The sequence below is a fragment of the Sorex araneus genome, chromosome 9 (assembly GCF_027595985.1).
Source record: "Sorex araneus isolate mSorAra2 chromosome 9, mSorAra2.pri, whole genome shotgun sequence".
NCBI lineage: Eukaryota > Metazoa > Chordata > Mammalia > Eulipotyphla > Soricidae > Sorex > Sorex araneus.
Genome location: NC_073310.1, coordinates 15,054,494 through 15,125,866, shown reverse-complemented (window position 1 = coordinate 15,125,866; position 71,373 = coordinate 15,054,494).

Here is a 71,373-nt window from a genome sequence, read left to right as displayed (position 1 = left end):
CGCCCCCCCCGCCCCCAGATGTGGAAGGGATTCTGGTGGGGATTTCTTTTGCTATGTCCATCAGACTTCCCGGTTAAGGAAGGTTTGTTTTCCAAAGACACAATCATAGGAAAACTGACCCACACAGCTGAATGGGGGCGGGGCGCGTGGGGCGGTGGCGAGGGGGGCATGGGAGACCGCTGGGTCCTTCGCAGAGGGAGGCGGGCACCCTGGAGGTAGCGAGGTGTTGGAGTTAGGTACACGGAAGCCGTCCTTAGCAGGGTGGTAATGCACGGACTCTCAATCAATAAGGGAATTTAAAAGAAAAATAAACATAGGGTTGTTTTTTGGAGGCGGGAGACGGGGAAAGAGGGAACCAAGCTGAATGGCCCTAGAGTTAAAAAAAAAAAAATCTCATTTTACCCAGAGTGGTCCAGGCGTTAGTTGCATGCTGGGTGTTGGTGTACAACATCCCACAATCTCGAGCCTAGCTAGGCCTGAGATTATGGGACTGTCAAGTAAAACTGCAACGTTGTTGCAACACTGGGCACTGGGCACCATGCTCCCCGAGGGCCCCCCTGGCCTGCTCTGCCTGACCAGCACGTGAACAGGCTCCACGCACCGGGCAAGAAACTGAGGCTCAGAAAAGCAGGGTCTGGAGCCAGCAGCCCAGGACCCGGGACCAGGGCAGGGAGGCGGCGACCAAGGCCGTCTCCATGGAAAGGGCCAGGCCAGGCAAAGCAGAGCAGACAGTATGAAGCCCGGCTCGTTGTTACAAAAGGAGCAGACGTGGGTAAGAAAATAAATCCAGAGGCCCAAGAGACGGCCCAGGGGTGACAGCACTTGTCTCGTCAACAAGTGGACGCCAGCTTCACCAGGTCCCCTGGCACCACCGGGAGCCACTCTTGAGCCCAGAGCCAGGAACAGCCCCTGAGCACGGCCAGGGGTGGCCCCCAAGCCGGCAAGAAAAGGAATCCATAAAACAGAGCGGCCCAAAATATGGAAACAACCCGAGTGCCCTAGAACAGATGACTGGTTAAAGAAACTTTGGTACATCTACAAAATGGAATACTATGCAGCTGTTAGGAGAGATGAAGTCATGAAATTTGCTTATAAATGGATAGACATGGAGAGTATCATGCTAAGTGAAATGAGTCAGAAAGAGAGGGACAGACATAAAGGGACTGCACTCATTTGTGGAGTGTAGGGTAGCATCACATGAGGCTGACACCCAAGGACAGTAGATACAAGGGCCAGGGGGATTGCCCCATAGCTGGAAGCCTGCTTCATGAGTGGAGGGGAAAAGGCAGATGGAATAGAGAAGGGATCACTGAGAAAATGATGGCTGGAGGAACCCATCGGGATGGGAGATGTGTGTCAAAAGTAGATAATGGACCAAACATGATGACCTCTCAGTGTCTGTGTTGCAAGCCATGATGCCCAAAAGTAGAGAGAGAGTATGGGGAATATTGTCTGCCATGGAGGCAGGGGGAGGGTGGGAGAGGGGGGCGTATACCAGGGATATTGGTGGTGGGGAACGTGCACTGGTGGAAGGATGGGTGTTTGATCATTGTGAGATTGTAACCCAAACATGAAAGCTTGTAACTGTCTTACGGTGATTCAATAAAATTAAAAAAATTAAAACAACAACAACAACAACGAAACCACAGTGCCCAGGCTCCCGACTTAGTCCCTGCCTCCCTGCCACCAGGGAGCTTGAGCCTGTGCCCCTTGCCTTTCCCCTTCTCTTTCTAGGACTTGACTTCTGAGCTACCTTCATTGCGCGTCTTGTTCGTCCCATTTCAAATCTCTCTCATGGGGCAGTGACGTCTCCACGTGGCCAGTCATTTCTCTAAGCATTTCAATGGTCGTGGAATAGTCTCATCTCTCGACAACCCATGGTTCTTTCTTTGCTTCCCCCCCGGGTAGACATTTAGGTTGCTGTCCACTTTGGGGACTTACTATACAGCAATGTAAAAGGATTATTAGCTATTCATCCAAAGGCAGGGATCATCATCTGTGGGTCTCACCTTGGCTCTAAGCGTTAGCTGCCACGCCCAGGGCCAGGCCATTTGCCAAGAGCTTAGGAGGTAGAGTTCCAGGTCCTGTGGCTTCACAGACACCCCTTCCCAGACAAGAGCTCCCCTATCCCCCACCCCCGGAAGACATCAGCATCCCTCCCCCCATACCGTGATTTCCATGGACCAATCACGGTACTAAAGACAACCCAAAGAATCGCTTTGAAAGAAGTAAGTCACAGTAGGTTCAGGGGATGAGATACTTGCTGTGCAATCAGCTGACCCTAGTTCGGCACCCCAGAGGGGCTTCCGAGCACTGCCAGGAGTGACTCCTGAGTGCAGAACTGGGACAGCCATGGAGCACAGCCAGTTGTGCAGCCCTAGGCCCAAATATAATAAAGGATAGGCCGGAGTGATAGCACAGCGGGGAGGGCATTTGCCTTGCATGCGGCTGACCTGGGTTCGTTCCTTGTTACCCCATATGGTCCCCCGAGCACCGCCAGGAGTAATTCCTGAGTGCAGAGCCAGGAGTAACCCCTGAGCATCACTGGGTGTGACCCAAGAAGAAGAAAAAAAAAGATCTGAAACAGGGTTTTCATTCCTTTTTCTCTAATTCTCATGGAGACCGAACTCCCCCCCCCCCAGACCAGTTCACCTGAAATTCTACCACTTCAGAGGGTCTGTGGAAGGCAAGGGAGACACGTTTTTAGGTAAAATGGAATAAAAAAAATGCAGACAGGAAGCAGAAATGAGGCAGCGGGCGGAGAGGTCGTTCCCCGCAGCCTGATTTCACTCCCCTCTACTAATGCCCACAGGGCCGTCTCTCTCTGGGGAGTAGAAATGCGGGTGGGCTCACCACATGGGGTGGGCCTATATTCAGGGATTCACCCAGCCCCCTCCCCGCTCTGGGTGTAGACAAGGAGTTCTATGCTCCCCTGTACTCTGGCAGGGTGGATGCATCTCGGGTGGTCTCTGAAGATAAGACCTGGGGGTAGAGGGGGCAGCCAGCAAGGCAAGTGCCTTCTACTGCTCCCCCCACCCCCAATCCCAATCCAAGTTCCAACTTTTCTGTCTCTCAGACTCACCTAGTGCACTGCCCTCCTAGAGCCTTTGCAGTGCTAATGCCACCACCTCCAGGAAGCTCCCCCTGATTGCTCCCCACACCCTCCTCCCAGAACCCTCACCCCACCCTCCCCACCCCGCAATTTGCTGCCCTTCAGGGCCCAGACTGAGCCGCATGGGAAATGTGCCTGATTCCCCAGGAAGAATCCCAGGAGAGCGTTCAAAGGTAAGAATGTCTGGGCTCCGTGGGCCTGATTCAATCAGGCCCTCGGCGGGGCGAGTAGCGGCCTGGGGGTTGCTGGGGAGGCTCCCCAGGGGATGCTCATGTGCAGCCCTGGCCGGAAGCTGGGCGGGAGGAGGTCACTCATTTATTGCACATTTATTGCCCGTCTGCTGCCCACCGCCCCATGAGCCTGTAAAGTAGCGACCCCCGGAGTGTGAGGCACTGTCCCTTCCTGCCACACTCAAGGCCCTCAGGGTGCTGGGAGGGGGGGATGTGGGTGGAGTTATCAATAACAGTTCAAATGATGCCTGCCCTCCCTCACAGGAGGGCCGTGCACCCACTTTCCAGATGAGAACCGCTGAGGCCCCTGGGTCCACTCTTCCTCCTCTGGATGGGAGGAGAGAAGTCAGCCAAGGAGTTCGTCTCACCGATCTGAGGCTGACAGTGAAGACATGGGTGAGCTGTGTAGCTGTCGCTTAGAGGGGGGTGAGTAAAAGGACAGCATGTCTTTAAGAAGGAGGAGAGAGTAAGGAGAAAGAGAGGAGAGAGAAGAGAAAGAGGAGAGAGAGAGGAGGGAGAGAAGGAGAGAGAGGGATGGAGGGAGGAAGAGAGAGGAGAGAGAGGGAGAGAGAGGAAGGGAGAAAGGGAGAGAGGGAAAGGAGAGGAGAGAGGGAGAGAGGGAGAGGAGAGAGGGATGGAGGGAGAGAGAGGGAGAGGAGAGAGAGGGATGGAGGGAGAGAGAGGGAGAGGAGAGAGAGGGATGGAGGGAGGGAGAGAGAGAAGAGAGAGAGGGAGAGAGAGGGAGGGAGAAAGGGAGAGGAGGAAAGGAGAGGAGAGAGGGAGAGAGGGAGAGGAGAGAGGGATGGAGGGAGGGAGAGGAGAGAGAGGGAGAGAGAGGGATGGAGGGAGGGAGAGGAGAGAGAGGGAGAGAGAAAGGGGAGAGGCAGAGGAGAGAGGGAAGAGGGAGAGGGAGAGGAGAGGGGAGGGAGGGAGGCCTGTGAGGGGTCTGGGTAGTCTGTATTCCAGCGGCAGCCCCGGCTGCATAAACATGCGGCAGGCAGGCTCACAGACACTTTTTAATAGAATCGCTTAAAACAATTAATTACCAGAGTTTTCATTCAAGCTGCAGTGCAAAAGATACGCCGGCAATAAAAGGCATTTATCTGCGGGTTTCTCGAGGCCTGTTTGTTATTAAGATGTAAATTAAATCATCGCAGATGTTCCATTTTTTAATCTAGGCCTGGGAAGATCAGGGCCAAGCGTGGCCTAAGCGGGTTTATTTCATTACCGGCACATTCATTAGATACCCACCGTCTCGTTGCCGAGCGTTTTTCCTGGGTGCCTCGGCCCCCCCTTCTCAAACAAATTATCGGGATAATTTGTTCGTTTCCCTTTCTATTTGTTTTTGGACTCTCTGGGCGCCGAGGGGGGGTAGCAGGGCTCCCGGACCCGGCGCTCTTGTTGGGGTGCTCGCGGGTGGAGCGTCCTCTGTGCCCCCCAGTCCCAGGGGCGGGAAAGATTCCATCTTTCCTCCAGGGCAGGGGCGAGGCAGCCTGGAGAGGTTTGGAGACAGTTCCCTGCCCCGGTGAGGAGTGGGGACCAAGCCTGGCGCTCCGGGGTGGGTGGGGGATCAGCACGGGGGTCCTCCTGGGGTGAGGCTCCCCCCAGCAAGCCCCCTCTTTCTGCCTCCCTCAGCCTCCCTTCCTGCTGCTCCCCCGAGCCCGCCTGGGCTGCTGTCTGCCTGTCCGTCCATCTGGTCAGTGTCCCAGGGCCAGCCCCCGGGACACAGACCCTCTCCCGTCCCTGCCATCATGGCCGTCATTATTATTTTCAGGGGCGCTTAGGCCAGACCGGCTGGTGCTCAGGGGCTGCTCCGAACGGCGTGCTTAGGGGTCACCCCCAGCAGTCCCCGGGGACCACACAGTGTTGGGAGCCACCCAAGCCTGTTGCATGCAGAGGCTCTGCCCAGCCCGGGAGCTGCACCTCTGCCTTTGGGTTGCTTTGCTTTGCTTTGCTTTCCCTTTTTCTTTTTCTTTTTTTCTTCTTTCTTTCTTTCTTTCTTTCTTTCTTTCTTTCTTTCTTTCTTTCTTTCTTTCTTTCTTTCTTTCTTTCTTTCTTTCTTTCTTTCTTTCTTTCTTTCTTCTTTCTTTCTTTCTTTCTTTCTTTCTTTCTTTCTTTCTTTCTTTCTTTCTCTCTCTCCTTTCTCTCTTTCTCTTTTTCTCTCTCTCTTTCTCTCTTTCTTTCTCTCTCTTTCTCTCTCTCTCTTTCTTCCTTCCTTTCTTTCTTTCTTTCTTTCTTTCTTTCTTTCTTTCTTTCTTTCTTTCTTTCTTTCTTTCTTTCTTTCTTTCTTTCTTTCTTTCTTTTTCTCTTTCTCTCTCTTTCTCTCTTTCTTTCTCTCTCGCTTCTCTTCTCTCTTTCTCTCTTTCTCTCTTTCTTTCTTTCTTTCTTTCTTTCTTTCTTTCTTTCTTTCTTTCTTTCTTTCTTTCTTTCTTTCCTTCCTTCCTTCCTTCCTTCCTTCCTTCCTTCCTTCTTTCTTTCTTTCTTCTTTCTTTCTTTCTTTCTTTCTTTCTTTCTTTCTTTCTTCTTTCTCTCTTCTCTCTCTTTCTCTCTATTCCTTCCTTCCTTCCTTCCTTCCTTCCTTCCTTCCTTCCTTCCTTCCTTCCTTCCTTCCTTCCTTCTTCCTTTCTTTCTTTCTTTCTTTCTTTCTTTCTTTCTTTCTTTCTTTCTTCTTCTTTCTTTCTTTCTTTCTTTCTTTCTTTCTTTCTTTCTTTCTTTCTTTCTTCCCAACCCAGGTTCGATTCCTCTGTCCCTCTCGGAGAGCCCGGCAAGCTACCAAGAGTATCCCGCCTGCACAGCAGAGCCTGGCAAGCTCCTCGTGGCGTATTGGATATGCCAAAGACAGTAACAACAAGTCTCACAATGGAGACGTTACTGGTGCCCGATTGAGCCACTCGATGAGCAACAGGATGACAGTGCTACAACAGATGTGGGGGGGTGCGGAGTTAAAGTTGAAATCCAGGTGTGGCTGGGGCTAAGCTCTGGCCTGGGCACTGGGTGCTGAGGACGTGCCCACTGAGTGCCCAGCAGTGTGTGGGGCCTGCCTGGTGCCCAGTGTAGCCTGGGCAGCCCTCAGGAGGGCCCTCAGGAGGCCTCACTTCAGCGGTGGCGTCTCGTTGGCCACAGAGCAGAGATGCAGTTTCTGGCTCACAGTCGTGCGAGGGGCCTGGGGTAGCCCCCCGTGTGCAGGGCCCAGTGCAGGAAGGTGAAGCAGGAGTCTTTCTTCGAACGTTACAGGAAGCTAAGGAGTCAGAGAAGGAACGTTATCCCTGCCCACACCACCCTCACATGCCCCCATGTCCCCCCTCAAACTTCTCCATCGGTGGTGTCAGTGGACCCCCCCCCCCAGCACAGGACACACGTGCAGGGCCAGCCACGTGTCCCCACTTGCTTTGTAGGTCATCGAGTCACAGTCCTCCAAGGGCCAAGTGTCCCATGGATGAAGATAGGATGCAGAGAGGGTAGGCGCTCGTTCTGGTGCTACCAATGGCTACTGAACCCACATCTTTTAAAATTTAGGGTATAGGGGCCGGAGGGAAAGTGCAGCAGGGAGGGCATTTGCCTTGCATGCAGCCGACCCGGGTTCAATTCCCAGCACCCCTATAGGGTCCCCTGAGCACCACCAGGAGTCATTCCTGAGTGTAGAGCCAGGAGTAACCCCCGTGCATCTCTGGGTGTGACTCAATAAAGCAAAATAATAATGATAATAATAATAACAATCACGAAATCCCGTTGATCGTCGAATTTCTCGAGCAGGCTCAGTAACGTCTCCGTTCGTCCTATCCCTGAGATTTTAGAAGCCTCTCTCTACTCACCCTTCCCAACGATGCCACATTGGAGGCTCTTTCAGGGTCAGGGGAATGAGACCCAGCTTGTTACTGGCTTTGGCATATGAATACACCATGGGAAGCTTGCCAGGCTCTCCCATATGGGCAGGAAACTCCCAGTAGCTTGTTAGTTTCTCCCAGAGGGAGAAGTAGGTCATAAGATATCGCTTCTGGGAGCTTGCTTTTAAGTCTCTGGATGTTGGCCGTTGATGGGATTACACACACCTGGGTTCCTCTGCCGGTACCTTCATGTGTGAGGTCTGTCAGAACGTGTGGAGAGGGGCCTCGAGCATGGCTGTGGCTAGGTTCCAGTGGTCTTTGGCTGCCGGGAGCTCTGCTTAATAATAATAATAATAAAATAAAATAAAATTTAGGGTTTTTGGGTCACACGGGGTGGTGCTCAGGGCTTCCTCCTGGCTCTGTGCTCAGGGATCACTCCCGGTGGGGCTCCGGGGGACCCTATGGGATGCCGGGGATCGAACCCAGGTTGACTGCGTGCAAGGCAAGTGCCTTCCCTAGTGTCCTACTGCTCCAGTTGCCGGATTTGCTTCTTTCTAAAAAAAAAAAAAGCAAGCATGGGGCTGGAGCAATAGCACAGCGGGTAGGGCGTTTGCCTTGCACGCGGTCGACCCGGGTTCGATTCCCAGCATCCCATAGGGTCCCCTGAGCACTGCCAGGGGTGATTCCTGAGTGCAGAGCCAGGAGTAACCCCTGTGCATAGCCAGGTGTGACCCAAAAAGCAAAAAAAAAAAAAAAAAAAAAAAGCAAGCATACATGTGCTTTCATGGGGGGGAGGCAGAAAGAGATGACGGGCAAAATCCTACTGCTGGAACCCAGCGGGGGCCCCAGGGAGGTGGGTGAGGGAGCAGGGCGTGTCCAGGCCTCCTTCTTGTCCACCCAGGACTGCCCCACGGGTGGCAGAGATGCGTTTTCCCCGAGGAGTGTTCGAGATCCACCTGACACCCAGGACACGGGAGCCCGAACGGGGCCCTGAGCCCCTCGCAGCCCCGACACCCACACCAGGGTCACGTCCACCCACACCTGGGTGGTCGGGGGGGGCCTGAGGGTGGGCTGGGTCCTCGCCGAGGGGCAGGACCCTACCAGGCTGCGGGGAGCCCGGCCCTCCCCCCTCAGAGGCGCCGGCCCGGCTGCCCCCCCGCCCGCACCCACCCGTGTACAGCCTCGGCGGTCGCCCGCTGAGGAAGGATCATTTTCCGCTTCCTGCCTGTGTCTGGTCTCGTGTTTTCATCAAGTTCCGAGGAGAGAGATGGGAAAAGAGCGCAGCTCGGATGCCCCCCTGCGCGCCGCAGAAATTGCCTTTTATGCACGTCCTCGTGGGTTTCCAGAGGGTTTTACGGGCGCTCGGGGCTGGGGAGGGGCTGAGAGAGACCCCGTCCCCCCTGGCACCCTCCAACTCTCCTGCCCGTGGAAAGGCCAGAACAACAACAACACAACAATATGCACCAAATCCCTGCTGGGACTGGGGGCGCCCGACGAGGGGGTGTGTCAGTGGAAGACTCATATCAGACAGAGTGGAGACGCCCACGTCACAGGGGGCCTCAGACAGACCTGGGCACCCTGGGGACTGTGGCGGGTATCTGCGCCTCTGCCCTGGGGAGCACTGTCGCACTGTCATCACGTTGCTCATCGATTTGCTCGGGAGGGCACCAGTAACGTCTCCATTGTGAGACTTGTTACTGTCTTTGGCATATCGAATACGCCACGGGTAGCTTGCCAGGCTCTGCCGTGAGGGCGGGATACTCTCGGTAGCTTGCCAGGCTCTCCGAGAGGGGTGGAGGAATTGAACCCAGGTTGGCCGTGTGCAAGGCAAGTGCCCTACCCGCTGTGCTATTGCTCCCGCCCTTGTCCGGGGGTACCCAGAGGAAACCCAGCTCTGCAGAGGGGGCCAGGCGCTGCCTGCTGGCCGCCCAGTTCCCCTCCTACCTACACAGCCTGGGCAACCTGGGTCCGTGTCCTCATCTATGGAACGTTCTAGTGCCCCCCCGGGCGCCATGGGGGTTAAATGAGCGGCTGTTTATGACCCCCTCCCCCAGCCCCAGTGTGCTTCCAGTCCAGGATGACTTAGCACCAGCCCTCCACCCTTACCCCTTGCTTGCTGTTGTTCCTGGTGCCTTTAGGATGCAAAATAAATCTCTGGAAATTAAAACCTCTTGTCTACCCGTCCCCCAGCCCTCCCCGCACCGGGTACATGCTGCATGTATAAATAGTTCCGGGGAAAGGCTTGGATACGTTTCTGCATAATTGCACTGGGGAGTTATTAAAGGTAAAGCACCTGCCACAGGCATTTAGTTGGCTCCGGGCATATTCCTGGGGGGGGGGCGTGTGGGTGGGGGGCAGCTGGTTCCCCAAGAGAGAGGCAGGGTTGGGGTGTGTGGGCTCAGCCTCCAACCACAAGCAGAGGCCAAGGGAAGGGTTGATAAGTTTTCTCCCTCCATTTCGCTTTTCTTCTCAAAGTCAAGTTTTTGTTTTTTGTTTTTGTTTTTGTTTTGCAACGAAAGAAGAACCATTTAAGAACCCAGTGTGAGGGCTGGAGCGATAGCACAGCGGGGAGGGCGTTTGCCTTGCACGTGGCTGACCCGGGTTCGATTCCCAGCATCCCATAGGGTCCCCTGAGCACCGCCAGGAGTCATTCCTGAGTGCAGAGCCAGGAGTAACCCTGCTCAGGGGTGACTCAAAAAGCAAAAAAAAAAAAAGAACCCAGTGTGGAGGCAGACCCGTGTGTGTATCTATGCACACGCACACAGGAATGCATTTTTCGATGCTCAGCACGCACAGATCTGTGGCGGCAAATGGGCTTTAGACATGTGTGTTTCCAATCCTCAGCTAAGACTCAAGATAGTTGGACTCCCTTGGAAGCCTGCTGACCAGTCTGAGAGCTCAGGGTCCCTCCACTCTTAGCAGCTCAGAACAAAGAAGCCGGGAAAACAGAACCAAACCAAACCCAGAATAGCAAAGGGTGGTAAGACTAGGTCATGCAACACAACGTTTGTGGCAGATTCGTCTTTCCCGGGCATGGTGGACCACGGAGAACAGAAGGAGCATTTTCCACCAATCCCGGGAAAAGGACAACCAGGCTCAGAGGAATGATTTTCTTTTTCACATGGGTAACTGATTCTTCAAGAGTGGGGCTTACAGGGCTGGAGACATAAGCGCAGGGGGTAGGTCACTTGCCTCGAATGCAGCTGACCCGGGTTCAATCCTCGGCAACGCCTATGGGTTCCTGAGTGCAGGGCCAGGAGTGAGGACTGAGCCCAACCAGGTGGGGCCCCCACACAAAGCGAAAGAAAACAAACACCCAGCATGGGGGCTAGAGACCTTCTCAAACAAAGTGGGACGAGACACTTGCTAAATGAATGACCAAGATTAAAAAAAAATTAAAATGTAGATAGAAAGAATAAAATGGAAGAAGAAATGGAAGTTCTCCCAACAAAGGAACTGAAAGTCATCTAACAATTTAAGCCAGCAAAGTTCATAAAAAAAAAATAGAGCCACATCTGCATATTAGGATGCTTTAGGGGAAAAGATCTAACCTATTAATTTTGGAAGAAAGGTGGGGATTGGAATTTTAAAATTCTTGCATCTCGGGAGAAAGGGATGATGAACCTCAGAATTTGAGACACGTGGGACTGGGGGGAAGTTCATGTGTGTAACCCAGTCCTGTGATTCGCAGGACCCCAAGTTGAACCCCTGCCTCAGCATGTAGAGTCCCCTTGCCTCCAGTTCAACTGGATGGGGACCCTACAAACATTTTTTTAAACAAGAACTTAATTCACAGCTGTAAGTTAAAGACATATGTAGACATATGTGTTACTACCGGAAGAACGAAACAGAACACACAGGTTCTATATTTGTCAAATTAAATTAAACAGAGGAGAGAGAACTTTAAGGAAAGTATCATGCAATGTGAAATTAGCAGAAATAGGTCCAAATATATCAGAAATGGACTTGGGTGCCCATTTATTTAAGTTACGGATTAAATCAGTTTGAGATAAACATTGGAGAAATCCATCTATGTGCTGTGTATGTATGAAAATCGTGTAAGGCTGAGGATACTCATCTTTGAGGTTCAAAGAGGTCAAAAGAGGTATCAAGTCCAAAAGGTAACCACAAGGAGGCCAGGGACCAGGAGTATTGGTACCAGGGAACTGAGCAGGGACAAGGGGCTCATTCCATGAGGGTCCAAGGCATCATACGATGGAGATGACAACTTTGAGTCTTCCTGTGGCAAATGACAAAGCCCCAGACAGGTTTGTTCTAACAGATTCTTCGGAGACAAGTGACAGATCTCGAGTCTTCAGGGAAAGTGACGGATCTACGATCTTTGTGGGAAAGGTTGATCATGAGCCTCAGAAGAGGATGAATCAAGAAGATGAAATTAATTAGGACCCAGACAAGTCCTCAGACGGGGGAACTTGATGTTTCTGGAGATGCCCGCTCTCCGGTGATGCGAGAACCGAAGGTACCCCCCGGCCCCACCTGGTAGTAGTTCCCCAAAGTATTAAATTAGCATCAGGCCGGGTCTAAAGCTCATTTCAAGAGACTGGCGTCTTATTTCTTTCACGATGGCAAAACAAGAAGAAAGTCCCTTTCCCCAGGCCTAGGAACGAGAGTTTGGCGAGAGAGTCCGGGAAGTCACTGCAGTGGGATCGAGCTCCTGTTCCCTTAGGAATGGGAGTAAGGACGTCGGAGGCGAAGTACGCACGCCAGTGACAGCTGTGCTCCGTGACCTGGGGGGCTCGTAGACTGGGGCGGCGCTGGCTCCCCGAGAAGCAAAACCTGGTCATCATGGGGAAGGATCTGACTGAGGAATTTGGAGGCGGAGGAATCTCCCGGTGGTAAGACTGAGTGTGTAGTACGTGCCCAACCTGGGTTCGATCCCGAGTACCACATGGTCCCCTGGGCATTGCTGGGTGCTGATTTGGAGCCCCCCCGAGCACTGCCAGGAGTGAATCTTCAGGCTCACCAGCTTCTGGCATGACCCGGGCAAGCCCGGGCAGCACAAGACTGGAGCAGCATCGCGTCTGTGGGCCTTGGTCCTGCCCTGCTGGCGTGAGCGGCTGAGGATTGTTGGTGGGGCCCCAGGTCTCCTCAGCACCACCTCAGACCTGGGGGGAGAGAGCAGCGGGCTTGTGGCTGGAGAGATGGTAAGGTGGGTCGACGTTTGCCTTGCATGTGGCTGACCCGGATTCCATCCCCGGCATCGTCCAGGGTCCTCCAATCTCCGCCGGGAGATAATTCCCGAGTGCAGAGCCAGGAGCAAGCCCTAAGCACCACTGGGTGTTGAGCCCAAAGCAAAGCAAACGTCAGGTTAACCCTTCAGTTTGTTTCTAGTTCACAGAGGGTCATGTTCAAACTCCCACCTTGGTCTATAAGTGCTGTATGGTCTGACTTTTGCCCACCTCTCTGGCCTCAGCCACATCTGGTCTCTCTGCCCAGAGCTTCAGCAAACACACACACACACACATGTGCGCGCGCGCGCGCACACACACACACACACACACACGCACACACACACACACACACACTTGCACACACACGCGCACACACGTGCACACACACACGCACGCGCCCACACACACATGCACACACACACACAACACACACACACACGCGCACACACACCCGCGCACACACACGCACACGCACACACGCACACACACACATACACACATACATACACACACGCACACACGCACACACGCGCGCGCGCGTACACACACACACACACACACACACACACGCACACACTTGCATGCAAGCACGTGTGCCTTATCCAGCCCAGCTTCCTTCTCTCTTCTTACATACACTGAACCCAGCCTCTGTCTCAGGGCCTTTGCACATGCTGCAGCAGCTTCTTGAACTCTCATCTCTTTCCCTCTCTCACAGACCAGGCAAACATTTCTTGAAATGCTGCTCTTCATCACTCCGCACCCCCCACCAGGAGCCCTCCTGGCCCTCTCTGTGGTTCTTAGCTTCCAAAAGGACACAGAGGTAACTATTCCTTTACTTTTTTTAAAAAAAAAAAATTCAATTATTTTTCTTTGACTTAATTCTTTTCTCCTCACTTCTCATCTCTCCACAAAGACCAGAAACCTGAGGACCCGAGTCCTGCCCATGGCTAGGGTCCCGGGGTCTGGAGTCGCCAGCAGGGAGACACCTGTCCCGCACACCCCAAGGAACCCCTCAGCCTCAGGGGCCGCGGGGAATCCCATCCTGGGGCGGGCTCCCACCGATAAGCGTGTTTGCACCGTGAAAGGAAAAGGCCTCTGCGGAGAGGGAGTGATCCGCCTCTCCCCAGGCCCCCCTGTTTTAAACAGCTTCACACTTTACTCAGCCCCTTTCACTCCCTGGCTTCCGTGTCAATGAATTCCCAGCTCGGCGTGCAGAAAAACGTGCGCAATTACTCAGGCCTTGTTAGAGCTTCGGAGCAAGTGAGCGAGGAGGCAGGGAGGGGAGTGGGGGGTCTCTCCTCTTTCCAGGTGGCCTGACCCTGAGCGGCTCCTGTGGATGGTGGTGTTGAGGGGCGCCCCCCTGGGGGCTGCTCTTCCCAGTCCTGCCTGAGCTCTTAGGGTAAGTGGCCTTTGTAGAAGCTTCTCATTTTGTACAACCTGCTTTGCCCGGAGAAGTCACAACAAGGGGAGGACAAAAGGCAGGCAAATTGCCTTATTAACCGAGCTAAAAGGCCCAGGAGGTGAGCGCGGTGCTACCTATCAGGTAATTAGCCGCCCAGGAGACCTCCTTTGTCCCGAGCCTGGGAGGAGAGAGCCCTTCTCGCTCAGGTAAGAGTCCATTCTCCCCCAGCTGGAGCCATAGCACAGCGGGGAGGGCGTTTGCCTTGCACACGGCTGGCTGGCTGACTCGGGTTCGATTCCCAGCATCCCATAGGGTCCCCCAAGCACCGTTAGAAGTAATTCCTGAGTACAGAGCCAGGAGTAACCCCTGTGCATCTCGGGTGTGACCCAAAAAGCAAAAAAAAAAAATGTCACTTGTCACTTGTCATCCCATTGATCTTCGATTTGCTCGAGTGGGCGCCAGAAACGTTTCCATTCATCCCTGTCACGTGCTAGTGTAGCCCAATGGTATCTGCTCGCTCCAGGAACAGGAAGAGCCTCAAACCGTTCATTCAGGGTTTTGACGAAGAAGTCTGACCATCTCGTTGGTGGGCGGCCACACGTTTTGGGAAAAAAAAAAAAGAGTCCATTTTCCAATCAGCACTGGATGGGGGGCTCTGCCCCCCACGTCTGCTGGCGCCCTCTGCACAGCACAGGCTCAGCACCCAGTTCCTGCCTCCCTGCCCCTTAATTGGGGGTGGGGGTGGAGGGTCCTGCTAAAGTGTGTCTGTAGCCAGGAGAGAAGGAAGGTTCAGTCCCTCCCGCGAGAACCCCTCCTGGTCTCCAGGCCCACCTGGCGCATCTGTGTCCCGACACATGCAGTCCAGCGTTTTTTTTTCCCCCACCACACACGGACTCACTCTCCAGCCCCTTGTTCTCGCTGGCCCACTCCCAGGCGGCCCTCTGGGTGGACACGCAAGTCTATGATTGTGTCCAGTTTGGGTTTTGGGCTGCACCCAGGTGCGCTCGGGGCTTGCTCCTGCCTCTGTGCTCAGGGGTCCATCCTGGAGGCGCTCAAGGGCACGCTATGTAGAGGCGGGGATCGAACCCGGTCTGGTGCATGCAAGGCAAGTACCTTGCCTGCAGTGCTCTTCCTCTGCCCCAGGTTTTCGGGTACAGGGGCACTGCCGGCCTCTGGGTCACATGCTCAGGACCAGGACTGAAGGAGGATGGCCCTGCGAGTGAGGGAGCGGGTCCGAGGGCAGTGTCCCCGCTGACAGCCCACAGATCCTGGCTCAGGAGCCGCTAGGGGCCCCCCGGGTGTCTTGTGACTTCCCCGGAGCCCATCCATGTGGGCATGCACCATCTGTGTTATAACCTGGTTGCACTGTGGGGCCTCCTGGGCACTAAACATCATGTCCCCGTGGTCTAAAATAAGCTGGGCCGAGGGGACCCCTCCCCAGGGTTCCCCAGACTGAACCCGAGGGTGCTGGGGCAATTGCCACTTCACTCATGTCAGCCTTGATTTTCTCATCTGGCTAGTGGGTACAAGAGCTCTGGCTACTCCTTTCTTGCCTTTGTTACTTCCGTTACTTGGAGGGGAACTCACATGGAGTTACTTGGAGGGGAACTCACAAGTGGAGCGTGGACACACATTGGCCAATGGCCTTCATCGCACATGTCTCCCCCCGGCCCAGCTGTTCCCAGCTGCTGTACAGCAAAATGCTACCGTCAGCAGTGCCCACACAGCATGGATGAATTGTGCCCAACAGCTGGAGGTTGGATATTCAAGGTCAAGGAGGCAGGCAACTGGGCTCGGGGGAAGAGGGAACCTGACTTTTCCTAGTTGAAAATGTGGGAGGAGGAAGAGTGGGCTGGGGGGTGGGGTGAGGAGAGAGAGAGACAGGCAGAGAATCTCTTCTGAAAGGGATTTCATCCAATCCTATCATGAGTTCACTCTTCTTATAGTCTCTCTCTCTCTCTCTCTCTCTCTCTCTCTCTCTCTCTCTCTCTCTTTAGCCTTTTTTTTTTGGGGTCACTCCTGGTGATATACAGGGATTGCTCCTGGTTTTGCACGCAGGAATTACTCCTGGTGGTGCTTGGGGGGACCATCTGGGATGCTGGGAATCGAACCCAGGTTGGCCGTGTGCAAGGCAAACACCCTACCCGCTGTGCTATTCCTCCAGCCCCTTCTTATGTCTCTTTAAATCTCATTTCCCCCAAAGGCTCATTGGCATATCAGGTATCAGAGAGTTAATATCTGAATCTGGGGCAGCAGAATTCAGTTCACAGTTGTACCCGTACAACTCCACCTAGACACAGATACATTTGAACTTTGAGCATCATAGATGAATATTTCCAGCTCAGAAATTGCCTACACAGACTAAAATGCAAGCACAAAAGCTTGTAAGTCTGTAACTGTACCTCACAGTGATTCACTAATAAAAAAATCAGAAAAAAAAGAAACTGCCTATACATAGGACTTCATGTAAATAGGCTATAGTTTGAGTATCGGCAGAGCCTGGCAAGCTATCCGTGCGTATTGGATATGAAACAGTAACAATAAGTCTCTCAATGAGAGACGTTACTGGTGCCCGCTAGAACAAATCGATGAGCAATGGGATGACAGTTTGAGTATATGCTCAGAACACACACACACACACACACACACACACACACATCTCTGAGATTCTTCCCTGTAGCCTCGCTTCTCCTCCTCTATTTTTCCTTCCTCCTTCTTTGTAGGTCCCTCTGTCTTTCATTCTGAGCCATTCACCACTTGGATAGACCACGGTTCGTTCATCAAAGTGTCAGTGGACTTTTAGGTAGTTTTGAGTTTGGGGCTTTTAGGAGTCGGACCGCTCTGAACACCGTTGCAGTCCTTTGTTGAAAAGTCGTGTCGCTCTGGGTAGCGACTGAGGCTCAGAAATAAAATCCTTGGGTCCCCCTCCGTGAATTCAGTTTTGGCAATGCCTCCGGCTTGTTTTCCAAAGTGGTTGTCCCGAGATGGTCCCCCCACCTGTGGTCTAAGACTTCCAGAGCTTCCCCGGCACCTGGTCGTATCAGTCCTTCTGCTGGAACACTCTTGGGGACGAAGGGTGACATGCCAACGTGCTTCGGATGGGCAGTTCTCTGATGATGCATTACGTGAAGCCGTTAACTCTATGCCTAGCGAACACTTGGAAATCTTTTATAAAGCTGTCTCTCATTTATTATTTTTTTTCATTTTTAGGAATGTTTATCGAGACATCATGATTTACAAAGTTGATCAGAGTAGCGTTGTATCAGGCACACAACATCCCAACACCAATCCCACCACCAGGGTCCTCTTCTCTCCACCCACACCCTCAGGTTCCTTCCCTCTCCCCAGCCTGCCCCCCCCCCCCCCGGCAGGCAGATAACAAACTTATTCCATGTTCCTTGGTCCAATAAATCTTACAGGAATGGCAAATAGAATGATCAGAAAACAAATCAATAAAAGTCAACTTGTACTGATGAATCAATCGCCGTGTGTTTTTAACCTGCCTCACTCTGGTCGAGGACAGCCGTCTGCACCGTTAGCGAGTGCCCTACGCAGTGCCACGTGGTGGGGAGTGTCTCTTGTCCTGTAGAGGAGCTCGTATAACGCTTCTTGCTAAGCTGGTTTCGAGGCTATGGATTCCCTGAGCTGTCGTCTGCTCATGAAACTCTGCAGAGTTCCTTCCGACCCGAAGGGATGCCATGAAGCTGTCTCGTCTCTTCTCACCATTCATCTGCATCTCTCAAATCTCCGCCTGCCCAACATACCAGGAAGTTTGGACTCTCGCCCTCTTGAGGCCTTTCCTTGGCCATTGGATGGTACAGGAAGCAGTGCTTGAAGGCGTCATCGATGCTTCTGAAGTGTCACTGTATCACTGTCATCCCATTGTTCGTCGATTTACTCAAGTGGGCACCAGTAACGTCTCTATTACACTCAGCCCAGAGATTTTTAATTAATTAATTAATTAATTAATTAATTTATTTTTTAAATTTTAATTTTTTAAAAAATTTTATCACCATGTGGAAAGTTACAGAGTTCTCAGGTTTATGTCTCAGTTTTACCGTATTCAAACACCATCCCTTCACCAGTGCCCATATTCCACCACCAAAATCCCGGGTATACTCCCCGCCCCCCACCCCAGCTGTATAACTGATGAATTTCACTTTATTTTCTCTTCACCTTGATTACGTTTCATATTTCAACACAAAACTCACTATTGTTGTGGGAGTTATATCCCCAAACAAGATAACCCTAATAAGGAGGCATTTGATAATTAGTTTTCATTAAAAGATTGTATGTTTTCAGGTTTTAGAAAAGGTCGCGCAGCCGCGTTAGCGGCCGCGCGGCTTGGATGTGTCCCAGTCCCGAATCCTGGAGCCGTGTTAGTTGCTACAGCCCAGAGATTTTAACAGCCTCTCCTTACTCGTCTTTCCCAACGATTGGAGGCTCTTTCAGGGTCAGGGGAATGAAACCTATCATTACTGTTTTTGGCACATTGAATACACCATGGGTAGCTTGCCAGCCTCTGCTGTGCATGTGGGATACTCTCGATAGCTTGCTGGGCTCTCCGAGAGGTATATATATATATACCTATATATATATATATATCTTTTGCTGTATTTGGGATATGAATATGCCATGGGGAGCTTGCAAGGCTCTCCCATAGGGGCAATAGACCCTTGGTAGCTTGTCAGGTTCTCCAAGAGGGAGAACAAGACTATTAGATGTCTTGCTTCCGGTGCTTGGTTTTATAGTCTCTGGATCTTGGCCGTTGGTGGGCTTACATGGCGCCAGGGGCAGTTTGTGGGTGTGGCTGCCAAGCTACTGGAAAATGGGGGGTCTGGGTGGAGGAGGCCCAGTCTCAATCAGAGCAGGCTTGGAGATCTCAGCCCCGGGTCCTGCACACCTGGGTTCCTCTGCTGGTCCCTTCATGCGTGAGGCTCATCCGAACATGTGGAGAGTGGCCTTTAGCATGGCTGTGACTGGGTCCTGGAGGTCTTCAACTGTCAAGGCTCTGCTTGGGGCGGGGAGGGAAAGTCTTCTGAAGTAGAGCAGAGAAATTCCTCTCTAGATGGAAGGTCTCCACCAGGAACACGGTGCAGCCCCGTGCAGCCTTTTGTCACCAGCTCTGAGGATGGGTCCTTGCTTGGATACTCATCTTAAGTCCTTTGGGCACCGCTAGTCATGGGCTGCATGATAGTGTTTGGAACAGAACCAGGCCAGGAGGCTGTGTGACCCAAGCCTAGCCTTTTCCTGAACCCCCTGCATGCAACCACAGGGTCTGCAACCCGATGGACCAGGCCCCCCACTCACCCGCAATGTTCTTGCCAGCAAACTCACTTCCTCCCGGTCCTGACACCTGGCTGTCCCAACCCTTAACAGAAGGCTCCTTTCCCATGGGTGCATTTATCCTTGCTTGTTGGGGAACGTGCCGGGACGTTCCTGCATCAGTCTCTGCCGCTGCAGCTTGCGACTGTCACCTTAACTGGAGGGGCCCCTTCTGTGACGCGTGTCCACCTGGACACACAACAAGAAGGTTCTCTCCATTAGGACAATGCTAAGTTCTGTCCACCGGTGACTCACCACAATACCAGTAAGAGCATTTCGGTGCTGAATGACCATGAATGAATGAATAAATGAATGAATGAATGAATGAATGAATGCATACCAGGTGCTTGCGTTTGAAAAGAGACAGGAGGCGGGAAGTGGGAGGGATCAGACCTGGCTGCTGGGTGGTAGCAGGTGGTTGGAGCTGTGGAGGAGGAGGAGGAGGAGGAGGAGGATGGTGTGGGGGAGGGGCAGTGAGTGGGGCTGAAGCCTTGGAGCTGATCAGAGACGCAGAGGAGGCTGGGAGTGGTCCGGGACACGGTGGGGGGGGGGAGTTCGAATGTGTAAGGTGGGTGATGTGAGGACACCGCTGAGGAGGAGGTGGGGGGCAGGGAGGGGGTGATGGGAGCCGGGGCGTGGGGAGCTGGCCTTGGGGAGGGATTCTGAGGACGGAGGGACCAGGGGGCTCAAGAACGGGCCCAGACTGCCATGGCGGCTCTGGCCCGAATGGTGGCGCCAACAGGGCTGGGGCCAGGGTGGAGACGCAGAATCACCCGCCCGCGTGGGCACGCTGGACTGGGACGCCGGGGGAGCTGCTGCCATGGGCTGGACGGTGTCACCTGCCGCCAGACCCATGTGCCGGAGCCCTCCCCACCCCACGCCCCCAAGTGGGACTGTATTTGGAGATTCCTTCCCAGTGAGGTTCTAGGGGGTTCTGACCCAATTTGACTGGGGCCCTGATAAGAGATTTGGACCCACGGAGAGTCACAGTGGCAGGGAGTGGGGCGAGGGGCCAAACCTGTGGACCCCACCTTAGAAGCCAACCTCAGGCTGTGCCTACTGGTACCCCGAGATGAGGACTTCCTGTCAGGGGACCCACACAGCCGGTGGTCCTTCGTGACAGACACTGATGGATCCAGATGTTCTGGCAGGTGCCGCAGCCCTGGGACGTGGGACCCGCGTGCAGGTGGGAGCACTGGACTGGGGAGCACTCCCCCTGGTGTGCTTTAGCCCACTTGGGATCCACCCACAGACACCACCCCCCGACACACACACATGCGCGTGCGCGCGCGCACACACACACACACACACACATACACACACACAGACCTCTTTGCAGAAAGTGGACTCAAAGAAGTGTGCAAGGCCCAGGGTCAGGCTAGAGGCTGGGCTGGGGGGCACCTCAGCACCCCCACATAGAGCCTCCAGGGCTGGCGATGCCAAGTCTTGGGCACCTCTAGGGCACACAGTCTGTGAGTATCCTAGAACCACAGTGACAGCTTAGGAACATTAGCCGAGCTGCTCAGACATGCAGCTGGGAGCACAAAACAGAGGGGGACAGAGAGAGGTGGGGGGAGGGAGAGAGAGAGGGGGAGAGAGGAGAGAGAGAGAGGGAGAGAGAGAGGGAGAGGGAGAGGGAGAGAGAGAGGGAGGGAGAGAGAGGGAGAGAAAGAGGGAGAGATAGACAGAGAGAGAGGGAGAGGGAGAGGGAGGGAGAGAGGGAGAGAGAGAGAGGGAGAGAGAGGGAGGGAGAGAGAGGGAGGGAGGGAGAGAGAGGGAGAGAGGAAGAGAGAGATAGACACAGAGAGAGACAGAGAGAGAGGGAGGGAGGGAGAGAGGGAGGGAGGGAGAGAGAGAGGGAGAGAGAGAGGAGGGAGAGAGAGAGGGAGAGACAGACAGAGAGAGGGAGAGGGAGAGGGAGGGAGAGAGGGAGAGAGAGGGAGAGAGAGGGAGGGAGAGAGAGAGGGAGAGAGGAAGAGAGATAGACACAGAGAGAGACAGACAGGGAGAGAGGGAGGGAGGGAGGGAGGGAGAGAGAGGGAGGGAGGGAGAGAGACAGAGAGAGAGAGGGAGGAGAGACAGAGAGAGGGAGGGAGGGAGGAAGGGTGGGAGGGAGGGAGGGAGAAGCATTTGCATCTCCCGCAGACGGGCCCAAGAGGAGGACGCTGGGAAATGGGGGTTCTGGTTTGAGAGCGGGAGCTTCACGGGGGGCGGCGGGGGGGGGGGAGAACCAGGGAACAGCTTCTGGTATAATCAGATTGACTTTTAAATTGAAAGTGCTCGCGCTTGTTCTGTGGTTCAGCCTCCCCTGCTGTGCGTTTATTCCCAGGGCTCTAACATTAAGACATCGTACATACAAGCTGGGAGCATTCAATTAGGTTTTCTGTTATTAATCAGTCAATTAAGTTGCAATCTCTGGGATATACATTTTCACTCTTAAAGAGGTGAGAAGCGTGCTGAGCCCCCCAGTCGGGCTGAGTGTGCCAGCGTGGCGTGGAGGGAGAGGCGGGGGGGTGGGTGGGGGGAGCCAGGGTGGGGGAGAGCGAGCTGGGATGGGGAGCGGGTGGAGGTCCCTGGGCAGGGCGGCTGTTCGGGTTCTGGTGGCTGCGGGGGCAGGGGGGTGGGACAGGGCCCAGGGAGGAAACGCCCGCAGGGGAGCAGCTGGAAGAAGCAGGGCTGGGTGCAGACCGGGGCTGACTTTGGGGGTCGGTGTGGCCGGAGAAGGAGGTCTTGGCTACCTGCCCTCGTTTTCCCATCTGCAAACTGGGTCTTTGACTCTCCTGGCTGGGTTCCTCCCTCTTTGAGGAGGTGCAATGGCCAATCAGATCTCGAGAGGAGACTTGTCAGCTGTTGCATGCCCGAGGGGAAGGCGGCAGAGGCTGAGGTCCACAAAACGGGGACTTTTCTCTTTTGGCCAGTGAGAGAAAGCAAGCAAGCCCCTTGGGGGTGCAAGACCATTCTACAGGCGGGGTGGAGAATAAGCACCTGTACCAGGGCTGGAGTGATAGATAGCACAGCGGGTAGGGCGTTTGCCTTGCACGTGGCCGACGCCGATTTGATTCCTTTGTCCCTCTCAGAGAGCCCGGCAAGCTACCCAGAGTACCTCGCCCACACAGCAGAGCAAAAGGGAATGCCCTACCACAGAGGTGGGGTGGGGTGGGGGGGGTAATGAGGTGGGGGTGGTGGGAGGGATACTGGGACCATTGGTGGTGGAAAATGGGCACTGGTGGAGGGATGGGTACTCGATCATTGTATGGCTGAAACACAAGCACGAAAGTTTGTAAGTCTGTAACGATACCCCCACGAAGATTCACTAATAAAAAAGAAAACCCCAATATTTGTTAAAAAAAAAAGAGGCTGTCAAGCTACCTCTGGCGTATTTGATATGCCAAAAACAGTAACAACAAGTCTCACAATGGAGACGTTCCTGGTGCCCGCTTGAGCAGATGCAATGAGCACTAGGCCAACAGGGCTACAGTGCTACCAGGTAGTAATTCCTGAGGAGCATTTCAAAAAGACAAAGGGGGGAGATGATGTACCCTCTGGGGGTGGTGGGGGTGGTTGGGGAGCAGCCTCGGGTACAATTGGGGGTTGTTTTTTGTTGCTTAAAGAAAGTTGATTTTTCAGGGGAGCACTGAGTGGTTTATTTTTCTACCAAGGGGTAGGGGGCCAAATTAGTTTGAGAACCTTCGGCCCAGATAATTCTCAAGTCTGCTGTAAGAGAAGCTTCCTCCAATTCATGACACCCCAAAATGTGATCAGATGGCTATACCCGGGTAAGACTGAGGGAGGAGGGGAGGATTAAGAGAGAAGGCGAAAATCTTTTCACTGTGAACTTAAATTTTACTTATTTTAATAATGAGCCCAAACCAGAAGAAAGCTGTCAATCTGCTGGTGGCCGTGGGTCCTTAAAGGAAACAGATAAGAACAGCTAATAATTAGTACATAAATCAGTTGCAAGTGAGTGTTTGGATTTGTGATTAGCATACAACTAATTTGTTGTCTGACATTTTTGAAATTGTGTTGGTGTAATTAGCACATAAATCATTTGCACATGGGTGTTCCTGAAGTGTCTGGTGTGTAATTAGATATAAATCATTTGTATTTGGGGGTTTCAAAGTGTTTAGTGTGTCATTAGCACATAAATCATTTGTACATTAGTGTTTTTAAAATGTTGTGTAATTAGCACATGGGTTATTGGCAAATAGGAGTTTCAGATTATTTGTTGAGTAATAAGCATGAAAGTCTTTGGTACACAGAATTTTCCGAGGTATTTAGTGGGCAGTGGGCTCACTTTGTAATTTGTAAACGAGAGTTGCTGAAGTGTCTTTGTAATTAGCACATACACACATTGTATATGTATACATTTAAGTGGCTTGATTTGTAATTAGTACACAGATTATTTTGTGAATGAGCTCGCTTAAGTAATTTATAATTTACATAGAAATCATTTATCAATGGGCGTTTCTAGAGCACTTATTTATAATTAACATATATGTAATTTGTAGATTGGTCCTTAATATCTGCTTGAAAAAAGTTCTTCCTCTCTTAAGAGATACTCTTTCACCCTGCTTACATTTACATTTACAGTTTTGCTTTCAAACCTACCTGCAACTGCCAGTTGCTTAATTTGTATACCTCCTCACAATCCAGAAAATTTTAGTTTTTGTGGATATTTAGATCAAATCCCAAAATTTATTACCAATGCAGATTTTATAAAAAAGGGAAAAAAAGGAAGCCTAACTCCCCCCCCCCCCACATTATAACTGAAAAGTAAAGAGGAAAGAGGGTTAAATTTTTGAGTAACTATGGGAAACCAGGAAACAACCTAATTGCACTATAAGAGGGAATTCAATTAATTTTGAAAATACTGTGAGAGGCAATCATTGTAGCTACAGCATTCATCAAAATTATAGCAGGGGGGCCAGAGTGATAGTACAGTGGGTAGGGCTTTGCCTTGCATATGGCTGACCCAGGTTAGATCCCTGGCATCCCAAATGGTCTCCTGGGTCCCAAAAGGAATCATTCCTGAACTCAGAGCCAAAGCACTCCTGGCTGTAACCCAAATAAAAAAAAATTACAACAGAAACATCCAAGAACTAAAAAAATTTCTTTAAAGCATCACAGAACAATTCCTTAAAATAATTTTCAATATTTTAGATAAATATTTTAAAATTAGATGAATATTAGATTAGATGAATATTTTGGTTTTGTGTCCTAAAGATCAGTTAAATCCTGTAAGAGTGTAGGTAGAAAAAAATACAAAGATTCATTTTATAAATATAAACACAAGAGTAATATGTCTTCTTTGCAATAATATCTCCCAAAAGAAAAAGAGAAGAGAATAAAAATTGTGAGTCAAAAATTTTATACCCAGCCAAACTACTTGGTACAGAAGAAAACATTTTTTGTAACTTTTATTAGAGAGCCATGATTTACAAAGTTACTGATAGTTGCATTTTAAGCATACAATAGTTCAACACCAATCCCTCCACCAGTATTGACTTCCCTCTATCAGTGTTCTCAGATTCCCTCCCTATCCCAACCCCCACTCCACCCTGCCTACCAACTTGGCAAGAAAATTAAAAAGTTTCAATGGTTACGGCTTTGAAGAAAACATTATTATGTGCTTAAAAGTTTGAAAAAAACATATTACCAGATACTTGAAAATGTATCCCTATCATCCAATGAATAAATCAACATTTGGAATTTAAGAATAGCTAACACGGTTGAAAGGAGAGGTAGTCTAGTGGATCGGGCACTTGTCTTGCATGCTTCCAACCTGGGTTGGGTCCCTGGCACCCAATCGGGTCCCCAGAATCCTGCCAGAGTGACCCTGTTGGGTCTGGCCCAAACAAATGAATAAACAAACAAACAAACAAACAAACAAACAAGCAAAAGAATAGCTAAGTGGTGGTAAGAAAGGACGCATAGAAGCCATTCATTGGTTGAGACCCAGCATAAAAGTCAACTGGAAGATGTTGGCAAACAGAATATTTGTGTGTCTTACAGTTTGGTCCTAGGGGGATATCCCCCTAGGCCTCGTGTCCCTGGAACAGGAATGCACCGTGGGGAGGACAGGGCATTGTGGCAGGACCTACGAATGATGCACCTTGCTCAGTTCTCTTTCCTCTCCATGCCTCGGGTTCCTCATCTAATAGAAAGGCAGAAAAGAGCAGAATGGTGGTGCAGGCTGAAGCTTCTTCAGCTGTGGCCCGCCCCCCCCCCACCCAGGAGGGGATCTAAGAGGGGATCCGCAAGTGAATACAGGGGCCACAGACTAGTTGGCAACAGTGAAAGCTTTCTGAATATGCGACGACCAAAATCAATTCAAAATCAATTGTGTCACAAAAGCAAGATGTTCCTGGGATTGTCCACCTGCATTGCACGGTTGAAAGGGGCAGTAAGAGTCTCGGCCGATAACGGAGTGTGCTCTGGTCAAGACTCGACCCAGGCGGCCACACTTTGGTGTGGCCACTTTGCTGCTGATTGACCACGATCCAGAGGCCAGCTAGACTACTTTTGGTCCCAGAAACTGCTTGCAGCCATGTCTCTAGACTGTGAACTAAGCCATTGCCCCATACTGCCCCAGGAAGGGAAATGATGCAATTTCCAACATAAATCTCCCTGGACTTAATTACTAAAATACAGAAATCCTAAACAGTGCAGCCGCAGAGGCCGCACAACTTCATATCTCTTCATTCTCAGCAATGGAAAACTAATTATCAAATGCTTCCTTGTCAGTAGGGCTGTTTTTTTTTATTATTATTAGTTTATTTTTAATTAGAGAGTAATCGTGAGGGTACAGTTACAGATCCATACATCTTTGTGCTCATGCTTCCCCCATACAAAGTTCAATAACCCATCCCTTCACCAGTGCCCATTCTCCACCACCCGTAAACCCAACATCCCTCCCCCCCTCCCCAGACCCGTCTCCCCCCACCCCACCCTGCCACTGTGGCAGGGAATTCCCTCTTGTTCTCTCTCTCTGATTAGGTGTTGTGGTTTGCAATAGAGGTGTTGAGTGGCCATTGTGTTCAGTCTCTAGTCTGTATTCCACCCGCCTCACCCTTCCCCCACATGTCCTCCAACCACATTTTACTTGGTGGTCCCTTCCCTGAGTTACCCAGAATGAGAGACCAGCCTCCAAGCCATGGAAATATTCTCCTGGTACTTATTTCTACTATTCTTGGGCGTTAGTATTATAGTCTATTATTCTATATTCCACAGATGAGTGCAATCTTTCTATGTCTGTCTCTCTTTCTGACTCATTTCACTTAGCATGATACTTTCCATGTTGATCCACTTATATGCAAACGTCATGACCTCATTTTTTCTAACAGCTGCATAGTATTCCATTGTATAGATGTACCAGAGTTTCTTCAACCAGTCATCTGTTCTAGGGCACTCGGGTTTTTTCCAGATTCTGGCTATTGTAAACAGTGCTGCTGTGAACATATAAGTGCATATGTCACTTCGACTATACTTTTTGGCTTTTCTGGGATATATTCCCAGCAGTGGTATTGCTGGGTCAAATGGGAGTTCAACCTCTAGTTTTTTGAGAATCGTCCATACTAGTAGGGCTGTTTTTTTTTTTTTGGGTGGGGGAAACTCCAACAACAATAGTGAGTTTTGTGTTGAAATATGGAATGCAATCAAGGTAAAGAGAAAATGGGGTGAAGTTTATCAGTTACACAGGCGGGGGCGGGGGGTCGGGGGTGGGAGGTATACTGGGGTTTTTGGTGGTGGAATATGGGCACTGGTGAGGGGACGGATGTTTGAGCATTGTATAACTGAGACATAAGCCTGAGAACTTTGTAACTTTCCACGTGGTGATTCAATAAAATAAATAATCAAAAAAAATAAACTAAGCTAACATTAAAAAAAGAAAGGGGCAGTAAGTGGTACACATTTTAGAAGCTCCAACTTAGGGCACCAGTAGCTCTCGACGCCCCCTCCCTCCCCCCAAACTTCGACACTCTAGGAACAGTGCTTTACAGTGATTTGCTGCTCATAAATCAGCTTCAGCCTCGGTACCACTAATGCTCTCATTTACCTGAGCCTTTCTTTTTTAAAATAAAGGCATTTTATTAAAACATTTCTTTTTGGTCTTGGGCCACACCTGGTGGTGTTCAGGGGCCACTCTGGACTCTGAACTACCGAGGCCACAGCTGGAGGTGCTGAAGATTGAATTGGGGTTTGCCACATGCAAGGCAAGCACCTTGCCCTCTGGCCCCAAACACATGTATTTAATAAGCAATGTATTTTAAATGTGATCTAATAATGTAACAAATGGCATGAAATAAATTAGATTTAATTAGATTATACAAATAGTATGATTTATGTAGAATATTTTAATGAATATATCAAAATTAAGTAATATACAATGGTATCATTATTATTTTGGGTTTTGGGGCCACACCTGGCAATGTTCATAGGTTATTCCTGGCTCTCAGCTCAGGAATTGCTCCTGGTGGTGCTCAGGGGACTATATGGGATGCTGGGGATTGAACTGGTATTATTTGCGTGTAAGACAAACACCCTACCCACTGTACTATAGCTCAGATACTCATTATTATTATTATTATTATTATTATTATTATTATTATTATTATTATCATTATTACTATTATTATTGTTTTCCATGCTTAGGACTTAGACCTGGCTCTGCCCTCAGGACTCACTCCTGGTAGTAGGCACCCATATGAGGTGCTGGGGATCAAACCTGGGTAGTCTGTATGCAAGGAAAGCCCTCTGCCTGCTGTACTATTGCTCCAGCCTCTATATAACCATTTAAAATCGATCACAATCACGATCACGAAATCCCATTAATCATCGATTTCTCGAGCAGGCTCAGTAACCTCCCCATTCGTCCTTTCCCTGAGATCTTAGGATCGTCGTTCCCAATGATGTCTCACTGGAGGCTCTTTCAGGGTCAGGGGAATTGGATCCAGCTTGTTACTTGGATTTAGCATATTAATACACTATAGGAAGCTTGCAAGTCTGTCCCATGTGGGCAGGAAACTCTCAGTAGCTTGCCAGGTTCTCCCAGAGAGAGAAGTAGGCGACAAGACACAGCAGCCACTTTGCTTCTAGAGCTCGCTTTTAAGTCTCTGGATGTTGGCCGTTGATGGGATTACACACACCTGGGTTCCTCTGCCGGTACCTCCATGCGTGAGGCCCGTCCGAACGTGTGCAGAGGGGCCTCGAGCATAGCTGTAGCTAGGTTCCGGTGGTCTTCAGCCACCAGGAGCTCTGCTCGGGCTCGGGAGGGAAGCTGGAGCCCATCCCCTCTGAGAGGCCCAGCCAGGCATGCGGGCAAGAGACTCTCTGCCATTTAAAATAACAACAACAACAACAAAAACCTCTATCATCACCAGTTTTAAGTAAAAGTCAGCCACAAATACAAAAATAACAAAAAGATTAACTTCTGTCAAGAACAGGGTTTTTTAGCTATGCGTTTTAATTTTTGGTACCTTTTTCCTTGTATCTCCTTTAAAAGGTAAAAATGTGTGAATGACTTCAAAATTGGGATGTGATTTCCGATGAAAGGTGTTTTCCAAATAATTGGTATAATTTTTTTTTTCTTTCTTAGAGGTGTGCAAAAATAAGGTGGCTCTCGCAATCTGGCGTGTTGGAGGGGGTGAGACCCAGCGAGGCTACACCGTGAGGCTGCACATGGCCGGTCGGCAGCACATCTGGCTTCAAGTTCTTCACTCGAGGACCACTTGCTGCTAAGACAGGCAGATTAGCGAGAGCAGGGAGGTGTGAGAAACAGCAGTCACAAGTGGGATCTCCCCAGAAAATCAGAAACATCACCGAGAGGGATTTGCGAGAGGCCCTTGCACAGCCTGCGACAGCTTGCCCCGCCCCCCAGCAGTTTTTCACGCTCTCAGCGGGGAGCCCAGGCTCAGGGACCAGTCTGGCCCACTCCAGATTCCAGGCTTGCAGGGAAAGCTGCACGGAGCCAGCCCAGCTGCTCAATGCTGGCTGTGGCCGCCTCTTTCTCTCTCTGGCCTCTGAGGTGGACACCCAGGCTCCAGGGGGTTTCATCCGAGTCCTTGGCAGAGACTAGTGTAGGATGCATTGGTTTGTTGTTTCTCCCTTGCCGCAGGGAGCTTAGGTTATTTGGGTTACACCCATCCCTGTGCTCCCGAGGCACTCCCATTCCTCTGGGTTTATCTTGAGCTTCTCAGTGTACCGTTTTCCCTATCTGTACATCACCTGGAGCACTGGAGCACTGTCATCCCTGTTATTCATTGATTTGCTCGAGCGGGCACCAGTAACGTCTCCATGGTGAGACTTGTTGTTACTGTTTTTGGCATATTAAATACGACATGGAGAGCTTGCCAGGCTCTGTCGTGCAGGCAGAATACTCTCGGTAGCTTGCCGGGTTCTGTCGTACAGGCAGAATACTCTTGGTAGCTTGCCGGGCTCTCCGAGATAGGCAGAAGAATTGAACTTGGGTTGGCTGAGTGCAAGACAAATGCCCTACCCGCTAGGCTATCGCTTCAGTCCTTGTTCATTACCTATATCCCCAAGTTAGACCCGGTGACTTGTAAGGCAAGATTTTTCTAAGGATTCTGGATGTTGTATTTGTAAGTGAAATATTGCTTTTCTCTTTTCTTTATGTCTTCTGCATAGTTTACTTTAGAGCAAAGTCCTTTATGTACAGACACAGGAAGACAGTTAATGTTGTGCTTTTGTAACTCGGGAGTTGATTGACTCCTGAGCATCTGTCATATTTACTCAACTTAAGCCTCAGTTTCCCTTGGTTCTGAGTACCACCCAAAAGCAGGGTCCTGACAAAGGAACTGGATGGATCCAGGGCAAGCAGTAAGCTGTGAAATGGGATGGGACAGGCCAAGTGCCATAAAACTTATAATAAGTTAAGAGTGTGGTCATGGACAAATTACGTCAGGACCCAAAGAGAAGTGACTGGACAAGGAAGGACCCTGCTAAGGTTGGGAAGGGCTAATCTGGCCTGAGGACTGTGGTCTGGGATCTATAGGGAGATGTCCCTGGAAGAGCCACACTATAAGACACTCTATATCTCTTACTGTGTCCATACAAGATGATTATAAATATTATTGAGGTAAATTTAAGGTGACTGTTTAAATGGTTATGGACCAAGAGGAGAAATATGCCTCTAGATGCAATTCCGCTCTTGAGCGGATCTCCTAATAGGATGAGATCTTTGTTTTAGAAGAGTTTCCCCAGAAAGAAGGGCTTTAGTTGTTTGTGCGACCTCACCTATGTGTAGTTGCTACCCCCAACCCTTGGTGGCGGAGCTCCGGCCCAAGGCAGGGAGAAGGGCGAGGGGAGGCGGGGATGGGGGAAGTGGGAGACAGGAATGACGGCCGTGTGAGACTGGAATGGGGCACTCAGTGGGATTGGAAAAGGGGCACGGGGAGAATGAAAGAGAAGGCGGGACAGAGATGGGTGTAAATGGCTGATCACCAACCAGCTTGGCGGCCCTGTTTTCTCCCTCTTGTGTCTGGTGGTGGTGGTCGCAGGCCTGGTGGGGAGGTGGCTCATGGCCACTGAACACATGTGGCGAGTGCCCACTCACATTTTGTAAACACACGAGAGCACCCCTTGGCCCCATATGTTGTGCTGCCGGAGTCTGCTGATACCTCTTGAAAGACTTTTTCTTCTGTATAGGGCTCACTCCTAGCATTTTGGGGGGCACCGGATGTGGTGTCCGGGATGAAGCCAGGTTGCCTGTGTACGTGGTTAACTCTTTACCTACAGTGACATCTCTCTGGCCCTTGTCTCTTAAAACTTACCCACTGGCTTAGGGCCTGTCCAGCAAGCACAGGTGGGAATGTTTATCGACACAGACTTGAACTTTCAGCGTTTTTATTCTAATTATTTTAGGGGACCACATCCAGTGAGTATTGGGTTTAGTCCTGGTTCTGTGCCCCAGAAATTACTCCCGGGGATGCTCAGGGGACCATACGGGATGCTGGGGATTGAACCCGGGTTGGCCACGTGCAAGGCCTCTGTACCACTGCTTTAGCCCCAGATTCGCTTTTGATTCTTAGTTTTAAAATTTATTTTAGTAAAGCACAGTGATTTAAGAGTTATTGATAGTTGGGTTTTAGGCTTATGGTGTTCTAGCACCCATCCCACCACCATTATCAGTTTCCCCCAGTGTCCCCAGATTTTGTGCCAACCCCGTTCTCCATCTTGACTGGCACATTTTAAGTGTGGTGGTTGCAACTTGGATCTCATAGTCTGAGTGTGTTGACTTTGTGGTTTGTATCGATAGCTACATCACTCCTCTTACACTACCCATATACCCAGGGTCCTTAGCCCCTGCCTTGGGTCACTTCCCTTCCTCCTCTTCCCCCTACACCCATCAGTTTCTTTCCTTCTCTGTTTTTCTCTCTATATGCTGGGGTCAAGTGTGATCTAGCATGTCCCATTTACTACATTGTATTCCCTTGCCCAATTATTCTAGATAAATATAGATTCTTATAAAATATCTCTATGTACTTTACCCTCCTTTTTGAAAACTGAGATATTGTTGGTTTACAAAGCTGTTTATATTTTTGGGGATGCCACACCCGGTGATGCTCAGGGGTTACTCCTGACTCTGAACTCAGGAATCACTCCTGGCGGTGCTCAGGGAACCGTATGGGATGCTGGGGATTGAACCTGGGTTGGTGCATGCAAGGCAAACACCGTACCCGATGTACTGGCTCTCTGACCCCCCCCCAAATCTGTTTACATTTTAGAGGTACAATTTCACACCTCTTCAAGACACGTTATCACATCAGATCCACTATCCTGAACCAATATTCCTGAACTTTAGTCCATTTAATTATATATTCATATTATAGTGGTGTATGGTACAGTGAATTTATCACTTTGTACACATGCAGTGGGAGGTCAAAAACAAATTCCACAAAGTTAACAGAAATGACCTTTCGGTTGGTTGGATACTGAATGAATTTTTTCCACAGCACACTTTTATCTCGTTGCCAAATGTTTGACCCTGAGTGTTTATTGATTTTAGAATCAGAAGAGAAAAGGCACACATAGCAATTTATAATATTTACGTAACTGCCAATCCTAAGGATGTTGAAAAGAAACTCAGCCCCCAAAGGATAATCAGTTCTGGATGAAAATTCTTATATTAGTCTTACGGGTTATTTTTCCATTAAAAATACTTTTAAAAGTTTTTCTAAACTTGCCATGGACCTATTTCAGAATGGCAGTGATAACTTCATTGTTAAAGGGAACGACAGACTTCAACTTTCTTGCAAGTATTCTACTTTGTGAATAGATTACATATAAAAAATGTGCAAAGGGGCCAGAGCGATAGCACAGCGGGTAGGACATTTGCTTTGCATGCGGCCAACCTGGGTTCGATCCCCGGCATCCCATAGGGTCTCCCCAGCACCGCCAGGAGTAATTCCTGAGTGCATGAACCAGGAGTAACCCCTGTGCATCGCCGGGTGTGGCCCAAAAAGCAAAAAAAAAAAAAAACAGTGTGATAATCTATTGCATATTAAATACCGATGTGTAGAAACACACACAGGCATGTTAATTAATTTACCCTGCATTGGATTTTATGACTTTTAAAAAAAAGGTCCTAATGGGTGCAACTGCAGAAGACCGGACTTGTGCTCCCCAATGTTCGCTCAGCCCTCCGTCTTCATCAGCCCGAGCTGAGAGCCCTTTAATAAAAGTTTATTTTAAACGGTTTTGCTTCCAAACTGGGGGTCTAAGAGAGTCGTGGCAGCAGGTCTGCTAGACAGACAGAGTGGGAGCAACCTGGAGTGAATCCGGAGAGAGTTCTTCAGGCGAAGTTCCCTGCTGCAGCGGAAAGAGGAGGAAGAAGCGGCTTCCTCTGCAAGCCCAGAAATGGGGCTGGAGTGCCCCAGCAGACGCTGGGTTGCATGGCACCAACTGGGCTTCACTCCCTGGTGGCCCCTACGCCCTGAGCCCCGAGCCCCGAGCCAGCCAGCAGCCAACCTTGAGCGCAGAGCCAGGAGAAATCCCCGAAAGCAAGAGAGTTCCCACCCCCAAGCAAACAAATCAAAAAGCCCTGACCTCCCCTGACAGAACCCTGCTGCTTTATTTCTCACGGGCTCTGTCCTCTCTCCCTGCTCCCAAACTCTGCGGTGCCCACCAGCCTGATTTGTCCAAATCCAGCCAGACTCCTTGCACACAGGTAAGAGATACCTATTGGGATGCATTGTACTTTATTTAAAAAAAAAATTTTTTTTTGGTTTTTTTGAGTCGACTTGGCAATAGTAGCAGTGCTCAGGGGATGATACGGGATGGTGGGGGATGGAACCCAGGTGGGCCAAGTGCAAGGCACGTGCTCTACTCACGGTACCATCAGTCTGCCCCTTGAATGCGTTTTAAAAGCCGGTTGTTGAGAGATACATGCGTGTGTCTTACCCTAATGCTCTTCCTGCTTTAGGGAGAGAGCTGTCTGCACGCTCACTGGGTGGTGCCAGTGACAGGGGACAGGGGGTGGGGTTCATCATGTCCTACTTTCCTGCCTATACCCACTGACCTACCCTCTTCATTCATTCACTCATTCATTCACTGGCTGGTGAGAGGCATGGGGTCCAGTGTCATCAGGGGGAGTGTATTCAGACCCCGGCAGGCCTGAATACCTCCTGCACTGTCCCAGAATCTTCATTATCAACCCCTCAGGTGAGGGCTGCAGGGAGAAGACCCCTGAGGGGGACAGTCTGTAGGACCTGGAGTGGAGGACCGCTCAGATGACTTTAAGTTCAGAGTCCTCTTGCTACCACTTCAATCACAACTTGGCCCTCCAAAGACTTTTGCATCCAGTCCACAGGGACAAACAGGATTTGGATTCACTCTCGCACTGGAAGACAGTTTCCAAGACATGGGCCGTCAGACAACCAAGGAGGGCAATTTCAGGGAGAAGGTAGACACTAGAAGTCAATCCTGTAAGGTGCCTTGCCCATGGAGTGCAGGACACCAGACGGTGTGTGAGATGTACAGCAAAGCAGGCTTCAGAGATTTGCAGAGGAATATCTGTGTGTGTGTGTGTGTGTGTGTGTGTGTGTATGTGTGTGTGTGTGTGGTTGAGCCACACCCAATGGTGCTCAGGGCTCACTCCTGGCACTGTGCTCAGGGCTCACTCCTGGAGGTGCCTGGGGAACTCTCTGTGGTGCTAGGGTAGGGACAGATCATGAGTCGGCCACATGCATCTAAGTAGTGCCTTTACCTCTGTGCTGTATCTCTGTCCTCCCCCAGAAGAAGATCTTAGAGTATTTGGCAGCATCACTATCAGTGCATGCATGGAAGAACGTGCCTCGAGGCAAAGAAGAAGTATCTGGAAGGCAGAGATACAGATCCAAGGGGAACTCACAAGGGCCTGGACTGGGCAGGGAGGAAGAACTCGTCTTAGAGAGACATTTTTTTCTGGTCCTACCTGACAAAGTTTAAGAGCAAGACCAGGAAGGATCAACAGGTTTCCAAGTAAATTACCGGCATCCACCAACAAAACTCAAAAATCTGTACTCATATGAACATAGAAACAAATGTAAGGGTGAAATTCACAGGAGCTGGCAGGTGATTAAAATATTACCGGGCATATATCCAGAAGCAGAAAACGCGATCCGTAACGAGGAGAAAATCAACCAGCTGAAACCAACTCCCAGATCAGCCTTCATGATTATATTTTGCATGTTCAATAGCCTAGAGATTCAACAAGTAAGTGGAGATTCAAGGAAAGGAATATTAAAAATAAATTCCAGAAAGGACAATTTTAATAGCTGAGCGTTACAATGAAATACATACCTTGATATTTATGGCAGCTTAGATATTGCAGGAGAAAAGATTAGTGAACTTGAAGGCATAGAAATAGAAATGATGCAAATGAAACAGAATTAAAACCCTGAATGCAGCATTTGTGGATAGTTGAAAGCTTCAGGCAGTCCAATCTATGTGTAGCTGGGAGTTAAAAGGAAGGGAGAGGATCAGAGGAAAAGTGTTTTGAAGCTATAACTGAAATATTCTCAAATTTGACAAAAACTCAGGCTCAAGAAGCTTAACAAAGTCCCCAAACAAGAAACAAACAAAAAATTACTCGAAGCAAAAAGCGACCAAGTACCTACAAGCAATGTAAAAGAGAAAACAATCTTAAGAGCATTCAGAGGGGAAGAGATAAATTTTAGATGATAAAAGAGCAAGAATTATAGCTGATTTCTTTTTTTTGATTGAATCACCATGAGAAACAGTTATGAAGCTTTCTTTTTTTTTTCTTTTTGGGTCACACCTGGCGATGCACAGGGGTTACTCCTGGCTCTGCACTCAGGATTTACTCCTGGCGGTGCTCAGGGGACCATATGGGATGCTGGGAATCGAACCCGGGTTGGCCGCGTGCAAGGCAAATGCCCTACCTGCTGTGCTATTGCTCCAGCCCCAGTTACGAAGCTTTCACTTTTGAGTTTCAGTCATGCCATGATCGAACACCCATCCCTTCACCAGTGCACATTTTCCACCACCATGGCCGAAAGACACATGAAAAAAAAAAAAGATCTACATCGCTAATCATCAGGGAGATGCAAATCAAAACAACAATGAGATATCATCTCACACCACAGAGACTGGCTTCTCATCAGAAACAACGCAAAGCAAAGACAAGTGATGTCATCCTTTTGAAGTATCGAATGAAATAAATGCGACTTAAATCTTGCATACAGGAAAAGGTTTTTTGAAAAGTAAAGGGGAAATAAAGAAATATATATTCAGATGCATATATTTGGACACATGCAAGCTGGAAGGATGGTTCTCTGATAAATGTGAATATATTATATTGAAGAAGAACGATAGCAGAGTGGAATACAGGCACCGAAGAAACAGAGAGGGCTGGCAGTGCTCACTTCTAGGTTCCTAGGTGCCTAGAAAGGATCACTCCAAACTACTAAATCTCTTGCAATATAAGTAATGATTTAAAACTAAAATAATTGCAATGCATTGTGACCTTAATAGTGCTCGTGGAAGCAAACTGTGTAACAGCAATGGCACACATACCAGGTGGGGGAGAAACGAAAGAATCGTGTTGAAAGCTTCCTCTGGAGTCTATGACATGGAACGGCATCGTTTGAAGGGAGCTGGTAATCCGTTAAAGATGTGTGCTCTACCCCTAAGCTAGCATGACAATAAAACAGTGGCATTAGACCTAATGTATTTCCTTTTAAGTTAACTTGGGTAGTGCATCTAGTAAGCTTAAAACAGTCGAGTCATAAAGGGAATGAAATGGGATAATAAGACGATGCACAATAAAACCAGGAAGGAGGCAGAAAGGAAAAATAAAGCATAGAAAGAAACAAAACACAGATGAAAATGTGAAGGAACAGTAAGACGGCAGGAGGGTAGATTTAGATCTATCTGTGCCAATGATTACATTAAGGAGAGATGATTTAAATACCCAAATAGAAGAATCAGACTAGATTTTAAATACTCTGCCCATGAGATGCAAACCTTAAGTAGGTTTAAAGTAAGTGGTTAAAAAAAATACTGTTCTAATGGTAGTTAGAGAAAATTGGTGAAGTTATTTTATATCAAAATAACTTTTTTTTTTTTTTTTTTTTTGCTTTTTGGGTCACACCTGGCGATGCACAGGGGGTTACTCCTGGCTCATGCACTCAGGAATCACCCCTGGCGGTGCTCAGGGGACCATATGGGATGCTGGGATTCGAACCCGGGTCGGCTGGGTGCAAGGCAAACGCCCTACCCGCTGTGCTATCGCTCCAGCCCCTCAAAATAACTTTTTAATAAGTTGTTAAACTTATTAAACTTAATAACTTTTTGAAAGGCTGTTACATATCACTTTCTTTATGAATGACTATTCCTTCATCCCTTTTGGAGAGCCCGGCAAGTTACCAAGAGTATCTCGCCCTTACTACAGAGCCTGGCAAGCTCCCCGTGGTGTATTCGATATGCCAAAAACAGTAACAAGTCTCACAACGGAGACGTTACTGATGATGCCCGCTCGAGCAAATTGATGAGCAATGGGATGACAGTGATACAGTGATATTTTTATTAAAGGGGTAAAAGTTGAAAAAAAAACTGGGACCAGAGTGATAGGGCAGGTAGGGCATTTGCCTTGCACGCAGCCAACCAGGGTTCAATCCCCGGCATCCCATACAGTCCTCAGAGCACTCCCAGGAGTAATTCCTAAGTGCAGAGCCAGGAGTAACCCCTGAGCATCACTGGGTGTGACCCCAAGATCCCAAATAAATAAATAAATAAGCAAAAATTAAAAACTTTTTTTAACAAAATCATTTTTCCCTTTTTGGGGGAGGGGCGGTGTTAAAGTAAAACATTAACGCTTATTTTATTTTAAGTTTTGGGGCACTACCCAGCAGTCCTTAGGGCTGACTCCTGGTTTGTATTTAGGGATCATTCCTGGTTCTCTGTGAACTGCATGCAGTGCTGGGAATAGAGATGGGATCAGTGTGTGCAAGGCAGGAAGCTAAATCCCTGTACTGTTTCTCCAGTTCTGTTAAGCACTTATTTAAGGAAAAGAGAAAGTATTCAATTTATTCCTGTAATTTGGGGGTGGGAAGGACAATGGGCACCAGAGCATCATTTCTTAATGACAAGGGGGTCGTTCATTAAGAGAGTAAAATACACATTTAAATCCCTGATAACAGAGTCTTGGAGTGCACGTCCCCAAAGGGATCCAACAGTGAGGAGACACAGGTACCTTCACAGTGAAAGCAAGAGATTAGAACTTCCCCTTGCGGTAACTGATGGGACACAGAGAGAGAAAATGAATATATATATATATATATATATATATATATATATATATGGAGGTCTTGATTCATACTACTGACCAGCTTGTATCAACGGCAGGATATGCTTTTTATTTTCCCAGGCACACACAAATGAGAAAGCATTTTCCAAGTCATCACTGTATCACTGTATCACTGTCATCCCGTCGTTCATCGATTTGCTCTAGTGGGTGCCAATAACGTCTCCACTAGTCCCCGTCGCTTGCTAGTGTAGCCTGATGGCATATTAGGGGCTGGCTCTTTCAGGGTCAGGGGAATGAGGTCCATCATATTGTTACTGTTTTTGGCATATTGAATATGCCACGGGTAGCTTGCCAGGCTCTGCTGTGTGGTGGGCGGCATACTCTAAGTAGATTGTCGGGCTCTCTGAGAGGGATGGAGGCTTTTGGGGCAGCCTCTAATTGCCTTTACAGGTGTTTCCAGTCAGGCATATATATATGTGTGTGTGTGTGTGTGTGTATATATATATATATATATATATACACACATACATATTTCCCTCTATGATTTGTTGCCTGCTGTCTGAACCCCATCAAATACGTGTGGTAATTATAATTATGGAAAATGAGTAGGGAGTGTCTTATAATGTGTCCAGGAATATGTTCACTCATATGTGAGGCTCGGCCTGAGCGTGTGGAAAGCAGCCTGGAGTGTGGCAGTGGTGGGTAGTGGAGGCCGGCTGCCCGGGCTGGGTCCCTTGGGGCGGGGAGGGCTCCCACCCGGTCCCCTCTGGGGCTCCCCGAGTGGAAACAGCCTGGCGCGGAGTCCGGTGGCATGGCTATGGGGGCCTCACTTTATGCTCCCTTCTGGGAGAAGTGGCCGTGAGTTCTGGGGTGTGGCTGACGAGGGGATTATCTGGTGCTGGCAGGAGGTGGCTGATGGGCGTGACCCCTGGGTCGAAGGAGAAGGTGGGCTGGGGGTGGGGGGTGGGGGTGGGAAGCAGGCAGAGGATCTCTGCTCCCGGGTCCTATTGGGCCCAGAGTCTAAGGTCACAAAGTTCTGCATCACTTTCATCTTCTAAGCTATAAGATGATAAATGTGAAAGGTTTTGCATCATTTGAAGATAATTTTCTTGACCACATTGAAATTAGTTAGATATGAGTAACAGATATTTGTAAAGTTTCCTATGTTTTTAAGTATGAGGAAGTATGCTTTTGAAGAGTCTAGGGGTAAAACTAAATTAGGAAATAAAATTAAAATGATCTGAATTAATAACAATCGAAGCACAACATGTTATACTTTGTGGGTGCTGCCAATAGAACACTTAATAGAAAATTCATAGCATTGGATACTTTGTATTTAAGAGGAAATAGCTCATGTTTCCTCAAAAGAGGAAATAGTTCAGATTGATGAGAAAGAAAATAGAAATTAAGTGAGAAAACTAAGGAAACAAAAATCAACTTTTGGAAAAATTAATAAAACTGAAACTGTAAAAATCCTGATTCAGATAGAATTCTCATTCAGACAAGGAGGAGAGGAAAAGGAGAAGGACTGGAGGAAGAGGGTGAAAACATAACTTAGCAGTATTTGGAATAATGGAAGAAAACATCAGTACAGATTCCATAGCTGTTGAAAAGGATAAGAAGACAGATCACAAACACTTTCATCGAGAATTTCTCATTTATGCTGGGAACCAAAGAGTTAGATGAAATTGGCATAGAATAGAGAATTAATACAAAAAATTAAAATTAAAAAATTGCATGCATTCTATATATTGCAATTTTATAGTAATGAATAGCTGGAAGTTGAAATTAAAAATACCACTTGTAATAACATGGAAACATAAAATAAGGATATATCTGAGAAAATAGAAGCAAGATGTGTCTATTGAACATCAGAGAACATTATTGTGAGATATTAAAGAGTATCAAAATAGAGAAAGAGTTATACCATGTTTATGGACCAACTCAGTAATATCAAATGCCAGTTTTCAATAAATTATTCAGTATATTCAGCATAAACCTAGTTAAATCCCAAAGGTGGTTCGGTTTTTCATTTTGGAGGGCGTGGAGTAGAAATTGATAACAATGATTTTAGAATCCATTTGGGAAAGCAAAGAACCTATCAAATAACATACAACTATTACTATTATTATTATTTCTACTACTACTATTTGGCCACACCTGCTGTGCTCAGGGGTTACTCCTGGCTCTGCACTCAGGAATTTTGCTCCTGGCGGTGCTCGGGGGACCATGTGGGATTCCAGGATCAACCTTGGGTCAGCTGTCCACGAAGCAAACACCCTACCTGCTGTACTATCACTTTGGCCCCCAAATCAACTTTAGAAACCAAATGCAAATTTGGAAGAAGACTGATGCCATTTGATCTGCAGAGTTATTTCAAATCAATGGCCATTCAGAGCGTGTGGTCATGGCAAACACACAAATACATTAGAATCGTTCCCAGAAATAGAATCGCAAGATGACTGCTATTCTACAAAAATGGATAGGCAACTTACCGGTAAAAAGAATCAAACTGGAAATATTCAACAAACATTCTAATGAATGGAGCTGGAACAATGAGACATCTGTATGCCAAACAGGAACACAGAATAAAAGTCCCTTAGTCAGTACCTAACAGCAGCATGCTTCAACCTTTTCACATCCGGGCTGATTGTCCTGCACATCCATCTGAGGACCAGCAGTTAGGGTAGACCCAGGATGGAGTGGTGATTTTCAACCTTCCATCACCTCTACACTGGAACCAGCCAAAGAACCAGGGGCTGAAGATTACTGTCTTGTAGCTTATACAAAAAGTGTTGAAATTGATCAACTACTGAATATAAAATCCGAATCTTTAAAACTCCTAGGAGGAAGTGTAGGGGAAAGAAACCGTTGCTACTTTGCATAAGGCAAATAGTTCTGTGATATACGCCCACATCCTGACCTGTGAAAATATACTGGTACACTGGGTTTCATAAAAATTACAAAGTCATATTCTTTGTTAAAAAAAACATTGTTAAGAGAATACAGATATATACAAACTGGGAGAAAAAATATTTGCATGACACATCACCTACATAAAGAATTAATTCCCCTCCCCCCACAGTTCCTTGGGTGCTCCCTGGGGGTGCTCCCCCTGTATAAAGAATGTTCATGACTCAATATGAAGAAGCAAAGATGGGTAGATGCTCAATACTGATTAATGATCTCAAAATAAAAATTCTAATTAAAAAGTGAGCAAAAAAAGGTTAATAGGAGCAAAGAATATATAGTATACTTATATTTTATATGTGAGGACTGGAGCAATAGCACAGCAGGTAGGGCATTTGCCTTGCACGCGGCCGACTCAGGTTCAATTCCTCCGCCCCTCTCAGAGAGCTCGGCAAGCTACCAACAGCATCCTGCCCACACGGCAGAGCCTGGCAAGCTCCCTGCGGTGTATTCAATATGTCAAAAACAGTAACAACACGTCTCACAATGGAGACGTTACTGGTGCCTGCTCGAGCAAATCGATGAAGAACAGGATGACAGACAGACAGTGCTATATTTTATATAAATGTGGCAAATATGCATGTAGGTGAAATGGTGCCATTGTAATTTATGCTTAAAAGAGTCAAACTATCCGCACTGAAATACCCCCCACCCCAAGCATTGCTAACGTGGTGGCAGTGACCCCCACAGAAATAGCAGTCACAAAAATTCCATCGAGATATCCTAGTATTCCTAGCCGAAAATCCAAAATTGAAAGGACTTTTCATTCCAGATAGTGGTGAAGACCTGGAGAAAGCAAAACTCTCATCGACTGCTGTAAGTCTCTTGATTTCTTTTTCTTTTTTTCTTTTTCTTTTTCTCCTGTTGGTCTGGGTCCCACAGCCAGCAGAGCTCAAGGGCGTCTCCTGGCTCTGTGTGCGGGAGTGACCCTTCGAAGAGCTTGGGGTGTGGGGATTGAGCAAGATTAGCTACATGAAAATAAACAAGTGGTTTGGACCTTGGGCAATCTCTCTGGCTCAACACAGTCTCTTGGGGGGGAGGGGGCGGAACTCCAAACAATAATAGTGAGCTTTTTGTTGAAGTATTGAATGTAATCAAAGTAAAGTGAAATTTATCAGCTACACAGGCGGGGTGGGGGGCTGGGGAGTTGGGGGGACGTTTACTGTGGTTCTTGGTGGTGGAATATGTGCACTGGTGAAGGGATGGGTGTTCGAGCATTGTGTAACTGAAACTTAAGCCTGAAAGCTTTGTAACTTTCCACATGGTGATTCAATTAAAATAAATAGTTAACACACTGCTCTCCGCTCATCACTAGGCCCTGGGATCGAAGAACACTCAGGTCTGTAGCACGACTCGATGCTGATGCTTGCAGCAGGTTTATCTGTCGAAGCTCAGGTCTGGAAGCGACCTTGGCCGTAGCCTCCAGCACATAAGCGGATCCGCCGGTTCCAGGAACGCTTCTGAGGAACCACAAAGAAGGCAGTGACGAGACCCGCAAGACGCCCGTGCGTTCCACGGGCTGAGTGAATAACTCTCCGTGTAAGAAGCTAGACACAAAAGAAGACAAACGACTCCTTTCATGCAGGATTCTAGAAGAGCGAAGTCATCCGTGGCAAGGGAGAGCTGGTCGGGGGGCCTCTGGCTGAGCGGTGGGGGACGGGGCAGGAAGGAGGGACTAGACTAGAGGTGCAAACTTCTGGCGGTTCTGAATCCGTTCCTGATCGCCACGGTGGCGTGGACTTGACGGCACACACCTGGGTCAGAATAAACCAAAACTGGCCAGAAGCAAAAAAAATTAGATGCTGCTCTGGATTCTTGCTTTGTCATTCGGTGCATCCCTCTGCTTCTTCCCGGGGGCAGCGTTGAGGGTGTTTGACCTTTCCCCTCCCGGCCTCCCGAGGGTGAGCACAGGCTCTGACCTGTCGGCATCTCAGTGTCCCTTTCGGCGAGGGGGGCGTGCGACCAGCCCCGTGTCCAGGTCTCGGTGCAGCGACTGTGGTTCTTGCAGGGACAATGGGCGCAGCTGACGCTCATCTCACTGTCCCCGCGGGGAAGCTGAGAGCAGTCTGTCCAGTGCAGGGGCAACTGTCGGGGGCTGGAGGCCAGCGCCCACACCCCAGCCAGCTGGAGGCGCTGTTCAAGCCTGCTGGGTTCTATAATGGACATGAGGGGCAGCACAGAAGTGCCCCCTACCTGGAGACCACTCCCTGCAGGACTCCCCCCTCTTTATTATATTTTTTTGCAAGGGGGGGATACCCAGCCCAGTGATGCTCAGGGATTACTCCCTGCTCTGCAGTCAGGAATCAGTCCTGGCAGGCTTCAGGGACCCTGTGGGATCCCAGGGGTTGAACCCAGGGTGGCTGCATGCAAGGCAAGTGCCCTCCCTCCCTCCCCATTGAACTATCGCTCTAGCCCGCGTAGCGCCCCCCCCCCCCCGTTCTACTGAGGCCTCAGGGCACATGATCGGGCACAGAGAGGAGGCCAGTGGGGACCACCCTGCCACCTCTGTTCTCCGGGAAGAGACCCCCGTTCCCCGCAGCGCCCCGCCCTGTCCTGTGTGCATGCTGGGGGCATCACTGCGGGTGAGTGGCAGGGGGCTGCTTCTTAGGAGAAAACAATAGAGGAACACCTGGGTGTGTGGACTCAGACCCCACTCGGGGTGTGGCCCCGGCCAGTGTGGGGCTGGCTGTCACCCTACGTGGCGGAGAGCTGGATGTGTTCTGAGATTAGCGTCGATGGTTGGTCGTGGACATTTGTGAGAAGTCGGATTCTGTTCATCTGCCGAGAGGCTTGTCGCTATTGCTAGGAGGAGGCAGTGGATGGAGGAACGTTTTTTTAGGGAGAGAGGAAGTTGAGGCTCTTAAAGGGACACAAATGGGACAGGTGGCACAGGACTCGGGAGCACTGTGCTTCGTGTTAGGACTTGGTTTCTTAAACGGTGCGTCCCGACCCCAGATTGAGGGTGGGGGGGTGTAACATAAATCAATAAGGATTCATTAAAAAATACATTTCTTTAGGATTTAGTATTAGCAAATGTTTGATTTGTTTATCTGTTTTTATATGCTCACGTACCTGGGGTTGTGTAACTATTTCTCTGAAAGGCGCCGCAAATGGAAAAAGTTTAAGAAGTTCTACTTGTGGATTCTGGCCCCTGCCACCTCAGCCCCTGCCCACCCCCCTGTTTAATCTGCCCCCATCCAATAAACCAGAGCAGGAGCAATGGATCTCCCTGGAAGCCTCCAACGATCAACACTGGGGGCTTTGGTGAGGTTCAGCTTTGGGGTCCTGAGAGGTACAAAGAGAAACAAGTTAAACACCTCTCTGTTAAGGACAGGAAAGATCCTGATGGAGGGACAGGGGGATCGGATGGTCAAGTGCCAAACGCCAGCTCAGGACAAGATCAGGATGGGGGAGAAAATATTGAAATGCGTGTATGTGTGATCTAAACTCACTGCCACCAAGGTTTACCCTGCACACTAAGGTTTCTGGTGCGTGTGTGTGTCTGTGTGTGTGTGTGAGAGAGAGAGAGAGAGAAGGAGAGAAGGAGAGAGGGTAGAAGGAGGGAGGGAGGGAGAGAGACAGGAAAAGAGAGGAAGAAAAAGGGAGAGAGGGAGAGAGAGAGGGAGAGAAAGAGATGGAGGGAAAGAGAGAGAGGGAGGGGAGAGGGAGGGAGAGAGGGAGAGGAAGAGAGAGAGGGAGGGGGAGAGAGGGAGGGGAGAGGGAGGGAGAGGGAAGAAGAGAGGGAGGGAGGGGGAGGAGAGAGAGGGAAGAAGAGAGGGAGGGAGGGGGAGGAGAGAGAGGGAAGAAGAGAGTGGGCAGGGAGAGAGAGAGGGAGAGGCTGAGAGAGGGAGGGAGAGACAGAGGAAGGGAAAGAGAGGGAGGGACAGAGAGGGAGGGACATAGAGGGAGGGACAGAGGGAGATAGAGAGAGGGAGAGAGGGAGAGGAAGAGAGAGGGAGGGAGAGACAGAGGGAGGGAGAGCGAGGGAGAGAGAGGGAAGGAAAGAGAGAGGGAGGAACAGAGAGGGAGGGACAGAGAAGGAGGGACAGAGAGGGAGAGAGAGGGAGAGAGAGAGGGAGAGGGAGAGAGAGGGAGGGAGAGAGGGAGAGGGAGAGAGAGGGAGGGAGAGAGAGAGAGGGAGAGAGGGAGAGAGAGAGGGAGAGAGAGGGAGGGAGAGAGAGAGAGGGTAAGAGATAGACAGATCTCAGCCATCCACAAGGCCACAAAGGCAAGGAGTCGACCCTGAAATACACTGGCATGGGAACGTACCCCGTGAGTTTCGTCACCGAGCGCCAGTCCCGTGGCCGCAGCTGGGCAGCGAGGCTCTGTGGTGTGGAGGGGCTGCCAGCTCGGAGCTCGGGGTCCCGGTGGGCTCCCCGCGACACTGACCTCCCTCTGCTGTGCGGGGAGGACACCGCCACCCCCGCCCGCACGCCCTGCCCGGCCTCTTGGCCTCTGTCTCTCCGGGCTCGTGGGAACGGCCGGTCTGGCTCTCCGCCCTTTCCTAACAGGTGCCCCTGACCCGAACGACCCCCGAGAGGGTGTCCAGGCCGATGCCCTCTGGCCACATGGAGGGCCACTCTGGTGCTTCCCTGGACGCCACCCGGCTTCCCGGTTCTGGTGGTGACGTGCCAGGCTAGCCCACAGCCCCCTCCCCACCAAGCTCTCCATCTTCCGGCCCCCCAGGACCCCGGGATGTCCCATCACTCTCCGCAGGTCCAGTCTTCCACGGTCACCTCTCTCGACACGTGACTGGCCCCTCCCCCCGTGCCCTGGTCAGCCCCGAGCAGAGGCCGCGGTGCTGGGCAGCACCTCCACGGCCACTGTGTGGAAGGTCTGAAGAGGGGACACGGCCAAGGGCAGGCCGGACTCCCGACACACGCAACGGTGGGGTTGGCGACACAGGGGCCACTCCCCGAGGTGAGGGCTGGCCCATGTGCTGCCGATGGCCGTTCTAGATCTTCACAGGGAAGGAAGGCCTCCGGGAGGAGGTGGCTACTGAGCACCCTCGGCCCAGTGGAAGGCCTGAGGCTCATCTCAGTCACCTTCATTCCTCTTGCCAAGGTGTGTGTGTGTGTGTGTCTGTGTGTGTGTGTGTGTGTGTGCTCCTGTGCGCACAATATGCGCCACGTGTATTATACTACACACAAACACATGTCACACTGTATTCCACTCTAGACCACAACACATATAGCACACTCTATATGTAATTATGGATTCTGCGTAACATAATGATGATTGTTAATCTGTGGGTCAGAGTTTCTAAAGGGTATGAAGGTAACTCAAGCAAGATCCGGCCTCTTGGGTGATCTCCAGCCTCCGACCTCCTTGTCAATCTTCATCTTTTATTTATTATTTGAAAACCGGTAAAGTGGAGCGGTAAATGAGACCATCTTTCAGGCTCTTAGGGGAGGGTCATGGAAATGCTTAGTTTTTCCATATGCTAATTTTTTTTCTTTGGGCTGGCCTCAGAAAAAAGTAAGAGTGCTCAGATAATGTAAATGAGAGAGAGAGAGAGAGAGAGAGAGAGAGAGAGAGAGGAGAGAGAGAGGAGAGAGAGGAGAGAGAGGAGAGAGAGGAGAGAGAGAGAGAGAGAGAGAGAGAGAGAGAACCCAATCTGCCCAAGTCCTAGATGAAGTAGTCTAGGAGATGCGTATTTAATATTTTGAGAAGGGGGGACAATTAGGACCCCCTCTCCCGGAGACCGCAGACTCTATCTCCGAGACTAATAGATATTTACTTAGTCTTGTCAGTTCGTGCTGTGTTTAATATTTATCCATCACAGGGAGCTGCTGCATGTTAAATGTCAGCCTCTTGATTTCGACAGCCCTCAGCCCCTCGCAGCTGGCATCTCCCCAGCAGACCCCCAGGCCCTGGCCTCCAGCCTGCCCACTTTTGGGGCACAGCCAGACCCCGGCTCTGGGCTGCCCTCGTGGTGGTGCTCCCTCCATCCCCAGCTCTGCGAGGGTCTACCTCAGGCATCCCGATGGGGGCGCTGACCCTGTCTGGCCATGCAGATGTCATCAGAGGCAGGAGGCTGGAGAGGCCTGGCCGTGGGGTGGCCGGCCGGCCCGGGAACAGAGCCGAGTCTGGGAGCACTCTTCCCTCCTGCTCCAGATGACTCACTTCTGCCTCCGACCCACCGGGCCCGTCAGCCCGCTGTGGGCCTCCGGATGGCGTCTCTCCAGCTGCCTTGGCCCCCGGCTTCTGGGCGAGATCAGCCCATGGGGATCCCGTGGGCCAGCTGAAGGTGGGCAGAGAGTGGGCAGGTCCTTCCTGTCCTGCCCGTCCTTGCTCCCGGGGGCAGAGAGGGGGGGTGTCGGAGCAGCCGTGCAAGGGGCCGGTTTCTGCTCTGGCCTCAGTAACAACCGTCCCCAGCTCCCACCCCCAGGGCTCTCTCCGTGCCCTGCCCCCTCCCCAGACACAGAGGCAGCTCCGAGCTCGGAGCCTCTCCCCGGAACCGTGACATCTCCCTCTGGGCTCCCCATGCCGTCACAGGTGGCCGCAGCCGTCTAGGAAGTGATCCAGCTCCGAGCTATACCAGCTCTTTCCCGCAGGGACCCTGCCGGTGCCCTCCAGAGAGGCCGTCACTGTTCATCAACTTTAACAGGAAGGGAAACTGAGGCTCAGAGAGCATGAGGGAACAGCGGCCCGTCCCACAGGAATAGACAGCAGGACTGGGACTTCCGGTCCAGTGACCTGGGTCAGCTGGTTCTGAACCGGTGAGGCCACGGGGCTCCCCACCCTGTTTGAAACCTCGATGAGGATTTTCTTTCTTTTATTTTTTTAAATTAAAATGTAAGAATCTAAATCACAAATTTAATAATTTAAATTTAAATTTAAATACCAAGTGGTTGGTCGTCGAGATTTAGGCGTATGATGTTATTGCACCAGTTCCCCCACGTGTGTCAACTCCCCCCCACCAATGTCCCCAGATTCCCCGCCCCCCAATTCCCCCATCCCCCAGCCTGCCACCTTGACAGGCACATCTTATTTATTTATTCATTTATTTTATTGATCTATAGTCATGCAATGTTCCAACACCCATCCCTCCACCTGTGCACGCTTCCTGTCACCAATGTCCCCAGTTTTTCTCCATCACTACCCCCTCAGCCTGCCTCTATGGCAGGCACCTTTCCTCCCTCCCTCTCTCTTTCTCTCTCCCTCTCTCTCTCTCTTTGTCTCCTCTCTGTGTCTCTCCCCTGTCTCTGTCTCTCTCTCTCTCTCTTTTTTTCTTTTTGCTTTTTGGGTCACACCCGGAGATGCTCAGGGGTCATTCCTGGCTTTGCACTCAGGAATGACCCCTGGCAGTGCTCACAGGACCATATGGGATGCTGGGAATCAAACTTGGGTCGGCCTCCTGCAAGGCAAACACCCTCCCCTCCCCGCTGTGCTATTGCTCCAGTCCCTCTCTCTGTCTCTCTGTCTCTCTGTCTCTCTGTCTCTGTCTCTCTCTCTCCCCCTCTCTGCTTTTGGGCATTATGGTTTGCAATCACAGATACCGAGAGGTCATCATGTTTGGTCCTTTGCCACTTCAGCACACACCTCCCATCCAGAGCGGTCCCATCTTTGTCAGAGTGGTCCCCTTGCTATCCCAACTGCCCTCTCCCCCAGCCCTCGAGGCAGGCTTCCAACCATGCCCCAACCCTCTTGGCCTTTGTTTCTACTGTCCTTGGGTGTTGGTCTCGTACTTTGCTTTCTGAATACCCCTCAACTGAGTGCAGTCACTCTGTGTCTGTGACAGCACATTTCAAAGGCCGGTTGTTGTTGTTGTTGTTCGGGTCCCATGGTTTCCGTGTGTCGCTGACTCTGCAGCTTGGGCATATCCCTAACCCAGACCCTCACGTTTTCAAACGCTGTGGACTCTGGCCCCGTCCTCACTCGGGGGCCCGTGTCTAATCTGCTCATGCCCCCACGTCAATCTGAGTACGAGCCTTTGCTTCCTCAGCCTTGGGGGGTTCTTGGAGCTTCAGATCTGGAGTTAGGAGCTATGAGAAGGAGTGAGCTCCCCACCCTGGGAGGTGTGCAAGGCCCAAAGCAGCCCGTTGTCAGGGAGGCCGGAGGGGGATTTCCATGACGATGTCAGAAGGGGGAGATGACTCAGCTGCAAAGTGCCAGCCCAGCGTCTGAGCAGCTCACCCCGAGCTCTGGAAGGAGAAGAGCGTATGGGGCAGGCGATGTCGGGGAGGAGGAGGTCCTGGAGTCAGTCAGCAAACACCCGCATAGCCAGCCGGATAGGGGCCAGACGAGGAGTGTGGCTGAGACTTGAGTCCTGGTGGTGCTCGGGCCATGGCCAAGGGGGACGAAAGGAGCTGAGGGCAGCTCTGGTAGCAGCAGGAAGAAGTAGGCGCAGGGCACCCAGAGGGGCTCTGGGCTGTGCCGTGCCACTGCCTGCCTCCTGGACCCGAAAGGCAGGAGAGGTGCCTCCGTCCACCAGTGCTCAGCACATCTCTGAGGGCGGGGTGGGGGTGGGGGGCTTCTGCCAACGTTCACAGATTTTTACCTGCGGGGCCCTTACCTGGGACAGGCCTGGGCTTCCCCCAGGTGCGGCCGTGTGCCCCCTTCCTCTCCTGTCCAAGACCCCCAGGGATCCACACGTCAGCCTCGGTCAGGATTTGCTGCCACCACGACTTCCATCCCGGGAGTTTCCGGAGCTTTCCTGGATTACGCAACTGAGAACGAGGGGATTGAATCTCCCTAAACAAAATTTCTTGCGGGGATTAGCACAAATCCAACACAAAGTGCCGGGCATCTGGCGCGTGCGGGCTAAACGCCGGCTGATTAGACGCGTCATTAGCGGGGCTGTTTTCTGGAGTCAAGCGCTCAGCACAAGAGCCTTCGAAACAGTAAACGCTACACAGAAATTACGGTAATTGTTATTATGTAGCTCGGCCAGGGTCCGGTTCAGTCTTGACTCCGCTGCCTGCATGGTAACAGGGCCAGCGGACAGGCTGGCTCTGAAGCCGAGACTTTTATTGGGGGCTCAGGGGGTGCTTTCTAACCTCCAGAGCCCCAGACCCCTTCCCCGGGTCACGTGACGGACGAGCCTCTCCCCCTTCCCTCTCCGTCCCTCCACCCCCACTTCCCATTCATTCATTACAGCAAGCACTTTCTGTGCGGTAAACTGGATATTAAAAACAAATGTACCTAATTAGAAATAAAATGTTTCCAACCAGCTAGAAATAAAATAAAATGTAATTACTAACGATATTTAAATGTTGTAGATATTTTATTTTTTTTTAAATCCCCTTAATTTAAAATGAAGGATGACTTTAATTTAGTCAAGAATGCGTTCAGTTGGAAGGGAGCTGGCCCGGCCTCTGGGCTCCAGGTCTCCGAGAAGGAATACCGGAGCTTTCTAGAACATCTCCCGGCCCTGACAGATCCGTGTGAAAGTTTGGTTTTTTTTTTCTCCCCTTCTGGACAAGGTGGGAGGGTCGGGTATGGGGCGGGGCAGTCTTGCTTACCTCTCTACCAACAACTCTGGCTTAGTTTTTTGTTTTGTTTGGGTAGGGGAAGGGCTTGGGCTATCCCCAGCTGTGCTGGGGCCTTCTCCTGACTCTGCACTCAGAGGTCACTCCTGGTGGCACCCGAGAGACCTTAGGGGTTGCTGGGGATCGAACTCACGTCAGCGGCTTGCAAGGTAACTGCCCTACTCGCTGGACTGCCTCTCCGGCCCCCATTTTAGCTTTTTGAAGGGAAAGATCTTCAACAAACTCTGTGCTTCTGGTAGTGGTGTGTGTGTGTGTGTGTGTGTGTGTGTGTGTGTGTGTGTGTGTGTGTGTGTGGTTTCTGGGGCCACTTTATCAGGTTTGTGTCCTGACTCTGCCATAACCCCCCAGGGGAGCAGGGCCCCCGACCCTCCTCCTGCCTCTGTTTTTTCTCCTCTCTGAGGAGAGAATGCCAGTTCCTTCTTGGAGGAAGTTGGTTGCAGTTAATGACATTGCTTGTCTCCACAAACCATGCAGTTGACAGGTAAGTGACCGTTCCCCAATGCCAGTGGCCTCACTGTCACCGGAAGCTGCAGGACAGGGACCCTGCTCTGGGGGATCTCAGCACAGATCCTGGAGCCTGGTGCAGGGGAGCTGATCAGGACGAGCTCATCATCATCATCATCATCATCATCATCATCATCATCATCATCATCATCATCATCCCGTTGATCATCAATTTTCTCGATCAGTCTCATTAACGTCTCCATTTGTCCTAGCCCTGAGATTTTAGAAGCCTCTCTTTACTCGTCCTTCCCAATGGTGCCGCATTGGAGTCTCTTTCAGGGTCAGGGGAATGAGACCCATCATTGTTACTGGTTTGGGCATATGAATACGCCACGGGGAGCTTGCCAGGCTCTCCCATGTGGGCAGGAAACTCTTGGTAGCTAGCCAGGTTCTCCAGAGGGAGAAGTAGGCTAAAAAATGTCACTTCCAGGAGCTTGATGTTATAGTCTCTGGATGTTGGCAGTTGGTGGGATTACAGGGTGCCAGGGGCAGTCCCTGGGTGTGGCCGCCTAGCTACTGGAAAATGGGGGATCTGGGTGGAAGAGACCAGTCCCGATCCGAGCAGGCTTGGAGATCTCAGCCCCGGGTCCCACACACCTGGCTTCCTCTGCTGGTTCCTTCATGCGTGAGGCTCGTCTGAACATGTGGAGAGGGGCCTTGAGCATGGCTGTGACTGGGCTCCAGAGGTCTTCGGCCGTGGGAGCTCTGCTCGGGGCGTGGAGGGAAACAAGCTTACAGATGAGTGAACGTGCCACGCAAAGGACAGTTGGGGAGGGAGAAACAAGACAGTCTGGCTAGAATCCTGGCCTGAAACCTCCACCTCGGCAGGGATTTGATTTGTTCCCCCTTACTCACCTCCCTCCCAGCCAATAGAAGAACTGCGGTTTCTAAAATCATCCTCCATCCTCCCTCCGCCCCAGCCCTCCCCCACACCGGTCCACACCCTGAGTCCCTAGATGCTCTCTCGGGGGCTGCCGCAGACGGGCCTGGGCCCGGGAAAGCGGTTGAGAGACTTGTGTCCGGGACTCTGGGTCGTCCACTGTCTTCAGACAGGGCACTTGTGATGGTTTTGGCGGGAGGTAGGGAGGGGGCTGTGATCACACCGATCTGGACCTGGCCACCCTTTTTTTTTTTTTTTTTTTTTTTGAGATTGAGACCGCTCAGTCTCTGGAGGGACTGCCATCTCCTTTTAATTTTTTTTTTTAATTTAAAGTTTATTGAATCACCATGTGGAGGGTTACATAGTTCTCAGGATTATGTCAGTTATACAATACTCAAACACCCTTCCCTTCACCCGTGCCCATATTCTATCACGAACTACCCCATTATACCTCCCGCCCCCTCCCGCCCCCCCAGTCCCCGCCCTTGTAAGTGATAAGTTTCACTTCGTTTACGCTTTATCTTGGTTACAGTCCATGTTTCAACAAATAACTCACTATTGTTGCTAGGGTTTCCCCCCAAAAAAGAGAAGACAGTCCCACTGTCAAGGAAGCATTTGATAGCTCTCCATTGCTGAGAATGTAGAGATATTAAGTCCCGCTGTTTGTTACATAACTTTTCTATTTCCCCCCCCCCCCGCCCCGCCCCCGCCTCGTCCCGCGCCACCGAGTTCACGCCTGTTTGGACCTGGCCACTCTTCCCAGCTGTGGGATAGTGGACGTCTTCTTGTGTACCTCTGAGTAGCTTTCCTGGTCTCTCGGGCCCTCACAGTCCTCCTCTGTCCTGAAGTGGTTAGGGGACACTCACCTCTTCCTCCGGCACAGACCAAGCTTCCCGACTGTTCTGAGAAGACTAAGGTGAGACTAGGAGAGGGCCAGGTGGAGGTGGGAATCCATGATTCTGGTTCTCTGTTCTGAGAGCAGAGGAGCAGAGAAAGAAGCAATGGTATACGTATATGCAGTGGAGTACTACGCAGCCCTTAGGAAAAGGAGGTCATGCAATTTGCTTCTCTGTGGATGGACACGGAGAGTATCACGCCGAGCGAAGTGAGTCAGAGGGAGAGGGACAGACGCAGAATGACTGCACTCATTTGTGGGAGACATGAACACAGGTAGTATGAGAAAGAAGACCCGAAGGTAGTCGAAATGAGGGCCAGGAGGGCAGGTCCATGGTGGGAATCTACACAAGTTGTGAGGGAGGGCAGTTAGGATGGAGAAGAGGCCACTACAGGAATGAGAGTTGGAAATAATAGTCTGGACAAGAACTCTTTACCAAGGAGGTTCTTTACCAAGGAGATAAAGTGATATGCACGGTACCCTTTCAGTAACAGCATTGCAAACCACAGTGCTTAAAAACAGAGAGAGAGACAGAGAGAGAGAAAGAACAAAAGACAGACAGAGAGAGTGAGAGATAGATAGATAGATAGATAGATAGATAGATAGATAGATAGATAAATAGATAAATAGATAGAGAAAGAGAGAGAGACTGTCATACAGGCAGGCGGGAGTGTTGATGGGAGGAAATCTGGGGACTCTGATGGAAGGAGGGAAATGTGCACAGGTGGAGGGATGGTGTGGAACACTTTGAAAGAAAACCCATCATGAGCAGCTTTGTAACTGTGTGTCTCATGGTGATTCAATCACTGTAGCACTGTAGCACTGTCATCCCATTGTTCATCGATTTGCTCGAGCAGGCACCAGTAATGTCTCCACTGTGAGACTTGTTGTTACTGTTTTGGGCATATTGAATACGCCACGGGGAGCTTGCCAGGCTCTGCCATGCAGGCGGGATACTCTCAGTAGCTTGCCGGGCTCTCTGAGAGGGACGGAGGAATCGAACCCAGGTCGGCCACATGCAAGACAAATGCCCTCCCCGCTGTGCCATCACACCAGCCCCTGTGATTGAATTAAAAAAAAATTAAAATTAGAAAATACCTTTCTAGGGACGTATATCTACCCTTACTGCCTTAAAAGAATGGCCGTGGTGCCCCCCATGAGGCGCAGGTGGACCTCCACGGAGGAAGGCCGCCAGAGCTGTCAGGCTCGTTCCCTGCATCAGGGAGACTGTCTGGGCCGGGCAGGCGGCGGTGAATGAACTCACTCCCAGAGAAGGAATTCTGGAGGCTGACCGGGGGCAGGGGCTGCTCAGAGAACCTCAGTGGGCGACACCCTGGACCGTCCCTAGCACCCAGGTGGGTCCCGTCTGAGCCCTTCCAGCCAGGAGTACTCCGGGGGGTGGGCGCATGGGTCTCCAAGAGCCCCATCGGGCTGTTTGGGGGCAGCAGCCTCGCGCAGCAGCATCACCGGGGGACCGGGGTCTTCTTGGCTTCTCTTCGTGACGTCGGGAGAGCAGGAAGGGCCTGTCGTGACCCTCGAGCTCGACATCATCCCGGCAGGGCCCGGGAGCACAGCACAGCACCCGAGCCAGAGAGAGCAGGATGGTCCGGCCACGCGGGACAAGATCGCCCAGGAAGGCATCCGGACGCGACTCTCCGGGAGGGCCGTAACATCTCGCGTCCAGAGGAGGGTTCCTGGGACTCCTGACCTCTATCTCTGTCAGTCCCCGCCTGCTCCATCCGGCTCCGGCCCCCCGCACTCGAGCTCGTCGTGCCAACCCCCTCCTGCTCCCCGTCCCACTCAGAGCGACCCCACCGTCCAGCCAGCTCTTCGCATGGGTGTCTGCTCCGTCTGCGCAGAATAAGGGCCCTGCCCCCAGCGGCCTGGACTCCCCCTGGCGCTGCTGAGCAGACGGATGATCGCGGGGAAGAAGAACGGCAACAATGTTTCCGATTCCTCTTGATTGTCTCTGCTGTCAGCGAGGAGGGAAGGACCAGAACATATTGGGCTCGTTTATTCATTCAACATGTAATTAAGCATTCACCACGTGCAAGGCAATTTAAAAAAATAATTCTCCTGGGATTAACATGGCTACAATCGTGTGTATTAAAACGTTATGTTTGGGGGGGGCAGGGCGGGGCGGGGAGCTGCTGTTGAGGGTCATCACCTGCACAGTGCTCAGGACTCTTATGTTACTTCCTGGTGTTACGAGCAACGTTGCCTGCAAGGAGTCACGTAAGAAGGTCCAGCCACCACCATCCCTGTCCCAGCCCCCACACGCCTATGTCTGTTTCTCACCTAGCTGTCTTCGGGTTGTGCCCGCAGTCTAGTTCTGTCTTTATCCCGTTCTGCACATCGGACGCTCCTGGTAAATATTTTCCCTGACCCCTGATGGCGACTCTCCCTCCCTCCCAGCCGTGAGCCTGCTGTCTGTCTGTCTGCACCTGCCGTGTCTGTGGGTTCTTGCAGGGGGGCGGGGGAAGGGGGAGCTCGGGTCCGCAACAGGCACCCGGACCCTCTGTACATACGAAGCATCTACACAAAGAACGCCTCCACTTTAGATAGTCCGAGGGTAGGGTTCCTGCCTCCCGTGAGCCTACCCAAGTTCAATCCCCAGCACTCCACATGCCCGGCGTACGGCCAGGAGTGACTCCTGAATGAAGGGTCAGGAGAAAGCCTTGAGCATGGCCAGCTGAGGCCCCAAAGACAAAACAAACAAACACACCAACAACAACAACAAAAAAACAACCAGTCACAACAACAAAACACACTAAAACAAAACACACACGCACACACACACACACACACACACACACAAAGATGGTGTGGTCAAACTTATTGGAAAGTGTGTTCTCCACGAAAGCAATCATCCGGTTTAGATCGGATGGATTTTCAGAACAGCGGGCGCCCAGAGACCCCTCCGATGGATGGAGAGCATTTCCAACATCCTTCAGAGACCCGCCTCCTGGCCCCGGGGGTAGGTACCTTGTGACCCCAGTTGGAGTACCTGGTGTGAAACACACCCAGTGGAAACGTCCTGCCCCCCGCCCCCTGCCCAGTGTGCAGGACCCCTGTCCCAGAGGCCATGCTGGGATGGTTCCAAGTGTGGGAGAGGCGCTGTGGCAGGTCTGTCCATCAAACCGTCCCTGCCCTCCCTCGCTCCCTCCCTCCCTCTCTCCCTCCCGCCCTCTCCCCGCGCCCTCTTCCTCAGCATCAGTCTTCACCCATGGCACCTACATCCCGGTGTGGGCTCAGTCTCTTCGCAGACAGGGGCAGGCGGGGGCGGGGGCCTGGGACCCTCTCCTTGCGGGCAGGTGCTGCAGGGCCCCTCGAGCAGCCGAGGGCGATCTCTGGGTTTCCCTCCGCCCACACTGCCTGCTCGGGACTCCAGGGATCCGCTCTTGTCCTTCCCTCCACCCTGCACCTAGGATCCGTCCCCAGGTCCTGCCCCCTGTCTGGGGCCCCTTCCCGGCCCCTGCTTGAGCAGTATTGCCTTGCGCATCCTCCCCCCATCCCACACTCAAAACAGCACTCCGGCCAGGTGCCAGGGGGCCACTGGGAAGGGATTTGCTTGGGGTAAGGGGAGAAAAAAAAAAATATATATATATATGACCAAATGCTGGGAGGCGGGCGTGTGACGTTCTCACTCCGGGACGCGGAGCCGGGGGAGATCGCACCTCCCTTGGCTGGGAGCCCCTCAGTCTGCCCATCCCGCTGCTCAGCTCGGGCGGCAACTGTGGTGCCACCCAGCCCCCCCCCCACCCCACTCTCCCGGAGGAGGGGCGCTTGGCGGGGGCGCCTGGGCGGCGGGGGGCCGAGGGAGGGCCTTCTGCCGGGGAAGGGTGGGCAGCGTCACCCCGGGGGAGGAGGGGGAGGCCAGGGATGGGCAGGAAGGCTGTGGTCACTGCCTCCCCCTCAAACCGCCCCTGCCCTGACCCCCCCTTCCCCACACACACACCATGCCTGTTAACTGGACACAAAAGGCACTTGGGGAGGGGGAGGGGCTTCCCCAGCAGGGCTGGCCCCGGGGATGGAGTGAGACTGTCAAAGGATGAGTCTCTGCAAGGGGCCCCGTTCCCCACCCCAGAGGGTGACCCAAGCACCTTAGGGGCCTCAAGGAGCCCGGCCAGCTGTGCCTGCCTCTCAGGAACATTTCTCCCCCTGACCCCAGGGCATGTGGCCTAGTGCCAGGGTATCTGACCACCACTCAGAGGGGACCCGAGTCCCCATGGCTGGCACAGTCTCTGCAGAGGGGTCTTTCTTGCGCAGTGCGCAACCTGCACCACCGTCCACCTCTGGCCCATGCGAGGGAAGGGTCCACTCAGTCCTGGGCCTGGGCCTGTCAACTTCTTTCTCCCCTGTGAGCAATGACCACCCTGGTCCCACCTGCCCACTCCCTGCCCTCACTCTACACCTCGTGAAAGAAATGCCTCCAGCTGCTGCCAGGAAATGACCAGAGCATTAGGACGGTGGGGAGGGCGCTTGCCTTGCACGTGGCAGACCCCGGTTCGATCCCTGCCATCCCGTATGGTCCCCGGAGCACCACCAGAAGGGATTCCTGAGCACAGAGCCAGGAGTCACCCCCGATCATCACTGGGTATGGCTTTAAAGAAAGCAGTGGGATGAGTAGGCCACGTGACCTGGGGGTGGTGTTGCATTCTGGACAAGGCAACCATATAGCCTCTCATTAAAAAAAAATTTTGTCTTAATCTTTTTTGGGTCACCCTTGTCAATGCTCAGGAGTTACTCCTGGCTCTGCACTCAGGAATTGCCCCTGGTGGTGCTTGGGGACCGTATGGGATGCCGGGCATCAAACCCGGGTCGGCTGCGCGTACAAGGCAAACGCTCTACCCGCAGGACAATTAGCTCCGGCCCCCAATTTTAGAATAAAGTTTAAATAGAGGTTGTGACTTGGGGGCCCCAGGTCCCTCCTCATGGTGCTTGGGGACCAGATGGTGTCGGGGGTCAAACCCAGGGCCTCGTACCTGCTAGATCTACCACACAAGCCACGCCCCTGACATAGTCCAGACCCGTTACCTCAAAGGGTCGCTAGTGACAAGTCCCTATATGGAAATTTGTGTGTGTGTGTGTGTGTGTGTGTGTGTAAATGCCATCTTTGTCATGAAAAAAATTGCCAACTGGCTTCAGAGTCCACCCCACGGCCAGTGGTGGTGTGGCCTCGGGCCGATGTGTGCTCTCCAGTTGCTTCTGTTCTCTTCTCTTTCCTCACCCTACCTGTCCTACCTTCTCCCTTCTTCCCTTCTGTTTGCTGCTTTGCTCCCTCCCTCCCTTCCCCCTTCCTCCCTCCCTCCCCCCTTCCCCCTCCCTCCCTCTCTCCCTCCCTCCCTCCCTTCCTCCCTCCCTCCCCCTTCCCCCTCCCTCCCTCCCTCCCTTCCTCCCTCCCTCCCCCCTTTCCCCTCCCTCCCTCCCTTCTCTCTCTCTGTTGAGGACTGAATTGTATTCCCCTCCTCTTGCCCGTTGATATATTGAAGATATTACTCTTAAAGTGACTGCAATTGGGCAGCCCGAGGGGATGAGAATACTCTGGGTTCCCAAGATTTCAATAAATTGTCTGCTCAGAAAGCTCTCAGACTCTCCTGGAAGATTCGCAGGGATCACGGTGGGTGGTCCTGGCCGGGGCTCTGCTGATGAGGGGGTGTGGGAGGGAGCGGGACTGACTGAGATACACCTGGCGGTGTGATTCTCCGCTCTGAAGACACCAGGTCCCCTAAGTGTGGTTTGTGTTCCATGGAAATGGAGAAATAACTGAAGGGGTCATTGGAAAAGAGGGCGAGGGCTTTTGGTTATTTCGTCTGTTGGTTTGGTGTGGGGCCATGCTTGGCCGTGCCTAGGAGTTGCTCCCTGTGGTGCTAGCGGGACCAGGTGATGTTGGGCATCAACCCCTGGTCTCTTATTTGCAGACCCCTTGAGCCATCTCTCCGGCCCGGGAATAGCATCCTTTGTTGTTTTAAAGTTCTGGGGACATCCTTATATTTTATCATGGTTTTTCTCAGTCTTTTATAAACCTTTCAGTATCTTTTGTAAAGCAAAATTGTTTAATTTTGATGAAATAAAATATATTGATTTTTTTTGTTCTTGTAGTTCATGCAATTTTTGGGTCTTTTCATGAGTTATTTAAGAAATCTTTATCAAGTGCAGTAACTAAGAATTTTCTTCTTCTAGGAGCATTTATTTCTATTTATTATTATTATTATTATTATTTTGTGTTTTTGCTTTTTGGGTCACACCTGGCGGTGCTCAGGGGTTACTCCTGGCTCTGCACTCAGGAATCACTTCTGGCGGTGCTTGGGGGACCATATGGGATGCTGGGAATCGAACCTGGGTTGGCCGGGTGCAAGGCAACACCCTCCCCGCTGTGCTATCGCTCCCACCCTGCATTTTATTCCTTGAGACCATGAGTTCTTGTATTCACACGCAACTCTGGTCCTTAGCACAGTGACTTCCACAAATAATAATGAAAATGAACGGGTCAATGGGCAGATGGAGAGAGACCAAGGAAACTGACCTCTGCTGGACCTGCCCACTCCAGGTGCATTAAGTCGCAGGGCGGTAAACAGGGGAGGGGGAACATAAGCACAAAAATGCCCTCCCGGTTGGTTCTCCTGCAAGCTTTGCCAAGGTCGCCTGGGGCAGGTTATTCATTTTAAAGAATGATCAAGATTCAATTTTTGCACTAAACACCAAAGCAAAAAAAGAAAGAAAAATTGGATGATATAAAAAAAAATCGAAAACATTTCTACCTCCAAAGACAGAAAGCCAAGGACAAACTGCAGAACAAAAGACATTGGCAATGCTCGTGGGCAACAAGGGTTCGTATCTAGAGTGAAAGTGGACGGAGACGCAATGGAAGACTGGGCACGTCGCTTGAGAAGAACGTTTCCTGTCGAGGGCTGACTACAAGTTCCATGACCCTATGGAAGAGTGCGCACCCGTCACGAGGAACAAACAAACACGGACACACTGAGCTTGACCCTAGCACCCACCTAGGGCCTCGGAACCCAGCAGAGGGATACTCTCAAGTGCTGGTGAAGACGGTGAAGCCAGAACTCTCGTCGAGGGCGGGCGGGGGATTCCAAACGGTTTATCTGACAGTCTCCGTGAGAGGTGGCGACAGGTAACCCAGAGACTCTGCAGCTAGAAAAACACCCAGGCAATACATCTAGGTGGTGCATCCGAAAGATACACACAAGCACGTCTGCTGTAGCATGATTGGTCCGCACGTTCGCCAACCCCGGGATGAATAAATGACGGCATTTGGCGTTCCCCTGGAGAAAGCAAAACCAAGAGAACCGCATGCATGCCTGTGAGGACGGCATTCCCATTGGAGAGCAGAACAAGAGAACTGCATGCCTGTGAGATAGGGCGGAAGGATCTCAGAGAGTCACAGTGTGCAGAACGACTTACTGACCTCCACCTCAGAACCAAGGGGCTGTAAGCGACGGAGGGAGAAGCTAGGATATGTGGCTGGAGCGATAGCACGGCGGGTAGGGCATTTGCCTTGCACGTGGCCATCCGACCCGGGTTCGATTCCCAGCATTCCAAATGGTCCCCCCGAGCACCGCCAGGAGTAATTCATGAGTGCATGAGCCAGGAGGAACCCCTGTGCATTGCCAGGTGTGACCCAAAAAGAAAAAAAACACAGGATAGTGGCCTTCTCAATGCATCAAGAGGGCAGGGGTGAAGGGAGGACACACTGTTTGCTTTGGGGTCATTTCCTTTCATTCACCCGTGCTTTTCCTGGAGGTGCGTCTGCCTTGTGGCATCCTCACATCGTATCTCTCGACAGAGTCACTTTTCTGGATATTTATTCCACAGAACAAAAAAGGATGCTTATTAAAAAAAAAAAAAAGAAAGAAAAGAAAAGACTGCCCTCCAATTGAAGCGGAAGTCTGTTTTGCCAGGGGATCTCGGCAACTTCTAGGGGGGTCGGGTGGGGGGCTTTGTCTCTACTTGCCGTTCCTCAGAGCATATCCAAGAGAGAAGAAATCTTTTATTTTTTCCCCCCCTCCTCTCTTTCTTTCCTCTGCTTTGGCCTGGAGCTATTGTACATATGCAAATACAGCAATGTCAGCTATTGAGGCAAGCTCAGCTATTTATAGCCCGAGTCTTGCAACACTTATCACAGCCACTGCAGACTTTAGAAGGCTGAAATCCACCCGCACACACACATGCACACACACGCACGCACACACGTGCGCGAGCATGCACACACACACACACACACACGCACGCACGCACACACGCTACCCAGAGTATATTTTTTTTTTCCCCAGGATATAAATTTCCCATCCCATTTCAGTCTGGGCCGTCACATGCAACATTGATTGTCTGTTATATTACATTTATTAAAGAAGTGATAACTTGTAATAATTGGATGTTAAATTAAAGAACTCTCTCCTAGTTATTGCCGTCTCAATTATAACTGTCGTTGGCTGGCAGTTATAATGATATATGAGGGTTGTATTTTACGCAGCCGACCATGACCTGGTGAGTAATATTCCCCCCAGCAATAGGGCCACTCACACGCCTTGGCTTCTAATGCCTTGCCTGGGTGCTGATTGGAATATTAAGTTTCTGCAAGGCTGCGGTGCCGACATCCGTGCGCGCAGGGAGAGCCCCGCCCCGGCAGCTGAGAGCCCCCTCCGGCAACGTCCGCCACTTCCCCCCCCACCCCCCCTGCTTCGCTGGTACATGTCCAACTCGTTTCGGCTTTGTTTTATGGTTATAGGAATCAGGTTTATTTGGTGAGTTATAAAGTCATAAAACGTGGGCGAGAGCGTGCTGGTGGCTTCCTCTCAGAAGAAGCCGCTGCAATTAGCTCCTGGGTGCAAATGTCAGTGGACGGGGGCAATTGGAGGTGTGTGTGTGGGGGGGGGGGTGGGTAGCTGGGCTGGGGGTGGCGGGGGCGGGGGAGGGAGCGGCGGTGGCTGGGCTGGATTGATGTGCAAGAATCCGGTGGGGAATTTGGCTGTGTTTCTGCGGAGCCGGGCGGGGGAGCGGGAGCGGCCGAGGGCTCCTGAGTGGAGCTTTCAGTGGTGTTTCCAGAGCTCAGAAAGCATTTCCTTAGGACTCCTGGACCCACTGCAGCCGGGGGGGGGGGGGGGCGAATACCAAGGTCCTGGGGCATCCCAGGGGGGGGGGCCAGATCTTAAAGACAGTGGGTGTCTGTGGTCGGCAGGCAGTTGAGCTTCGACTACGAACTCCATCCCGCAGATGCAGTGTCCTTATCCGCGTCTTTATCTGAGGTGCCCAAGGGCCACAGGACACCCTTACAAGGCCTCCAAGGTGCCAGGAGCCCTGGGACATCCACCATGCTCGGCACTCGTGGACTCTCCTTTCTCAGGAGAGACTAGGTGACACAAACAGCACCCCACAAACAGCAGACAATTGTTTACTATATTTGGTCATCTTGCTTCGGCAGCCCCAGAGAGAGGCCAGGGTGCTGACCAGGCCGGACTGTCCACCCTCCTGAGCCTCCCCAGGACGCTCCGGGCACCCCTGGGCGCTCCCTGGCTTGTCACCACACCCCTCTGATTGTAGCTTCATTTTTCCTCCCTTTTTTCCTTTTGGGTCACCCCAGCAGTACTCAGTGGTTACTCCTGGCTCTGCACTCAGGAGTTACTCCTGGTAGGGTGCTTGGGGGACCCTGTGGGGTGCCGGGGATCGAACCCTGGCCGGCCGCGTGCAAGGCAAACACCCTCCCTGCTGTACTATCACTCCAGTCCCAACGGCTTCATCTTTCACACTGAGTGTGTATGATGTGTGTGTGTGCCTGTGCCTGTGTGCACGTGTGTGCACGTGTGTGTGTTTGGTGCACGTGTGTGTTTGGGAATTCACCTTCTTCTCGCAGACCTCCCTCCTGGAGCTGGAGCTGGAGGCCACCCTGGTCCAGAGTGACTCGCCTCCTCCGACTGCATCTGCAAAGGACCCCTTTCCAAATCGGAGCCTCTCCCAGAGGCCAGCGCCGATCGCCGGAGGCCCTGGGGGGTTCCGCCCAGAACACCTTCCGTGTTTGTGGGGGAGAAAGCTGACGTCTTGGGTGCTGAGGCACAGACCTGGGTCCCCCGACAGGCGCACTGAGCCGGTTTCTGTCAGGGATATGAGTCTTTGCCATCTCTTTCTCGCTGGGAAGTTTTCCAGGTTCAGTGCAAAAAAATCATAGTGCTAAAGCCTTTTGACTGCCCACACAGTAAGACTAAGTGTGTGTGTGTGTGTGTGTGTATCTGAACGTGTGTAAATATAAGAGAATAAATACATGTGTGAGCGTATATATGAGGGTGTGTGTATATGAGAGTATGAGTGTGTATATGTGTGAGTATATACATGTGTGTAGATGAGTGTGTAAATAAGAGAGTATGTGTATATGAGTTTGTGAGTCTGTACGTGTATATGAATTATAAGTGTGAGCATGTATATGTGTGAGTGTATATATGAGAGTATGAGTGTATATGTGAGTGTGTACACGTGTTGAGTGTGTACATGAATTTGTGAGTATGTATATATCTATGTGAATCATAAGTGTGTGAGTGTGTGAGAATGTGTATTTGTGAGTGTATCTACATGTATGAAATATGAGTGTATGTTGAGAGTGTGCATGTGAATATGTGTCTTTACATGTGAATATATGTGGTGGGTGCACCTATATGTTGTGAGCATGTGTGTTGAGGGGTGAGTGTGTGGGAACGAATGTGAGCGCATGTGTGTGTGAGTGTGGTGAGTATATGTGCATGAAGGTGTGAGTATGTGGGTGAGTGTTTGAATGTGTGTCAAATGTATATGTGAATATGTGTGTACTGAGTTCAAGTGTACATGCAAGAGAGAATGGGTGTGAGTTAGTGTGTATGTAGTGTGAGTTTATGAGTATATGTGAGTGTGTAAATAGATGTGTGTATGTGAACATGCTCTGAGTGTATGTGTGTGAATGCACATGTGTGGTTGTATGTGTGTATATATGTGCTGAGTGTGTATGCAAATATACTTGTGAGAGTATATGTGTGAGTGTGGGTGTGATGAATGCATGGTGTGAGTATATGTAAGGGTGTGAGAAAACATGTATGTATGTGAGTGTGTATGTGTATGAGCATGTGGTGAATGTGTGAGAATGTGCATGTGTAATGTGTGTGAGTGTGTATGCATGTGTTGTTATGCTGAGTGTATGTGGTATGTGTGTGTGAGCATGTGTGTACACATTTGTGAGTGTATATGTTTCTGAGCATTTGATGAGTATATGTCTGAGACTGTACATGTATGATTGTACATGTGTGAGTGTATATGTGAGTGTTTGCATGTGTGTGCTTATATGTAGTGTGTGTGTGTGTGTGTGTGTGTGTGTGTGTACAGTGAGGACAGAGGCTTTCACTCTGAGGGATCCGGGTGAGTTTGGGTTGGGGGGTCTCACACAGAGGAGGAAGTGACCCCACGTGTGTCAGCACCCAGAGAAGCCCGGGGAGTTGAGGGGATCGAGACAGGGGGGTACAGGCCGTCAGGTACAGTTACAGGGGGCCCGGGTGTCGCTCTGTGGGAGCCTGTCTCGTGGCAGGGGCTGGGCTCGTGTGAGCGGGGCCCCAGTCGTGGGGCGGGCTGGGTCCTTTAGCCGAGAGCAGGTAGTGGGTGAGGTGGGCGTGGCCGAGTGTGGGGTCCTCGGGGGGTCTCAGCATGGCCAGTTAGGGCTCCAGCCTTGATGGTGTGACGTCTGTTGTCCTGCGCCGTCGTGGCCGTGAAGGGCTTGGGGCTGGGCTCAGTGGGAGGCTGGGCCGAGGTGGAGCATGGGCCCCGTCACACCCCGCGGCTGTCCCACGTGTGTCTTGGAGGAGCGGCAGGATGCCCTGAGGCAGGAGCGGGACCCCAGAGGCCTAGGCGGGAGGCTGCAGGAGCCAGGATGGAGGGGGCAGCTGAGGGCCAGCCAGGGACTCCCCCCCGTGGGGCACAGGGGCTCCTCCCCCTACTCAGAGGCTGGGGCCAGGAGGCAGGGACCCCATCTGGACCCTCTGCACTGACCCCAGGACCTTGTGCCCCGCTGTAAGTACCGCACGTGCTGAAAGAGCTTCGACTGAGAAGCGGGCCAGACCCCAACAGCCTCACTCACGTCCCTGACGCGGATGATTTCCGGAAAGACAAAAGCGGCAGGAAGGCCGCACAGCTGCCCCTCCCTCCCTCACCTGCTCCAGCCGCCTCCCTGCTCAGCCCAGAGCCCACCTGCGCCCCCTTCTCCTCGCACCTGCTGTTTCCCTCCAGGACTGCAGGACTGTGACCCCTCCCACCTCCCCGAAGTTTCTCTCCTGCGTCCCACTCTGCCAGCTCCACATCACTGGCCACGGTGCCCTCCCCCGGCGCCCCCAGAACCCAGCCCACAGTGTGACCCAGAGAAGGTGTCCAGGGGCCCGTGGATGCAGAGGGAACTCATTGGTGCGCCCCGGCCCCCCAGGCCACACGCAAGCCGCAGGAAGGAGACGCGTTCCAACAGGCCCCTGTGGGGTTCGGCCTCCCGTGGGGCAGACGGATAGACAGTCGGGAGACGCCCCTAGAGGGGGATCTAAGTTCCCGTGAGAACGCCCACATCCCGCCGGCTGACTCCCAGCATCCAACCTGCTCCCATATGGCTTTGTCCCTCCAGAGTCGCGGCGGCCCGACCCGGAGACTTCTAGAAAGAAACAGCTGCCCTCTCCCGCCGTCCTGTACATGGTGCATCTATTCTCCTCCCCTCTCTTGGCTTCTTCTTCTTCTTCTTTTTTTTGGAATTAATTGCCCTTTTTATGGCTTTGGTGTGTTTGTACTCGTGAGAACCCTGGCACCCTTAATCACAACAGCAGCATTCTCGATGAACGGGGAGAATTTGAGCAGTCATTAGGCGCCAACGAGTGTGGAGCGCACTAATGGGCAAACATGCGTCGGGAGAGAGAGAGGAAAATGTTTTTCTCTCCCAAAGTATATATGAAAAGTTGATCCAAACCAACGCACGCTGTCACGAGTTTGGCAAATTAGGGGGAGGGTGCAGGGGCCGAGAGAGCGAGAGCGAGAGCGAGAGAGAGAGAGAGAGAGAGAGAGAGAGAGAGAGAGAGAGAGAGAGAGAGAGAGAGAGAGAGAGAGAGAGAGAGAGAGAGAGAGAGGGTGGCCGGCCGCTGTCTCCTGCGCACCCGAGCAGGGCTGAGGCAGACAGTGCTGCGAGCTGCCTCGGGCCGCTCTCTCCCTGCCTGCGGGGGCTGGGGTCTCAGCGTGGGGGTGCCTCATGGTCTCCCTAGAGCCTGGGCGGGACTGGGGGTGCTCGGGCTGGGTAAGACTGAACCCTGGGCCGGGAGGAAGGAGGCTCCCGGCCTGGGGGCTGCAGACCCTTCCGGGACACCTGCAGGAACCCCTCCCGGCGCCCCGGTATCCCTGCTACCCCCTTTCCCCCTCCCCTCCTTGGGCCTGGCTCTGGCTCTGGGCTATTTCTCGGGAGGGGGGGGGTCAGCCCAGGGACCTGGGGCTGAGCTGGGCGAGGGACAGATACGCCCATGTACATGGCATTGGTTGGTGACTCCTGCGTGTGCATGTGTGTGTGTGTGTGTGTGTGTGTGTGTGTGTGTATGTGTGTGTGTGTGAGCACATTAGTGGGTGCATCAGAGGTGGGTCCTGGAGCAGGGGGGCAGTGCTGGGGGTAGTGTACATGCCTGATAATAAAAGCACATTTTATCTTTTCAGCAATAACAAAACACCGCCCCCTCCCCGGCCTCCCCGCTCAAAGCCTCCCTGGGACCCGTCTAGGTTGTTCTTTTCTTCCTCAGGGAGAGTGTTCTTATTAACCCTCCAAGCCTGCCTTCCATGGTTTTCTTCTGGTTTCTCATTCATAGTTCTGACGCTCCATCCTCCTTCCCCACTCCTGTGTCTGTATAGTCTAAAGCTCTCTCTCTCTCTCTCTCTCCCCCTCTCTCCTCTCTCCTTTCTCCCTCCCTCTCTCTCTCCTTCTCTCCTCTCCCTCTCTCCCTCCCTCTCTATCCCCTTCTCTCCTCTCCCTCTCTCCCTTTCTCTCTCTCCTCTCCCTCTCTCTCCTCTCCCTCTCTCTCTCCCTCTCTCTCTTCTCCCTCTCTCTCTTTCCCTTTCTCTCTCTTCCTCTCTCTCCTCTCTCTTCTCCCTCTCTCCTCTCTCTCCTCTCCCTTTCTCTCCTCTCTCTCGCCTCTCTCTCCTCTTCTCCCTCTCTCTCCCTCTCTCTCCTCTCTTTCTCCTCTCCCTTTCCTCTCTCTCTCATCTCTCTCCTCTCTCTCCTCTCCCTCCCTCTCTCTTTCCTCTCTCTCTCCTCTCTCCTCTCCCTCTCTCCCTTTCTCTCTCTCCCTCTCTCTCCTCTCCATTTCCCCTCTCTCATCTCTCTCTCCTCTCCCTCCCTCTCTCTCCCCTCTCTCTCCCCCCCCCCTCTCCTCTCTCTCTCCCCCTCTCTCCTCTCTCCCTCCCTCTGTCTCCTTTCCTCTCCCAGCCCTAAGCATTTGGAATTCTTAACCTAGAACAGAAACCAAAACAATGCACAAACCCTCTTGAGTCCCTTCTCAGTCCGGATTCACAGGTGCTCAGCGGGGCGGGGATCTTGGAAGGGAGAGAAGACTCCAAGCCAGGTCCCTACTTCCCACCCATCCCCCTGCCTCACCCCTGCCTTAGGGGTCCCCTCCCGGTTGGGTTGTGTCCCAGAAGCCGCTGCCCTTTTCCTTGGCCCCCTCCGCCTTATCCTGGCTGACAACCTGCCCCCCGACTCTCTGCGGGCTCCTGCCCTGCCCGTGCCACCCCCTGCCCGGGTCAGCGTTCCTGGGGGGAGGCTGGGGGGTCCAGCCCGTCCCTGGGCTCCGCGTCTGTGAGCCGGGGCGGCTGCTCTCCCCGCGTGGCACAGGATGGTCGGGAGGCTGCAGCCTGGCCTCTGCGCCGGGCGGGGAGGCGTCTCTCCGCAGAGGTGACCCTCGGCGGGAGATTGCATGTCAGCGCGTGAGGAATGGCCGGGCCGTGATGGGTAGGCTGTCTGCCTCCCTGACCTCAATCGCTTTCCCGCCTCGCGCCGCTCAGACGGACGGACGCGGGCTCTGACACAAAGTGCTTATGATTTCCCTGGGAGGGCCGAGGGCGGGGGGATGATCCCGGGCGGGGGCCTGGTCCGGCTGGGCTGGAGCGGCTGTGGGGGCCGCGGGGGTGGGGGGTGCCCTGGGAAGGCAGCTCCAAGGCCTGCCAGGCTGCAGGTGAGTGGAGGGGGGGGGAGCACCAGCCACAGGAGCCTTCCTCAGAGCCTCCCCACCACGCTACGGGGCCCCCAGGTGCCGGTGGAGGGCCCAGGCCGGGCGGGCTGATGGTTAGAGCCCCTGTGTCTGAGCCGGCTCCACCCACGCCCTGTACTCTGCCTCAGTTTCCCCCACTGGTGCAAGGGCTAACTGGGGCAGCCAGGGGTCCTGGCTGTCAGGACTTGCAGGGGGGTGGGGGGTGGGAAAGCTGGTTGTGGAGAGGCTGGAGTCCGGCATCGGTGGGGCTGGGGGCGCCTCTGAGGGACGGGCCAGACTGTGGGAGCCCCCTGCGGTCAGGATCCTGAGAGCTAGAAGCAGGGTGGGGGGTGTCCCTGTTCTGGGGGTGTCCACATTTCTACTTGGGATGGGCCGTCCTTTTCTCCTTAGGACCAGCTCTAGGCGCCTGGCTCCCTCCCGCCCCTCAGGGCTGCCCCTGCCCTCCCCTCAGCACGTGTGCCCTCCGGCCCCCCAGCCAGGGCTGGAGCCCCTTCTTTCACCTCCGTCTCATCGCTGGGCATCTGGGTGAGGGGAGAACTGAGCTCGGGGTACCTCCTCCCTCCCTCCCTCCCTCTTTCCTTCCCTCCCTCCTTCCCTCCCTCTCTTCCCTCCCCTCCTTCTTTTCCTCCCTCCTTCCCTCCCTCTCTTCCCTCCCTTCCTTCCTTTCTTCTTTTCCTCCCTCCCCTCCTTCTTCCTTTCTTCCTTTCTTCCTTTCTTTCTTTCTTTCTTTCTTTCTTTCTTTCTTTCTTTCTTTCTTTCTTTCTTTCTTTCCCTCTCTTTCTTTCTTTCTTTCTTTCCCTCTTTCTCTCTCTTTCTTTCTTTCTTTCTTTCTTTCTTTCTTTCTTTCTTTCTTTCTTTCTTTCTTTCTTTCTTTCTTTCTTTCTCTCTTTTTCTTTTTCTTTCTTTCTTTCTCTTTCTTTCTTTCCCTCTTTCTCTTTCTTTCTTTCTTTCTTTCTCTCTCTCTCTCTTTCTTTCTTTCTTTCTTTCTTTCTTTCTTTCTTTCTTTCTTTCTTTCTTTCTTTCTTTCTTTCTTTCTCTCTTTCTCTCTCTCTTTCTCTCTCTCTTTCTCTCTTTCTTTCTCTCTTTCTTTCTTTCTTTCTTTCTTCTTTCTTTCTTTCTTTCTTTCTTTCTTTCTTTCTTTCTTTCTTTCTTCCCTTCTTTCCATCCTTCCTTCCCTCCTCCCTCCCTTCCTTCCTTCCTTCCTTCCTTCCTTCCTTCCTTCCTTCCTTCCTTCCTTCCTTCCTTCCTTCCTTCCTTCCTTCCTTCCTTCCCTCCTTCCCTCCTTCCTTCCTTCTCCCCTCCCCTCCCCTCCCCTCCCCTCCCCTCCCTTCTGCCCCGACTGCCAACATTCCTTCCGGATCACGAGCAGCACCAGGGCCTGGCCACGACAGCACTCTGCGGGGATCTGTGTTACTCGGGGGCTACAGCGGCGGGGTCCCCTGCACTCCGGGACCGGGCAGTGCGTCTTGACTTCCTGGGCCCCTGAGGGCGGGGCCTGGCCTTCTCCCGGGCCTCTGTCCGGGCTGCCCCGAATGTCTGTGACCCCAGGCGCACCCACGGCCCTAGGCCCAGGAAGACAGAGCCGTCCCAGGTCGGAGCCTCAGCCCAGGAAGGCTCCCGGGGCTCCTGTCTCCCTGGCCCTGTCGCAGCCGAGGGCCTCTGTGAGCCGGCGGAGAGCGCGTGGGCGCGGGCAGGGGCCGCTGTGCGCCCTTGACTCGGTTCCGGCTCCAGGCATCATCGGAGTCCGTAGGGAGGGGCTTGGGCCGGCAGGGGCTGGGCACGCGCGCTCAGGTGTGGAGGGATGGCTCCGCCCACCGCCGCCCCAGCGGGTCGGGACTGTTCATCTTGACTCTCGGGTGGGCTTCGAGACACGGCCACGCAGCGCCAGGAACAAAAGGGCAGCCCTAGTCAGCCCCCAGACCCCGGCCCATCCCACCCCCGAAGGCTGCCTTAAGGCAGCTCCGCAGAGGTGGGCTTGGAGCCAAGGGTCTGGGAGCTGGTAGCACTTGGGGTGGTGCTGGGGCTGGTGCTGGGGCTGGTGCTGGTGCTGGTGGCGCCAGGACGGCCCAGGAAGGAGAGGGAGAAACCCAGGTATCGTGAAGGGTGACTGGGCCTTCATCCTGCAGAGAAGTTCTAGAAAACACGAGAAACAGAGACCTCGCTTCATCCTGCCTGCGGAACAAGGGGGCCGGGGTGTGGACACGCCCCCTGCTGTGCATGTTTGCGTGTGCGCGTGTGTGCGTGCGTGCATGTGCGTGTGTGTGCATGTGTGTGTGTGCGTGTGTGTGCGCGCGCGCATGTGTGTGTGAGCACGCATATGTGCGCGTGTGTGTGCATGTGTGTGTGCGTGTGTGTGTACGTGTGTGTGCATGCATGTGTGTGTGCGTGCGTGTGTGTGTGCATGTGTGTGTGTGCGTGTGTGTGTACGTGTGTGCATGCGTGCACACACAGGGACTCTCTGCCCCTCCTGGCCTCTCCTGTGAACCTCTAGAACTCTCTCTCAGCCTCCCAGACGCCTCCTGCGGACTCTGCTGGCTGAAGCCAGGGTGCGAGGGACAGCCCCGTGCCGGCCAGCGCCCACCTCCTTCAGCCTGGAGCTTCTGGAACCATCCCTGGGCCTGCGGACCACGGGACGGGCTCGGCCCGGCCTCTGCCCGCTGCCTCCGAGCGCTGGCTCCCTGCCCGGTGCTTCAGCCGCCTGTTTATTTGTCCACTTGTCCCCGGCCCGTCTTCCAGCTGTGCGCGCCGCGAGAGGGGCCCGTCTCCTCCAGCGCCGCGTTCCCAGAATAAATGTTCAACATTAAAAATAAATAAATGGATCCGCGGAGAGGAGGCAGGCGCTGGCCCTCGGGAGGGAGCTCATTGTGCGAGCACGGCACCGCCAGGAGCGCTGCCAGGACCCTCGTGGGTAGCAGACGCCGCCCCTGCCCACCCCGGGACACTGGGCCCTGGACGCGTCCCGGTTCTGACCGTCCTCGCGCACCCCCCCACCCTGTCCCCCCCCCCCCCCCGGGTCAGAAACAGGAGAAGGGGAAGCGGAGCCGCACCCTGAAGAAAACCGAGGCCGTGCTCAGCGTGAATGGGAACAGATGACTCTGAGATCATCTTTGGCAAGAGGCGCCGGGAAGCAGAATGTGCCTTTTTGGATCTTGACGGCTGAAATCTCAGCTCGGCGTCTGCCTCTATTTCCATGCTGTTGACACCTGTAATCGTTGTGACACGTCGGAGATCGGCTGTGGGGCCCCGAGGCGGGGGTGGGGGGTGGGGTGGGGGAGCCTGGCGGGGTTGGGGGTGGGGATGCTGTGTCGGGGGCCTGGTGGGTGAGAAGGGGCAGGGGCGGGGAGACCCAGCGCCAGCTGGAGTGAGCCGGTCCAGCTCCCGATCTTAGTGGAAAGGCCTGGAAGACCAGAAAGGGGCACTTCCTGTTGCACAGGAAGTGGGGGAAAAGCACGCAGGAAGTGGGCAGAAGCGTGCGGGGGGGGGGGGGGGAGCCGTCTCTCAGAGCAGGCGGGCGCTCCTAGACGGGTGGAAGGT